The following is a 72,089-nucleotide window of genomic DNA, read 5'->3' as shown; positions in this document are numbered from 1 at the left end:
ATCACTGACTGGTGGCTTGCCATCAGACTCAGGCTGCTGGACTGTGGCCTTTGGTTTTACTGGTCTCAGCAACCTCACTGGAGCAGGATTTCCATCAACATCATGGAGGCTGAGAGTGCCATCTCTCCTCACTGTCACAAGGTCTTCATACTGAGTAGCACTCAGTCTGGTAAAGGGGTGACTTTCTTCTTTCCTCTGGTCTGCTTTTTTTTCACTGACACCTTGCCAGTACTGAGACCCATAGGTATTGCCTGGCTTAAAATACCATTTTCTGGCCTTTTTTCTTCCAGGCATTCTATCTCCTGGCAACTCTAATTTTTTTTCTCCTCTAAGATGACAGTATTTTTCACTTATGGACTTCGGACTAACTCTGTGAGCTGGTATGATTTTTGGCTGAGCTGGGGTCTAATTATTTATTCATCAATGACTCTCAAAAATCAACTTAATAAATAAACGTGTATTTCAAGGTGTTTACATGGGATACTTCATGTTCGTATAGGGTGCCAACTTGTCCCCCCCCCCCCCCCTCAACTCAACGTAGAGCTACCATCTTCTTGGGACTTCACCCCCTTTTTGAGTTATACAAGGGGGGGGGGGGGGTCGGTCTAGATTTCCTGACTAATAAAATGTTTGAAAATTTAATGAAATATACTTTTGAAAGACAATTGAAAAGAAAAAAATAATAAACTGTCCCCTACGTATTAAAAGCGTTTACGTATTATAAAGCTGCCATTATCTATACCCCAAACCTACTCTAGATACAGCGAAATCTCGCTTGATTTTACGAACAGTTTGAGTCACCTCGGAGAGTTTCCGGCTCCATAGTTTGAATATCCCAGAGGTAAGTCTGCTAGTGCTATCAAACTGAATACAGCTGTTGCAATAGAAGCTGAGGAGGAAATTGTGACAGTGGTGAAATTCAAGTCGTGGGCACATAATATGCATGTGTATTTGTATTTTTTCACAGGATGTTTATGCCCATTTATCTCAAATTGATGAAGTTTAAAGTATATATATATATATATATATATATATATATATATATATATATATATATATATATATATATATTCACTTATTTTAGCTATTTCTAACGTGAAATTCTTATTTTATTCATTATGACTGTATTCGGTAATAGTGTAGTATTTATGTGTTTAATTTTTATTCGTTTATTATTTTATTTTATTTCATTTATTTATTTCATTTATTTATTTCATTTATTTATTTATTTATTTATGTATTTATTTGCATCTCCACAAGGCCGGTTAAGTAAGCAGGATAATTAATTGACTGGTTCACAAAGTTTCGTTTTGTATTTCTTCATAGACACTATGTTTCCACCTTGTGGGACTCATAAATGGTAAACTCTCCCTACTTGTTATGCAGTGCTTCTTAGAAACAGTGTTGATTAGAATTTACAATAACCACATTCGCAAGGCTAATCCCATAGCGCGGCATTTTGGTTTCGGGGTTTTGAGCAACCCCCCCCCCCCCCCCCACCACATATATGATCTTTATAAATGAGCCAGCCTTGTGTTTCTTAACTCACAATAACACGTTGAAACATTTCAGGAAAGAGCGATCGACACAGAGAATGATTTCAACAGATCTTTACGCCAGATGTCGCTCCACCAGAGGTTAAAAAGATGGACCTCTTTGAAAAGTCGGATTCTGCCGTCCAACGCCTCGATATGCAAGCGATCGAGGTCAGTATTGTATGGCTTTATTTATTTATTTATTTACATATTTATTTATTTATTTATTTGAATGCGTTTGGATTATATGGATTTTCGCCATTCGCTTAACCACAGGGTATTCTAAGCCTTTTTTATCATCCAGATGCCGAAATGTAGTTTTTTCCTGCATCTTATTATTCAACAATGCACTTATCTTTGTTTTGATTTAAAACAATAAAAAAAAAACCCAAAATATAATCTATCGGTGTGGGGCGTAACTTCATCCCTAAAAACAGATTTTTTAAAATTAAACAAAGACATTATTTTGCTTTATCAACGATAAAATCTGAACAAAGACTTTTAAAACGAATCTATGGCAGGATTTTGGAGTACTAAATGGTGTCATTAAATTGGCGTTGAAGCGGTGTTCGTAGGTTCTCAGGTAAAGGAGAAATTTGCGAAACCAATCTTTCAATATTTTATCACAAAGCCGCAATTATGACCTCACTCGTAAAATAACATACGTGTAAATGTTAATTAATTAAGTCACTGAACACTAAAGATTTATCTATTATCCAAATGAATGTATGTGAGGCAGTTAATGAGGAGCTTTGGCAAAGGCTAACAGTATCCGTAACTAAAAGAAAAAACAAAAAAAATGTTTCTTTTAGACTCTTCCTACCTCAAAACGCCTACATAAGTGAATGAACCTGTGCAGATGCCAAGACGAAATAAAACTTACAGAACGGTATACAAGTGTCAACGTTGACTGATTAAAATAAATTTATTTTATCTTGATTATTTAAATATCTATTGATATTCTTATTTTTATTGATCAGTAATTTTATTTGAATTCTATTTATTGATCTAACGCTTCGTGCGTTGCCAGGGTAGATAATAAAGTTTGACCTTTAAAAAGGATGAAAGTCGATCACTGTGTGATGCAAGAACAAAACATGCTTGTATAAGTCTATAACACATGCCTTCTGGAGGAAAGCAGCCAGACGTGTCTTATTGTGTTGCTTTAGAAGAAATAACAATGAGTCCATTTGAAAAATATATACCTTCAGCAATCAAAACATAGATTTGCCACAAAGTCTTATTTTAAGTAAGGTGTGTTGAAGAATCATGTTCTGGAAGTGGACAGAAGAAGCTAGTTTTATAAGGGGCGTACGTCAGTGAAACCATTGTACGAGAGGGTATAGCAGCCTTTGACAGGAATAGTTGTCCGCTAGTGAACCATATACAGTTCCCCATTTAATTTTGAACAGGTGACATTCGCCCCACATACTAACCCCAATACTCCGACTAACCCTAATCTGTACTAGCCTTATGAGAGTCCTGACTTCCATTCCTAGGACTACCATTCCTGTCACACCGGCTAACCCTAACCTGTACTTATCATATGGGAACCTGGACTTCCATTCCTAGGACTACCAGTCCTGTCACAAAGCCAAGCCAACCGTATGGCTGGTACTCTCTGACCACAGGGTGCGCTAGTATTCTGGTACAAAATTGTTGAAAACCCAACAGTGTGATTCTGTACAGTATTTTAGTGGGGTTGTGATATCAGAGGGTATATGGTGGGGTGGGTGGGTGGGGGGGTTGCTGGGGTGAGGTGTAATCTACACAGGGTGGCAGATGGAGGTTGAGATAAAATATGTTCTTTTTGGGCTTAATAACCAGGCTAAGAATTATCAGTACATCGGCTGAATACCCTACGAGAGCAACGAGAGGAGGATGAAGAGTTTTTTTTTTCTATCCAGGACAGTAGGGAACTGTGAGACTAAGCAATAATAATAATAATAATAATAATAATAATAATAATAGGAGGGTTGAAATAAAAATGTTTGGTTTGGACTACCTACCAAGGCTACGGATTCTCCGTCCACCAGCTGACTACCCAATGAGAGCGACGAGTGGAGTTGGGAGGGGACAGGGTTTATCTATCCAGGACAGGGGTGCTGTGAGACCAAGAATGTCCTGCTCCGTTTACCTACCAAGGTCCAGAAAAGATGAACCTTTATTATGTGTACAGCAGCAGAAAGCTCTGCCAGGGAGACGCTACGTTTGTTACGTCGTCAGCTGTAGTTCATTAAAAAATCTCACGAATCCTCACGAATCCTGAAATTTGTCGATTCCTGGCGATTCGTGGGATTCGTGGTCTGTGTGAAATAGGGGCATAATCCAATTAAAAAGATTTGTTCCGTTAAGACATAATTTTAAACTCTGACAAACCGTACAGCCAAACTCGACTTTTGAAATAAATTAAAATGAACAAAAAAAAAGCAATATTTGAATATGAAAAAAAAAAAACAATGAAATGTTTCATAACTATGAAATTCGACAGACATATCTTGTTGAAAACATTTTGACGTTGGCGACGCAAACAGGAAATGTGGCTTCTGTGCACATATCCCCAGTGAAATTCATAACCGTCGTTACAAGCCATTGCTTCAATTTTAGTAAAAATCTGTCAGTATTCATCACCAGACCAAATGTTAGTGAGTGAGACGTCTGCACCTGGGAATTATGGCCAATTTTGTGACTTTTTTGTTGTTTTGACAAAGTCACGAAATTAAAACAGCAGTTCCACTCTACGACGAGATTGACTCACTTTCCTTACCAGGCGTACATTCGTATATTCTCTTGTAATAAATAAATAAATAAGTAAATAATTACAATGGGCTTAATTGTAGAGAGAAGGATTTTTATCATATTGTTACATTTTTACATTATTCATGCTTCTTGATATCCTTGGGGAAAAGTTGTTTTCCTTCTTCAAGCGGGGTATGACTAAGACTTTTTTACTATTGTTATTAAAGGTTGCGAAATCCGACGATTTGACTACATTTACAGACCTTGTAAGGAACCTAACCAAGGACTGCTGTAACGAATTAGAAAAAGCAAGGTACTAATCATTCTTATTATAAATATTACTGAAGGTCAGCATTGAATTCTGATATCTGTTTTATTTGATTTTATTTATTTTGATTTTAATTAATTTTAATTTTAATCTTATTTATTTATTATTTTCCTGAACAAACACACACTGAGCATGATTGCAATTGCATATTAGAAAAATGACTGATTTTTTTAAAGAACATTTGCCTATTTTATCTCATATAATACTTAGTGAAATTCTTAGGGCAGATGCAACATCATTGATTTTAACATTTCTTTAATCTGTTTTTGCGCTGTCTAAACCAAGGTGCACGTTTGTTTAACGTTGTTAATGTTACATGCTTTCAGAGCCATATTCCGTTGGATTACCGTAAAGAACCTGAACAAGATGGAGTTCAGCGATGACCTTGACCCAGACACTCCCCTGGGACTGCTTAGAGGGATCAAACTGGGGATTGAAAGTTATCATGTTCTTTTTAAACGACTATGCAGGTAAACCTCAGTGCCTCTTGTCTCATGAAACTCTATACCACTTTCAGTGAATATTTTATTCGAGGAAACCACCTGCAACGTCGAGGGTGGGCTAAACTGTATTCTGGATTCTGGGTTGGGGGGGAGTTGGCATAGCAAGTACCCCTCAATCTTATCTTTGGTGGTATCCACCTCTTCTTCTTATTTTTCTTGAACTTCTTTTCTTCTTCTTTTCTTTTCTCAAGGAAACCCTGTTCCCTCATTCTAACAGTGAACTGAATGTATCAGTCGAGTCTTTCTTCATTATGACTGCTTATTTTCGGGGATTCAATTAAAGTGATGTAACTTTTTATTATTTATTTTTGTCATTTCAAAAACATTTTTTTAGACATTTATCTAGTCTTTGTTCCTTAAAGCTGCCTTTTTTCGGGAAGTCAATTAAAAGTCATTGTTATTGTTTTTATTTTTTATATTAGTTACGCTGGAATTCACTGTGAGATCATCCGTGGGTACTCGAAGGGTTCTGGCTACAGGGCTGGTCGTAAAATGTCCAGGCGCTTCAGAAATTCCTGGACAGCGGTCTGCGTGGACGGGTCTTGGCACTTCATCAACTGCCAATGGGGTGCACGATTCACCAGGGGGAAACATTTTGAGGACGAACTAGGTCAAGGTCAGATCACATCACCAGGTCAAGGTCAGGGGAATGTCATCAACGAAGAGCTTCAATATCGGTGTGAGGAGTTTTATTTTCTCACAGACCCCGAAGATCATATTTTTGAACATTTTCCGGACGACAAAAAGTGGCAGCTAATGGAGCCTGCCATTTCCATGGAGGAATTTATTAGACTCCCGGTGGTAAAGGCGCCATTTTTTAACAAAGGCCTGCGCTTTGCAACCCGGTACATATCGATTCTATGGACGCACTCCGGCAGGGCTGAGGTGAGAATAGGAGTGCCGAATGCCAGTCGGGCAGACTTTGCTGCTAAAATTGACCCACACCACCCCCCGTCTGCAGCTAGTCGAGAATCGGGGACAGGAAGCGTTCTTAGTCGAAGAATCGACAACGAGGTTCTTTTCACTGCCAAAGTCCCACAGCCAGGCATATACTTTTTCAAAATATTCGTAGCAGACGACCCTTCGACCACCATGGAATGCGCATGCGTGTTTCAGATTAACTGTACTGACGTCGACAAATCTTCTAGCAGACGTCATTATCCAAATGTACACATTTTGGGTGCCACTGCACATGCCAAGGGCTTGGGCATTTCTCCTGTAGCTCGTTTTGACCCATACGTTGTACATGACAAAGAAAGTGATTATTGTTTTCGAATACTTACAAAAAGAAACTGCCGAATTTCGCATACTTTCGTATATTTTGGGAAATCGGTGTCGTCCGCTCTGGAGAACACTCAGTTCGCCATGATCTACGAAAAAGACCCAGATCACGTGGGATTCAGATTAAGAATGATAAAAAACGGATTTTACATGCTTTCTGTTTTCGCTGCGGAATTAGACTTGAATGTATCCCAAATCTCAGTTTCGCAGTCGGCAGTGGAAGACCAATTTGAGTGTGTTTACCGCGTGCTTGTTCGCTGCTCTGTGCCGTCTATGGAACAATGCCCCTTGCCCATCGCGTTAGGGCGCTGGGATGTAGGGGTTCTCCATCACCCTTTCACGGGGGTCCTTGACGCCGGAAGCCTAATAAGTTTCAAACTTCAGGTTCCTGGAGCGCTACAGGTCTCCGCTATGGTGAACCGGAAATGGCAACCGTTGCCTAGCGACGGGGACACGTGGGATGGAACAGTTTATACAGGAGACTGTCCCGGGAAGTTGAAATTGTGCGCCAAGTATGACGAATCAAGGGGGAAATATATCCCTCTGTTTGAGTACACCGTAATCTAGCTGAAAGTTGGTGGAATAAGACGGTTCAATTTAAAACATTTTTTTTAAATAATAAAATGTTGGGAAGTCAACCAGTCCCAATGCACCAGAGCCCCTTACGATACACGGCTAAGGGCAGATCCAGAGATATATTTCAGTCAGTCTTCTAAATTTATCTTTGATTCATCCTTCACCTTTGACCGCCTTTCGACAGGAAAAATTAGATATCCGTTAAAGTAAACGTGAAACCTGTATAAGTACTCTTCTCAGAAGTCAATCCACTTACGTCACGGTAACCCCCATATAAATTTAATGGAGGAAAGACTCTGTTACAACCAATATTTGGGCCTGTCCCATAGATGTCATCGGTCTACAATGTACGTAGATCGTTATTAATCTGTAGGGAATCTCGCTGAGTAAAATCAGCTTAACGACTGCTATTGCTTACTTTCAGTTGTAGCCTTACTTTCTGTGTTTATGACAGAAAATGAGAATAATGTTAAAAAAGATACCAAAAAATGACTCGCACTTAGATCGCACTTTGTGTCTGGTATGAAGCTTTTCTACAATAAAATTTATGAAAAGATTGTCTTTTTTATAAATAAATGTTTTTTTTTTTTTTTTTTTTTTTTTGTTGGGGGGGGGGGGGGGGTTGGTGGTGGTATTGTTTTAGCTCACGATGACGACACTGGAATTCGGACATTGCCTTTATATGCCTGCATGTACTTTTATTTGAATATATCAAATTCATTTGCTTAGAATGTAATAAAACTTATATGTCAGATTGTGTTTGGATTTTTTTTATATTTGAACCATGTTTTTGAACCGAGAAGAGGGGACTGGAAATGAATGGCAATAAAACTGGATGCATGGTTGTATCAAAAAATAATAAAAAATACCCAAATGCATCATCAGCTGCAAAGTAGTAAAAAATAAACAAGTTCCATCAGGGAAAATGAAGGCAACCTGGTATCCTAATATAGTTCACAACGCCTTTGAACTCCTCAACCTCGGATACAAAATACTAATGTGTCTGAGCCTCAACTTAACCAAAATGTCCCTCATGTGTCCCAAATATTTTCATGTTAAGACACCTTGAAGTTCAGCGTTTATATTATAGTTCGTTAGTTTTAAAATGACAAGTTTGGCCAAAGTGGGTAATACTCCCTAGATCGCAAACCTCAACCTCAGATACTCATTGAGTCAGGGGTTAAACGTTTAACCCCCAAAATAAATTTCCCAAAGTCCAAATGCACCTTTTCAATATCAGGGGCAGGATGGTGACCCCATATTTCACATCCATAATTAGCGATACTAGATATATAAGTGTCAAACAAAGATAAAGCGGTAGTATGGTTCAAGCTCATATCACTACACTTTCTAAACAAACTGAACATGGCTTTGCGGCATTGTACATAATGCAAGTTGTATCTGGGTTTTATAATATTTACCATTGTAATTCATTGTGACACCCAGGTAACAGAATTCATTAACTACTTCCAGTTTGTGACCCTTATATAGCCATACTTTATCAGTTTTTAAAGCACCACCTTTTCTAAATACCAGTATTTTTGTTTTTCTTACATTTACAGTTAAAGACCATTTATCAGTATACGTTGATAGGGAGTTCAACATACTATGTAGCCCCTCAGCAGAATCAGCGAATAAAACCATGTCATCATCATACATGAGTAGAAAAAGTGACAAATCATTCATAATAACTGGCTGGGTATCACTTTTTAGAAATTTTAATTCACAGTCATTGACAAAAAGGGAAAACAGAATACTCCCTAGACTGCCAACCTCGGCCTCAGATACTTTGACTTCAAGGAGACGCCCCCCCCCCCATTTCCTTGCGCTCCCAATTAGCATTTATACCGATGGGAAGATGGCTACTCATATTATTATTTTTTTAATCCAATCGGTTTTTACAAGCTGCATTATGTGCAGGTGGAAAGAGTAAATGCTGCAGCTAACCACTCAAGATGGCGTCTTGGTCATTAATCTTTGCATGTCAATCAAACAATAATTTTAGCTTATACCCTCGTTTGATTTATCATAAATGATGGAATATACAGGTTGTTTTGACAAAGCGGGTCTTATTGCTTTAAAACCGCCAATAAAGAAGTACCTTCCCATTGGAACCACAGTTTCCTTTCGGTAAACTCCTTGCATGGCTTGCATAAATCAAACATATCATTTTTTCATTTCAAGTCAATGTAAAGTCGTATTACCTTCTCGTCTTATCGTGTAGTGCGTCATTCTACCGGAGAAGAAAAACAAGAAAAAGTAGATACCCATCAATGTAAACTTAAAACTTGTATAAGTAACCAGTCCGTCCCAGAAGTCAATCCACTTACGTCACGGTAACCCCAAGCTGTATGAATCTAATGGAGGACGGACTCTGTTACAACCAATATTTGGGATTATTCCCATAGATGTCATCGGTCTACATGTGTGTCTAGCACAAAAGATAAAAATGCGTGATCAGGTACTTTTGATCTGCCGTTTAGCAATGAGTGTAAATGATGAGCTTCTACTAAGTCACTACGTGGAGATACGTGCATACTATGACATTTTCTAAACATATCTTGAGCTTCTATTATATAATCAACTACTGACAAACCCCGTCCTGTTCTACAAGTGAAGTCGTCTTTCTCTTTAAAAACTCTGCCATTTAATACACAGAATTTTGATTCTATTAAGAAATCTATCATAGACACACCGTGCTGATTGATGGTTTCATCAACACAGGCTCTCTCTGGAAGGTTATCTATTCCCTCAATGCAGTCTTGTAAATTACCGATTCTGGAATTGAAATCACCACAAACAACTACTGCATCCATATCAGCTGCTGTGTAAATTTTATATTTGAACCATGTTTTTGAACCGAGAAGAGGGGACTGGAAATGAATGGCAATAAAACTGGATGCATGGTTGTATCAAAAAATAATAATAAATACCCAAATGCATCATCAGCTGCAAAGTAGTAAAAAATAAACAAGTTTCATCAGGGAAAATGAAGGCAACCTGGTATCCTAATATAGTTCACAACACCTTTGAACTCCTCAACCTCGGATACAAAATACTAATGTGTCCGAGCCTCAACTTAACCAAAATGGCCCTCATGTGTCCCAAATCTTTTGATGTTAAGACACCCTGAAGTTCAACGTTTATATTATAGTTCGTTAGTTTTAAAATGACAAGTTTGCGATCTAGGGAGTAGCCTCAGCCTCAGATACTTTTACTTCAAGGAGACGCCCCTTCTTTCCTTACGCTCCCAATTAGCATTAATACTGATGGGAAGATGGCTACTCATATAATTATGTTTTAATCCAATCAGTTTTTAAAAGCTGCATTATATACAGGTGGATAGAGTAAATGCTGCAGCTAACCACTCAAGATGGTCTTGGTCATTAATCTTTGCATGTCAATCAAACAATAATTCTAGCTTATACCCTCGTTTGATTTATCATAAATGATGTAACATACAGGTTGTTTTGACAAAGCGGGTCTTATTGCTTTAAAACCGCCAATAAAGAAGTACCTTCCCATTGGAACCACAGTTTCCTTTCGGTAAACTCCTTACATGGGTTGCATAAATGATTTTTTATGCAATATCCCACATAACAGAATTGTTACCCGTGTTGAAGGCTTGTCGTGCCGTCTACAGGAGATAATTGCAGTGCGCGGCAGACGCACATGCTGTTAGGCACGTGACCTTTAACGAGCATACCCTATAATGCCAATTGTGTGTGGATTTGGTGACATTGATGGCGTCTTTTTAATTTAATAGACGTTTCTTTACATCTGTAGAAGTCACAGTGAAACGGTGGATTTGAGGGGGTGTCTGTTATAAAATTTACTAAGGGGTATAAAGTGTGTATACATTTGTATTTTCACCACTATTTTGTATTTTTTAACCATTAATCATGTTATACACGGAATTTGTAATAAAAAGCACTATATCTAACAATTTACAGCTGTGAGGTGATCATTTGTAAATAAAAGTACATGGAAATGGGGGTGGGACAACCTTTTTGACCAATGTTGTAGTTCACAACACCTTTGAACTCCTCAACATCGGATACAAAATACTAATGTGTCCGAGCCTCAACTTAACCAAAATGACCCTACGTTTATATTATAGTTCGTTAGTTTTAAAATGACAAGTTTGGCCAAAGTGGGTAATACTCCCTACATCGCAAACCTCAGCCTCAGATACTTTGACTTCAAGGAGACGCCCCCCTTTCCTTGCGCTCCCAATTAGTATTAATACTAATGGGAAGATAGCTACCCGTATCATTTATTTTTCAATCCAATCATTAATGTTTAGGTTGAAAGGATAAATACCCCATCTCAGCCCTTCCCACAAAACTGGCGCCGTTGTCACTCATCCTTACATGTCAATGAAACAAAATTGATAATACTCGCGTTTTATTTATCATTAAATATGCTTTATTCATACCTTCTACACCAGGCTGAACTGGTGAAAATGTACAAATATAAAAAGTAATAAATAAATAAATAAATAAATAAATAAATAAATAAATAAATAAAATGAAATAAAGAAAAACAGAAAATTACATATATAGCAATGCATCGTTATTACACATACATATCCAGTATTTCATGATGATAAGCTAGGTGCGGTCTTAATGCCGAGTCAACTGCTCACAGCACTGATCATACGCTAACATCACACTACAAGTACATGACTAAGATATAGAAATTAATTATTCACGAACCTGTTTTCTACTATGTGAAATGAACCTGAACATTTGCAGTAATTATTCACATCACTAAGTGGGAGATGCAACGCAGTTTCTTTTCACAAAAGCGAGGTTAAATTAAGAAATTTGGCTAAAGATATTATTACAGCCTCGTTTGGTTCATTATGATGGAGAATTTATCTTTGTTGTTATAATGTGTAAAGCATGTGTGGCCGCTTTGCACTATTTGAAAGAGTTCTTTTCTGTATTCAGTATACAGAGGGCAGGTATTTAAAAAGTGCTCTGAATCCTATAACTCTAGTGTGGAAAATGCGACATTTTCTTTTTTCATCTGGTGTTGGTTAACCATTGACATGGCGATCTGTTTCAATGTGCAAATTGTGGTTGCTGATTCTGGTAGGTAGCTTGTTACTACTGGCACCAACTGGTTATGAAAGTAAAAAAAAAAAAAAAAAAAAAAAAAAAAAACCTCTTATTTCCAACAGTGTGACCATGTATTTCTTCCTTAACATTAAAAATAACAACTTTCGTCTTTTTTTCAATGAACAGTTAACCTCTATCTATGACAGTATTTTTTCTAAGCATTTTAAACTACTGGTATTCTGAAGGCCTGAAGCATTTGCCGAAAACAAAACTAAATCGTCGGCATAAAAAAAGACCAGTAAAAGGTTTGGTGGGGCTTTGCTTTTTGATTTATCTTTAAGTCTAATTATGCCATCAATTTATATATTCAAAAGTAAAGGATTCAGTGTGTCTCACTTTTGAACTCCTCTAAATTTTGGGAATTAATTTATTTCAAAGAAATAATGGAAGGTATTGCTACTTTTGACAAAACATCCTTATTGATCTAAAACCGCATATAATGGGTTTCATTAATGGAGCATGTCATTTTTTCAATTCAAGCCGTGTAAAATCGGCTCCCCTCCTCTTCTTGCTGAGTTGCTCGTCATTCTGCCGGGGACGAGCAAAACACGATCATATTTCAACTTTAATTTCAGGCCTAAAATCTTAAATAATAAAACTAAATTGTTTATAGCCTGGAATTTTAGATAATTTTCTCTGAAACGTCAAAGATTACCTCCGTTGACAAGTTTCCAGATTTTTACCTTTACACAATGTAGGGGCATTTCCCATGAAACTGTCGGTCTACGTAGATCGATCTAACTCCGCAAATGCTAAATGTAAGCAGATCAACAGCTTATCACACCTCCTCCCGGACCTGAACAGAACAGAAAAGCTGGGGATTCTACGACCACGTTGAAAACAATAGTGGGCGTGTTCATTTGTTGACCTGATTGCATTCACCTTGAGTCCCTGCAAAGCTGGATCGATGTGCGTAGAACGATAGTTTCAATAGGAATTAGCCTTTAGTGACGGGTGCAAAGTGGTAGCGTATCAGATGTTAGAGACAATTTTCTAGATCCACCCAGATATGGCGTGTCAACCGAAAGGATTTTTCAAACCTGTCATCTATCGAAACGCCCACGGGAAGAGGACAGAGTTCTATATAAACCGACGGCCACGCAGTTTTAAAGTTATGCAAACGTTCAAGTTTGAGACGCCAGTTTTGCAGTACTCACGGAGAAAATCAGCCGACAATAAGGAGAAGAAAGAAGATTACAAAAATGAACAACTTCGTCAAGCTGTTTGTTGTCTTCGTTCTGGGCTTGAACCCGTTTCACCGTGGCGATATGCAACAGTCACCAGGTACTTGGTATTGTACTCCCATTGTTGTTACTCCCATTTGCTGGTAACCGAAAATGCTGCCATTTTGTATTTGATCTCTTAATGTATTTGTACATTTGTTATTCAAATGATCTGCCTTTAAGTACATGAACAAAACGCTTAAATTGACAAGAAGCAGTGGCGCAAGCTGGCGCGATACCTTTAGGTTTGACTTACAGGAACGTTTTCTCGAACTCCCGCGATAACGTTACAAGAACAGGTAGACATGGAGGAGGGGGAGTTTTACCAGTTCCGTCTTTTTTGAGCCCGTGCAAAAGCCGAGAAAACATTTACCACGAAAGAAGTAAGGTGGAGGGGGGGGGGATTTCTGCCGATAAGACGTTGTGGTCATGCAGAGAAAATATCGGTTTGTCGGTTGAAAAGTGAGCGCGTTCAAAACCCCAACACTGTCATTAATTTTGCCTAACATCCTCCGTGTGGCTTCCTTGAAAATAGAGGCGTTGTTGCCGCGGATCTCTGCGACTGTAGCACATATTTAATCCTCGATAAAAACTAGGCGCACGAATTTTACGATCGCACATCCCAGCGAAATTTGGGTACAGTAGAATCCGTGGAATTCGTAGGGGTAGATGGAATTTTGCAATGGAAAGGCGCAAGTCTGCTTTGCGAGTCGCTGGGGCCACGTGAGGTGCCCTTTTAAGAAGGAACGCTTACTGTAAGGTGCGAGCGCTATGGGAATGATACTAATGTTTTGAGTATGTTTTGTGGTCTGCGTACGTGGCATGCACTCACCACCTAAGAAGAAAATGCAACGCACGGCGAAAGTAGCTTCCTTTTGCGTCACTTTTGCTTCATACTTGCGTCACACGCTTGTGATGACGATGTGGCGGCGTGCGTCAGTTTTGACTTTTGTTCTCCCCTTCCAACTTCTTCCTCCCTTCTTTTCCACTCTTTAAGCTATTTTCCCTTGCCTTTTGTAGGCATATTGGAAGCTGAATTGAGCAAAATTCAACATTTTTGAAAATTGTAGTGCACGTTGCACACTCGACGTTCATTGGCGAAACACGAGTGTGTGCCTTGAGCACTCCGTGCGTTCGAATTTTTTCGTAAGTTGTGACGCTTGCACCTTATTCAACTCGCAAATAGCACTTGCTCCGTCACTGCTTGGGACGTGGCTCTTGGACCATTTGCTCTCACTGACAAACCTCCCTTAAAACTCCGTTCTAGGGGAACAAGTTACACTTGCGGCCTCGCAGATATTGGCAGTTATTTGGACATGTCCAATATCCTCCGTGCGTGCTTAAGGGCTATCTGCGAACTCGAAATTTCGTAAGAAGGACTTGCGTGGGACTTGAGATTCTGCGCAAAATTTGAAAGCAAACAGGACGCAAGAGCCCAAACGGCCGGTAGTGATCGAGGCTTAAAAGTCAGTATAAGCAAACACACAACTTTAAATCCATGCAAGTGAATTACAATAAGGTTTAGGTTTCTTTACTTTTGTTTTGCCTCCAAAAACCTCAAAAGGCGAAATAGAAAAACAACCCAAGGTTCAACCATTATCACGATCAAGTTTTGAAGGGAAGTCCAACGAATAAATTCCCCTTAGAAAACTGTCCATTGGCTCGAGTGTTGGAGCGCACGCGTGCGCGCGCGTGTGTGTCGTGTGTGTGTTTCTCTTGATAAGGGGTTTCCACAGAATGTCATAGGTTTGGTGACTTACAATTCCTTAGAACTCATTCAGAACAGAGGACTAACAGATCCGCGGATCAAATATGGCCTACCCACTTAAATGTTTGTTGCGTAATTCCCGAAGCACTCTATTCAGTGTCTTATCCTAAACTAAGGGGACAGCTTTTTAGTGGGTCGCCATATTTGATCACATGTCTGTTAGTCCACTGTTCTGAATGCGCTCTTAAGTCCCTTTGGCCCCATTCAGAATGAATGATTCGAGTACTAACTGATCCGCCGACTACATATGGCAGATCACACTTCAAAAGAGATGCCGCTGATTCCTGATGGTCTCCCTGACTCCACACTCGCCATTAAAACGGATTAAATCTCTGCTGCGAGGTTTAATTGCTAGGCCCCTGCAGCGACGGCACGTGTGGAGGCGGGGAGACCAGCGAGAATCTTTTTTGAAGTGTGGTCAGCCATATGTAGTCGGAAAATTAGTTAGTTCCATATCATCCATTCTGAATGGGACCATTTAGAGCAGGGTACTTACTTGTCCGATGGTCAAATATGACACCACTTGATTTAGTTTCTATTAACAGATTAGACGGCAAACTTTGTAGTGGGTCGCCATATATGATCTTCGGACTAGTTAGTCTTCAATCCTGAATGAGGTCTTAGTTTTAATAGTTTTCATTGGAATATTCTATTGCAGACAGTGTCAGTACATCCTGTAGCTAACTAACACTTATGGTAACAAAAAGTTGAACTCCATTTACACGCATTTATATTGTGGCAAAGGAGAGAGTGGAAAAAAGTGGTTTTCGTTAAGTGCAATCAGCTTAAGCGAGTGACACGCCTCATCTTGTTTCCAACATAATCGTATAATTGGCAGCAAAGGACTTGCCGGTGTAGCGTGCCTAGATTCCGGCCCTTTAAGAGTCCGGCGGACCCTTTTTTTTAAACTGAGTGTCCGGTAGACGGATACTAAGTTTTAAATCTGAAAGTTCGGGGGACTGCCTATATTAAAACGTGCATTCCGCAGACTTTCAGATTTAAAATGAACAGTCCGCTTTGAATCGCAGGGTCCCCCTTACTTTTGCACTTTAGGCATACCCTCGAAATATTCCATATTAAATGTCAAGTCTGTATATATATATATATATATATATATATATATATATATATATATATATATATATATATATAGTTACATGTACAACTTCTTGTTTATTTCAAACAGCGTTGCGCGCAAAGGATTGTGGGTAATATGAGGGTCCAACTAGCCCCGGGTGCACATTATTTATTTTAAGGGATGGCAGCCATTTATGGTGCTAGAATGAGCAACGATGATACATCTCTGTGAAACTTGAAACAATGAGCTTCAGTTTGATGCCCTATACATATCTTATATTCGATCAAAAGCCTATGGATATAGATTTTTTAATCTCTTAAACAAAATTAATTTTAGGTGCAAAAATAGTTTATTTGAACTCACCGCTTAATTAAAACTTTTAAACGGCCGACACTTCCTTAACATTGTAGGCTACGGTCACTTTACAAGTGAGTGTGGCCAATTTCTTTACCTCGTAGTTACTTTTTCATAAAATGACGGGGGTCCAACTTATCCCGGTGTCCAACTAGCCCCGGTCTCCCCTAATGTTTTTCTCGAACATCTTTTAGTGTTCAACGTTGCGCCAGCTTGGTACTTTCCCTCTAATAAATACAACCGCATCGCCTTAGGATCCATCGTGAGTTGACTGCGAATAAGATGAACCCTCCATGAATATATAGGTCTCGTGTGTGAAGAGTGAAAATTCCCTATGGCGTACCCACTAAAACACGGGTGTATATCTTTACATGGGTTTAGCTTTTACGTTGTTTTATCTAGTGAATGCAGGAATATACACCCAGTCTCTCTCTCTCTCTCTCTCTTTCTCTCTATCTCGTATTTTCTTTGGCTTCCTCTACCTGTCTGTACGTATTTTCTGTGGCCCCACCTCTCTTTCCCTCTCTCTCTCTCTCTCTCTCTCTCTCTCTCTCTCTGTGTACGTATTTTCTTTGCCCCTTTCTCTCCCCCTCTCAGTAATTTACAGGAATGCTAAAGGTAAATGTACAGTGGCTTTACCCTCTGTTCCCCCTTTTCTTTCTTTTCATTGAAGTAAATAATAAATACTGAATGAAAATCATGAGTACTTAACTACCGAGCCCACGCAATTGTACATGTGACTACACTATTTTGTCTCTGCCCGGAAGTCTACTAGTTTACTAAAGAGAAATTTTCACTTTTTTATTTTTATTTATTTTTTTTATTGCAAAGTGTTAATTATGCCAGTTCTAAGAGTTCTGAAATTTATCGAATGTGTATAATCATTTATTATAATCGATCAATTAATTCATTCCGTTTGCATTCAGATCCCGCCAGAAACGGACGGTATACATTTGACGTCATTCGCCTGGGACCACAGCCTAGCACCAGACGCCTAAGACGCGTGTATTTGATAGTTCCAACCAACAGCACAGAAATGTGCCTAGAGCTGAAAGTCACCAACGAAGACACCGGCATGGAGGCCACCTACCGCCAGTGTGGCTCGGCCTGTCTGCATTACGACATCACCAACCTCGTACCCACATTCGGCAGATACCAACTGGATATCCAGTTCTCCGGGCGTATGCTCTACAACCCTTTCATTGCCTATTTCATGTAAACTGAGCTATAAGGCATGCGCAATACTTGGGGTATAGCATCGAATGTAATACAGCTGGCATGTTTACATGAAGATGCAATATCACAGCCCACTGACAATCAAATTGTTCTCATTTTCGAACATTAATTTTGCCTTCGGACTTTTTGAGAGGGTCTCATGGGAGAGGGGGTGTTAAGACCACATGAAATAGAATCAGCAAATCACAAATCACAGTAAATAAGACTCCGTTTGAAATAAAGTGCCAAATCGACCGCTTTTATTTGGAATTTTTTGGCAAGATTTTTAGTAGTTATTTGCCTTTGGTTCTCATAGACTTGAAATTAATATAACGGTACACAAAATCTCAATGTTAAAGTGTTAACAACATCTCTCAAAAAAGCGCAAATGCCTTGAAATGATTTGACGACTTTAAGAACGAGTTTGCTTCGTGCAGCTCCAGCTCTTTTATGTTTAGCTGTTGTGATATATGTGTTGTAAGCCTTCAGTTTTAAATTCTCTAAAACAGTGCAGTATGATACAGATAGATGGATGGTTAAAGGGATCTTGCTAAAGGTATTGAACGTTTGATAGCTTACCACATGGTATAGAGTGCGTAGTATTTAATTTTTCTCGTGACTATTTTCACAAAGGCAAATAAATCCTTAGCCATAGCAAAAGATATTTTAAGAATTTTCAGTCTACGGAAATGACAGATTTTATTTAAAGAAGAAAATTATGAAGATGCCTTTAATGCAATGACTGCAATGCACAAGTGGTGATACTTTGACTTTAATTTTTCTCAACTTTTATCATGACTATTTTCACAAAGGCAAAGAAATCCTTAGCCATAGCAATAGATATTTTAAGAATTTTCAGTCTACGGAAATGACAGATTTTATACAAAGAAGAAGAAAATTTGCTGATTATGAAAATGCCGTTAATGCAATGACTGCACTGGACAAGTGGCGATACTTTGACTGTAGATTAATTGCCGCACAACTACCTCATGATTGTTAGCAGATCTTTATCATAATTGTTGCCTGAATGCTACTCGAAGGCATGAATGATGCTAGAATGTTTTTTTTTTTTTTTGATCCGCTTTGATATGTCACCCTTGCTTCATTAAATGTCTTAAGTTGCTTGAATTCTTGCGTTCTTGTCCTTTGTCTCTACAGTTAACAAAATAAACAAACGACAGACCCGTTGCCAGAAATTTCAAAGGGTGGGGGGTTCTTTTTTTCTGAAAAAGTGTACCTTTTACCATGAAACTTTCATATACCATTATTAAATTTCACCAAAAGGGGACATTTTCCTTGCAAAATGGGCGGTTCTTTCGAACTCCCCCCCCCCCCCCCCCCCCCCCCCCGGCTACGGGCTCGAACGAACAAATAAGTTTAATTCATTAAATAGACAGTGAAATGGAAAAGACATCGTGGTATGATGGGAGCAGACAAAAGTTTTTAAAACTTCCCTTATGCGTGTAACTCACATGTAATATCAAACTAATTAGAATCATCAGAAGTTTACAACTTACGTGAAACTAAGAGTAGTTTCGGTACCTTTAACATGGCGCTTGAGAGTTGGTCACCTGCAAGCCAGATCACCGTCCAGCTGTCCTATGAGACGTCCTGTTTTAAGTTTAGGCCCAGAACCTTTACTTTTAAAACAAATGCACTCGAGACATTCTTCCCAATAAAAGAATTTTATACCCATCATTTCAAAATCCTCACCAACCTCCTTAATTTGTTAATTATTTAATTAATTATTAATAAATTCATTAATTTATTGGTGATCGGTGAATCCAGCAGTTGCAACGCTGCTCAAAAAAAAAAAAAAAAAGAAGAATGTGAAAAAGTTTTAAGAAAACTCTTATAGTGCCCTTACTGCTTTGGGTGCATATAGAGGCACAGCAATGTGGTGCACAAAAAAAGACATATCCTGTTTCTTGGATTAATCTCTCCTCCTATCTTATTATTAATAAATCAATCAAATTCATAATTTTAAAATTACCCAATCAACATTGGTTTCTTAGTCACCCTCTCTTTACTTGACGAGCGAAAATGTTCGCACTTAATTTCTGGTTGTTGGTTAGGTATAGCGACATCACACTGAAAAAAAGTGTAAATTAAGTGGACGTTAAAAAGTAATCAAAAAAATTTAGACAACGCCTGTGTATAAAACGTCCCTTTAGAGATCAATTAATGCCCTTATCGCTTCACAAAGACCCAGTGGGGAGAAACGGGAATGACGTCAAGACCAATTGGACTAAAACATTTACTTCTCGGTCAAGATGGTGAATAAGATGCGCGTGTTTGTGCGTGTTTGTGTGCACGAAGAAGCACACGAATAAAACGTGCCTCAATATGAGAGCCAAGCTTAGCCTGTAAGCCTCTACAAAATATCAATTAATAGGTCTCGCATACGAATTTATTCTATCCAAATAACGGATACAGGAATTTTTGAAGGGGAGGGGGGCGGATGCAAACTCGACCCCCCTCTCTTGGTCTGGGGCCTGGGGACGGAAAAATGACATTTTACAGGGCGAACGGTGCCACTTGGTGCGGTTTAAACTTTGATTCAGCTTGCCCAAATTTTAATTTCAAGAGGGGACTATTGGTTTGATTTATTTTCAGAAATCGAAGGGGGTCAGGACCCCCCAGACACCCTCTAAAGCCGCTACTGCTTACCGAACCACTTTACCGGGTTCTTACAGGTAATTCGTCCGGGGGGAGACTCCCTTTCACTGGCCTCAAGGCACCGAAAAGTCAGCCATTTTGGTGACAATCTTACGTGTTAGCCAAACATTTTTAGTTAGATAATTTCAGATGCTGTTATTTTCATTTTGTTTTACACTAAGTTTACGTTTGATTTCACCTGTGACGCTATAGGGCACGTTAAGAGCCAAAGCGGTTCACAAAGCTGTGAGTAGTCTTAGCCATTTTAAACGCCCACTGTTGCCCCGGGTATGAATGTACAGTATGTAGAGTCTTGATAAACAAGGCCAAAGGAGGAGGGGGGATAAAAACAAAATGTATGATTACAAGTATAGCAATAGCGGCAATGTGACTTTTGAAAAAACTTTCTTGCTGATAGTCCCAACTAGCAGATACCTTTTTTTCATGAAAGGGCTGTATGACATGCATAACGCCATGCCGGGTAAGGTATTGACTTAATTCAATTTTGAACTGTTGCGTAGTTGGTAAAGGATGGAGATCAATGACCATTCCTGCCTAAGTATCATTTTTAGGACTTTAAAGCAGAGAAGAGAAATGTAATTGACGACACAGACTCTATGATAATGTCGAGCAATAATTTGTTGTCAAAACCAATGATTAATTCTAAACTATACCGGATTTTATGCAAAAGGTAATTAGCTCGGACACACGTACCGGTATGCCTGCATTCGATTTTGATTGCCGGGCCAGCTAGTTGTTGCGGTGAATTAACACGCGTCACCTGGGATTTGAACTCGTGACTTGCTGTCACCATGGTTTTCTGATTGCTTTTTTTTTTTTTTTTTTTTTTTGCAACCATTTTTTGCAAACACCCTACCAACTGCGCTGTGACTGACCTACCCACCCTCCGCACCTACGAGTTTCCTCTTATAGTAATCAAACGAAAATTTGAGAAATTATTTCAAGCAAAAAAAAAAAAAATAATAATAATAATAATAAATAAAAATAAATAAATAAATAAAGAATCACAGTAAAGGTCTCAAGATTCGAACCCACGCCTAGCTGTGCACAGTTTTGTAGAAGACAGCGGTGTTAACACGGAACCACAGAAACTTTAGTGGTAGCAAAGGGATCAAATGGAAACTTTCTACTTTCTCACAGAGAGGGCCAGTTTGGCTGTACATGTATTAATCTGCCATAACAATCAATATGCCGAGAGCCGTACTCACTAATTCATCCCGCACATCGAGAGTCTGCAAACATGGTATAATAGTACCACCAGCGTTGGAACACATGGTTTTAGTCCCGTCCGGATCGTTCTGCCGGCTCTGCCGGCTCCTCCGGCTCAGCCGCCATGTTACCGTTACCGCTTCTCCTCCTAGACGGTAAGGGCCTCAGTACCCATCCCTTGGATTTAGGTCACCTATAACCTCATCTCGTTCCACGTAAAATTTGGGCTTTGTCGGTATTGGGGTCTAGGTGTGGCACTCATTGCAATTCCCCCTTATCCAAAAATTGCAAAATTAAATGCCAATTATTTACCCTACGGAAGGAATTATGGGAAAAATTTCTACAGACGGCTTTCCAAAAGTCATATGTGTAGATTTCAAATATGACCTTGGATTTGACCTTTGACCTTAATTTCATGGCACATTATTGTAACTCCAATATTATAACATTTAGTCCCTTATATCTCCAAAACTGGCAGAGATAGGTGCATAGTTACTATTGAAGTTAAGGATGTCATATACTGGCAATCTAAATTTGACCTTGAAATTTACCTTTGACCTACGTTTTATCATGAATTGAACTTTGCAAATTCTGGTTCCCTTTTATCTCCAAAACTGACAGAGATAGGTCCTTAGTTACTATTGAACTTGAATAGGAAGTCATATACTGGCAATCTTAATGTGACCTTGAAATTGACCTTTGACATACTTTTCATCATGATTTGAACTTTGCAAATTTTGGTATCCTTTTATCTCCAAAACTGGCAGAGAAAGGTCCATAGTTACTATTGAAGTTTACCAAGTCATATACAGGTAATCTTACTCTGACCTTGAAATTGACCTTTGACCTACTTTACACCATAAACTAAACTTTGCACCTTTTTTAATGCTTCCACTTTCAAAACTAGTAAAGATACGCCCATAGTTACTATTGAATTTGAATAGAAAGTCATTAGAGGCAATTTACTGTGACCTTAAAATTGACCTTTGACCTACTTTTCACAATGAACTGAACTTTGCAAATTTTGGTTCCCTTTTATTTCCAAAACTGGCAGAGATAGGTCCATAGTTACAAGTGAATTTGAATGGGAAGTCATATACTGGCAATCTAAATATGACCTTGAAATTAACCTTTGACCTACTTTTTATCATGAATTGAAGTTGGCAAATTTTGGTTCCCTTTAATCTCCAAAACTGGCAAAGATATGCCCATAGTTACTATTGAATTTGAATAGAAAGTCATTAGAGGCAATTTACTGTGACCTTAAGATTGACCTTTGAACTACTTTTCACCATGAACTTAACGTTTCAAATATAGGTTCCCTTTTATCTCCAAAACTGGCAAAGATACGCCCATAGTTACTATTGAATTTGAATAGGAAGTCATATACTGGCAATCTAAGTGTGACCTTGAAATTGACCTTTGACTTACTTTTCATCACGAATTGAACTTTACACATTTTAGTTCCCTTTTATCTCCAAAACTGGCAGAGATAAGTCCATAGTTACTATTGAACTTGAATAAGAAGTCATATGCTTGAAATTTACTGTGACCTCGAAATTGACCTTTGACCTACCTTACAATGAACTGAACTTTGATTGTACCATTTTTAGTTATATATATTTTTTGCATGTTTTGAGAATTCTTGTTGATTGCATTTTTTACAGCTTGTCAAGCACAAGGCTGGTGGTGGTGTCCCTTTTGTGTATGTGTGTGTGTGGGGTCTATACGAATGCGCTTACTCCAGCTGGTGGTACAATATTAGGAGGCGGTATCGCCTCTCTGATCATTTAGTTATCAATGTTGTTAAAATTCATCATTTGCACACGAGCACTTATTTGATAATCCGACACGGAGCGTTTCCAGTTGTGCCGGGGCGGTTCCAGGGATATTTGTAGGGGGCGGGGTCCGCGCATGCAAAGCCGAACGTCCCCCAGCTCCTTGGTGTGGGGTTGGGGGCCCACTGAAGGTTCCCGAAAAAATTGGTATTTTAGAGGGCTAACGGTGGCATTTTGTACGTTTTATTACTATGATTCAGCTAGTCAAAATGATATTTTCAAGGGGGGGGGGGCATTGTGTGTTTTTTTTTCAGAGATCGAAGGAGGAGTCAGGACCCCCCTGAACCCCCCTAAATCTGCCACTTAATAGGGTTCACACGGAAGGAGGGGGTGGCGGGTGGAGGGAGGGGTCGCTCACCTCGGGGGTGTGTGGGTTGAGGGGTGATGGGTGAAAGTTACACAGATGAGTAGGTTTGAAGTGATACATAAGTAGAAACAAGCGAAATGAATTGAAACACACTTATAGAATTTTAATTTAAAATATTAAATGAATGTTCCCCTTTGAAATATAATAGTTTCAATTTTGTGTATAAAGCGAAAAAAAAAAGATTATTATCAACATTTGATCATGATAAATTTAAGTGAAAACATCCCAGTCGTCTATATGTAAAAAAAAAAAAAAAAAAAAAACTAGTAATGTGGGTAGGCCTACCTTCGGTGCTACTTTTAACTAACGCTTTTTTTTAATTTTATTCCTTTTCAGTACTACTTTGCCCAATATTTTAACCTGACCACATTATTTCAGAATGATTTTATGTACATTAGAACGGTTTAATTAAGTGCTTTTATTCTGTGAATTATGTCTGCGATTTCATTTATGTAGGCTATTCTTGAACGTTTTAAACCCTTGAGGTTTAAAGAATAAATAAATAAACAAACAAATAAATGTTTATATCTATCTCAAGGTGCGAGCCTCTATGTATGACGCACAGAGCACGGATCCAGCAGCGCCAGCGACGACTGTTGACGAACAGAATGACGACAGCAACGCAGAAAGTGCCACCTTACTCACCCCTAGCGGACGCAAGACGATAACAAGATACCCCTCGCTCAAAACTTACAAGGTGAAAAGTCAATAATAAATATATGTGAGAGCATCATCACCACATGGACTGTTTTTTGTGACACTTGCTTCAGTCTTGAAGAAATTTGCTCGATTTATTTGTTATGGAGACGATTGTCTTTGGAAAATTTAGATTGGAAGAGAAAGAGCTAAAAAATGTTAAACTTAAATTTTCACAGAAATTGTTATTGTTTTACTCAGCATTTTTTTCTTAATAAAGGCCTCGTTGCCATAAAGGCTATATTTCTATCATATTGAAATATATAAATTTGCTTAATCTATTAGTATTTTTATTATTCTTCTTTACAAAGGACTTCGAAGATCATTAAATATTTGAAACCCAGCGCGAACTGGAGTGAAAACAACAGGAAGAAGACTCTCTCTTTAAGAAATTCCACTTGCAAAAGGAAGCGCGCATGAAGAAGCTTGTGGAAGAGATTATGGCAGAAAAAGAAACCTCTGTCAAAGAATTCGTCGCTCTCCTCTACAGGTTAGGAATGAAGAGTTCTAGCCGAATTATCAAAGGGACCCCATTAGTTTGGAAAGGAGCCCCCAAAAGCGCAGCAGACGACAGAGGGGCTGAAGATGACGACGATGATGACGTCATCACCGACGGCCAGAATCTGGATGACGAAGCTTTTGAAGGAGATACAAGCGCGACCAGCTTGCTGGAGAAAAGTAAGCACATTGATGACGAATACCAAAGCCGTCTTGACGAGAGAATGCAGGAGCTGATGCGATCTCTAGAACAACAAGAGCAAGAGGAGCTTGCCAAGCTGGTGGAGAACACAGCAAAGAGATGCTATCACTGATAGCTGAGAAGGTTAGACTGTAATAATAATATTCTTTATTTATTGTAAAATCCATAAAAAAATGTTCAGTAAATATAACATGTGTAAAATGAACAGAATAAGATGAACAGAATAAAGTCAACTTTACACAGGATGTACGATTCAGCCGATTTGTGTAAGGCATCGTAAAGCTCACCAAATCGTGGAGACCAGGGCAAGTTGGACCCCAGGGTAAATTAGCCTCCCGTCAATTTACGAAAAGTAACTACGAGGTAAAAAAATAATTAGCCACATACTCTTGTAAAGTGACTGTAGCCTACAATGCTAAGGAAGTGTCCGACGTTAAAAAATTTTACTTAAGCGGTGAGTCGGAATAAACGATTTTTGCACCTAAAAGTAATTTTGTTTTAAAGATTAAGAAATCTATTTTCATAGGCTTTTGATCGAATATAATAGGCTATATGTTTAGGCCATCAAACCGAAGCTGATTGTTTCAAGTTTCACAGAGATGTATGATCGTTGCTCATTCTAGCACCATAAATGGCTGCCATCCTTTAAAAAAAATGCACTCGGGGCTAGTTGTCCCCCCTTGACTCGGGGCAAGTTGGACCCTCATATTACCCACAAACCTTGGCGAGCAACAGAGTTAGAGACTATTGTTGAAACAAACTAGTTTAAAACTGAATTTGTTACTTTCTTTTAAAACGAAAAGTTATAATTCGTTTTCATTCATTAAGAACTTGATTTATACCATTATTAATTTATTTTTAATTAAAACAAAATAAATTTTATTGATTAATATTTTGGTTCTTGCAACACATACAACGTGACGTACAGAAACCTCAATAAATCTGCCTCATTTGAACTATTTATTCATCAAAGACTCTCAAAAATCAATTTAATAAATTTAAAATGTATTCCAAGGTGTTTACATGGGATACTTACTTCATTTTCGTATAGGGTGCCAACTTGCCCTGACCCTGGGGCCAACTTGCTCGTGGTGGGGCAAGTTACCCCCCTCGACGTAGACCTATAACATCTTCTTTTTTGAGTTATACAAGGGGGGGTTCGGTCTAGATTTCCTGACTAATTAAATGTTTGAAAATTTAATGAAATATACTTTTGAAAGACAATTGAAAAGAAAAATAATAAACGGTCCCCCTCGTATTGAAAGCGTTTACGTATTTTAAAGCTGCCATTATCTATACCCCAAACCTACTCTAGATACAGCGAAATCTCGCTTGATTTTACGAACAGTTTGAGTCATCCCGGAGAGTTTCCGGCCCCATAGTTTGAATATCCCAGAGGTAAGTGTGCTAGTGCTATCAAAGTGAATACAGCTGTTGCAATAGAAGCAGAGGACTAAATTGTGATAGTGGTGAAATTCAAGTCGTGGGCACATTATATGCATGTGTATTTGTATATTTTCATAGGATGTTTATGCCCATTTATCTCAAATTGATGAAGTTTAAAATAGATATAGTCACTTATTTTAGCTATTTTTAACGTGAAATTCTTATTTTATTCATTATGACTCTATTTGGTAATAGTGTAGCGTATTAATGTCTTTAATTTTTATTCGTTTATTATTTTATTTTATTTCATTTATTTATTTATTTATTTATTTATTTATTTATTTATTTATTTGCATCTCTACAAGGCGGTTAAGTAAGCAGGATAATTAATTGACTGGTTCACAAAGTTTCGTTTTTTCTTTCTGCTTAGACACTATGTTTCCACCTTGTGGGACTCATAAATGGTAAACTCTCCCTACTTGTTATGCAGTGCTTCTTAGAAACAGTGTTGTTTAGAATTTACAATAACCACATTCGCAAGGATAATCCCATAGCGCGGCATTTTGGTTTCGGGGTTTTGACCACAGCCCCCCACCACATATATGATCTTTATGTAATCTTTATATGATAAATGAGCCAGCCATGTGTTTCTTAACTCACAATAACACGTTGAAACATTTCAGGAAAGAGCAATCGACACAGAGAATGATTTCAACAGATCTTTACCGCCAGATGTCGCTCCACCAGAGGTTAAAAAGATGGACTTCTTTGAAAAGTCGGATTCTGCTGTCCAACGCCTCGATATGCAAGCGATCGAGGTCAGTATTGTATGGCTTTATTTATTTATTTATTTATTTGAATGCGTTTCGATTATATGAATTTTCGCCATTCACTTAACCACAGGGTATTCTAAGCCTTTTTTATCATCCAGATGCCGAAATGTAGTTTTTTTCCTGCATCTTATTATTCAACAATGCACTTATCTTTGTTTTGATTTAAAACAATAAAAAAAACCCCCAAAATATAATCTATCGGTGTGGGGCGTAACTTCATCCCTAAAAACAGATTTTTTAAAATTAAACAAAGACATTATTTTGCTTTATCAACGATAAAATCTGAACAAAGACTTTTAAAACGAATCTTTGGCAGGATTTTGGAGTACTAAATGGTGTCATTAAATTGGCGTTGAAGCGGTGTTCGTAGGTTGTCAGGTAAAGGAGAAATTTGCGAAACCAATCTTTCAATATTTTATCACAAAGCCGCAATTATGACCTCACTCGTAAAATAACATACGTGTAAATGTTAATTAATTAAGTCACTGAACACTAAAGATTTATCTATTATCCAAACGAATGTATGTGAGGCAGTTAATGAGGAGCTTTGGCAAAGGCTAACAGTATCCGTAACTAAAAGAAAAAACAAAAAAATGTTTCTTTTAGACTCTTCCTACCTCAAAACGCCTACATTAGTGAATGAACCTGTGCAGATGCCAAGACGAAATAAAACTTACAGAACGGTATACAAGTGTCAACGTTGACTGATTAAAATAAATCTATTTTATCTTGATTATTTAAATATCTATTGATATTCTTATTTTTATTGATCAGTAATTTTATTTGAATTCTATTTATTGATCTAACGCTTCGTGCGTTGCCAGGGTAGATAATAAAGTTTGACCTTTAAAAAGGATGAAAGTCGATCACTGTGTGATGCAAGAACAAAACATGCTTGTATAAGTCTATAACACATGCCTTCTGGAGGAAAGCAGCCAGACGTGTCTTATTGTGTTGCTTTAGAAGAAATAACAATGAGTCCATTTGAAAAATATATACCTTCAGCAATCAAAACATAGATTTGCCACAAAGTCTTATTTTAAGTAAGGTGTGTTGAAGAATCATGTTCTGGAAATGGACAGAAGAAGCTAGTTTTATAAGGGGCGTACGTCAGTGAAACCATTGTACGAGAGGGTATAGCAGCCTTTGACAGGAATAGTTGTCCGCTAGTGAACCATATACAGTTCCCCATTTAATTTTGAACAGGTGACATTCGCCCCACATACTAACCCCAATACTCCGACTAACCCTAATCTGTACTAGCCTTATGAGAGTCCTGACTTCCATTCCTAGGACTACCATTCCTGTCACACCGGCTAACCCTAACCTGTACTTATCATATGGGAACCTGGACTTCCATTCCTAGGACTACCAGTCCTGTCACAAAGCCAAGCCAACCGTATGGCTGGTACTCTCTGACCACAGGGTGCGCTAGTATTCTGGTACAAAATTGTTGAAAACCCAACAGTGTGATTCTGTACAGTATTTTAGTGGGGTTGTGATATCAGAGGGTATATGGTGGGGTGGGTGGGTGGGTGGGTGGGGGGGTTGCTGGGGTGAGGTGTAATCTACACAGGGTGGGAGATGGGGGTTGAGATAAAATATGTCTGTTTGGGCTTAATAACCAGGCTAAGAATTATCAGTACATCGGCTGAATACCCTACGAGAGCAACGAGAGGAGGATGAAGAGTGTTTTTTTCTATCCAGGACAGTAGGGAACTGTGAGACTAAGCAATAATAATAATAATAATAATAATAATAATAATAATAGGGGGGTTGAAATAAAAATGTTTGGTTTGGACTACCTACCAAGGCTACGGATTCTCCGTCCACCGGCTGACTACCCAATGAGAGCGACGAGTGGAGTTGGGAGGGGACAGGATTTATCTATCCAGGACAGGGGTGCTGTGAGACCAAGAATGTCCTGCTTCGTTTACCTACCAAGGTCCAGAAAAGATGAACCTTTATTATGTGTACAGCAGCAGAAAGCTCTGCCAGGGAGACGCTACGTTTGTTACGTCGTCAGCTGTAGTTCATTAAAAAATCTCACGAATCCTCACGAATCCTGAAATTTGTCGATTCCTGGCGATTCGTGGGATTCGTGGTCTGTGTGAAATAGGGGCATAATCCAATTAAAAAGATTTGTTCCGTTAAGACATAATTTTAAACTCTGACAAACCGTACAGCCAAACTCGACTTTTGAAATAAATTAAAATGAACAAAAAAAAGCAATATTTGAATATGAAAAAAAAAAACAATGAAATGTTTCATAACTATGAAATTCGACAGACATATCTTGTTGAAAACATTTTGACGTTGGCGACGCAAACAGGAAATGTGGCTTCTGTGCACATATCCCCAGTGAAATTCATAACCGTCGTTACAAGCTATTGCTTCAATTTTAGTAAAAATCTGTCAGTATTCATCACCAGACCAAATGTTAGTGAGTGAGACGTCTGCACCTGGGAATTATGGCCAATTTTGTGACTTTTTTGTTGTTTTGACAAAGTCACGAAATTAAAACAGCAGTTCCACTCTACGACGAGATTGACTCACTTTCCTTACCAGGCGTACATTCGTATATTCTCTTGTAATAAATAAATAAATAAGTAAATAATTACAATGGGCTTAATTGTAGAGAGAAGGATTTTTATCATATTGTTACATTTTTACATTATTCATGCTTCTTGATATCCTTGGGGAAAGGTTGTTTTCCTTCTTCAAGCGGGGTATGACTAAGACTTTTTTACTATTGTTATTAAAGGTTGCGAAATCCGACGATTTGACTACATTTACAGACCTTGTAAGGAACCTAACCAAGGACTGCTGTAACGAATTAGAAAAAGCAAGGTACTAATCATTCTTATTATAAATATTACTGAAGGTCAGCATTGAATTCTGATATCTGTTTTATTTGATTTTATTTATTTTGATTTTAATTAATTTTAATTTTAATCTTATTTATTTATTATTTTCCTGAACAAACACACACTGAGCATGATTGCAATTGCATATTAGAAAAATGACTGATTTTTTTAAAGAACATTTGCCTATTTTATCTCATATAATACTTAGTGAAATTCTTAGGGCAGATGCAACATCATTGATTTTAACATTTCTTTAATCTGTTTTTGCGCTGTCTAAACCAAGGTGCACGTTTGTTTAACGTTGTTAATGTTACATGCTTTCAGAGCCATATTCCGTTGGATTACCGTAAAGAACCTGAACAAGATGGAGTTCAGCGATGACCTTGACCCAGACACTCCCCTGGGACTGCTTAGAGGGATCAAACTGGGGATTGAAAGTTATCATGTTCTTTTTAAACGACTATGCAGGTAAACCTCAGTGCCTCTTTTGTCTCATGAAACTCTATACCACTTTCAGTGAATATTTTATTCGAGGAAACCACCTGCAACGTCGAGGGTGGGCTAAACTGTATTCTGGATTCTGGGTTGGGGGGGAGTTGGCATAGCAAGTACCCCTCAATCTTATCTTTGGTGGTATCCACCTCTTCTTCTTATTTTTCTTGAACTTCTTTTCTTCTTCTTTTCTTTTCTCAAGGAAACCCTGTTCCCTCATTCTAACAGTGAACTGAATGTATCAGTCGAGTCTTTCTTCATTATGACTGCTTATTTTCGGGGATTCAATTAAAGTGATGTAACTTTTTATTATTTATTTTTGTCATTTCAAAAACATTTTTTTAGACATTTATCTAGTCTTTGTTCCTTAAAGCTGCCTTTTTTCGGGAAGTCAATTAAAAGTCATTGTTATTGTTTTTATTTTTTATATTAGTTACGCTGGAATTCACTGTGAGATCATCCGTGGGTACTCGAAGGGTTCTGGCTACAAGGCTGGTCGTAAAATGTCCAGGCGCTTCAGAAATTCCTGGACAGCGGTCTGCGTGGACGGGTCTTGGCACTTCATCAACTGCCAATGGGGTGCACGATTCACCAGGGGGAAACATTTTGAGGACGAACTAGGTCAAGGTCAGATCACATCACCAGGTCAAGGTCAGGGGAATGTCATCAACGAAGAGCTTCAATATCGGTGTGAGGAGTTTTATTTTCTCACAGACCCCGAAGATCATATTTTTGAACATTTTCCGGACGACAAAAAGTGGCAGCTAATGGAGCCTGCCATTTCCATGGAGGAATTTATTAGACTCCCGGTGGTAAAGGCGCCATTTTTTAACAAAGGCCTGCGCTTTGCAACCCGGTACATATCGATTCTATGGACACACTCCGGCAGGGCTGAGGTGAGAATAGGAGTGCCGAATGCCAGTCGGGCAGACTTTGCTGCTAAAATTGACCCACACCACCCCCCGTCTGCAGCTAGTCGAGAATCGGGGACAGGAAGCGTTCTTAGTCGAAGAATCGACAACGAGGTTCTTTTCACTGCCAAAGTCCCACAGCCAGGCATATACTTTTTCAAAATATTCGTAGCAGACGACCCTTCGACCACCATGGAATGCGCATGCGTGTTTCAGATTAACTGTACTGACGTCGACAAATCTTCTAGCAGACGTCATTATCCAAATGTACACATTTTGGGTGCCACTGCACATGCCAAGGGCTTGGGCATTTCTCCTGTAGCTCGTTTTGACCCATACGTTGTACATGACAAAGAAAGTGATTATTGTTTTCGAATACTTACAAAAAGAAACTGCCGAATTTCGCATACTTTCGTATATTTTGGGAAATCGGTGTCGTCCGCTCTGGAGAACACTCAGTTCGCCATGATCTACGAAAAAGACCCAGATCACGTGGGATTCAGATTAAGAATGATAAAAAACGGATTTTACATGCTTTCTGTTTTCGCTGCGGAATTAGACTTGAATGTATCCCAAATCTCAGTTTCGCAGTCGGCAGTGGAAGACCAATTTGAGTGTGTTTACCGCGTGCTTGTTCGCTGCTCTGTGCCGTCTATGGAACAATGCCCCTTGCCCATCGCGTTAGGGCGCTGGGATGTAGGGGTTCTCCATCACCCTTTCACGGGGGTCCTTGACGCCGGAAGCCTAATAAGTTTCAAACTTCAGGTTCCTGGAGCGCTACAGGTCTCCGCTATGGTGAACCGGAAATGGCAACCGTTGCCTAGCGACGGGAACACGTGGGATGGAACAGTTTATACAGGAGACTGTCCCGGGAAGTTGAAATTGTGCGCCAAGTATGACGAATCAAGGGGGAAATATATCCCTCTGTTTGAGTACACCGTAATCTAGCTGAAAGTTGGTGGAAAAAGACGGTTCAGTTTAAAACATTTTTTTTTAATAATAAAATGTTGTGAAGTCAACCAGTCCCAATGCACCAGAGCCCCTTACAATACACGGCTAAGGGCAGATCCAGAGATATATTTCAGTCAGTCTTCTAAATTTATCTTTGATTCATCCTTCACCTTTGACCGCCTTTCGACAGGAAAAATTAGATATCCGTTAATATAAACGTGAAACCTGTATAAGTACTCTTCCCAGAAGGCAATCCACTTACGTCACGGTAACCCCCAACATCTATAAATTTAATGGAGGAAAGACTCTGTTACAACCAATATTTGGGCTTGTTCCCATAGATGTCATCGGTCTACAATGTACGTAGATCGAACTTAATCTGTAGGGACTCTCGCTGAGTGCCATCAGCTTAACTGAATCACATGCTTCCTCTTATTTCCATCGTACGCGTACAGTCACCAGCTTTTCTGTTTTCAACTAAACGCCTATAAGAGACGTGTTAATCTGTAAAACTGATTGCTTTTTGCGAGATTCCCCGCGGAGTTGGATCGATCTCCGTAGGCCAATGGTGTCTGTGGGAATGCGCTCTTGGTTTCATCAAAAGGGTATGAACTGAAAGGGTGGAAAGGAGAATACCGGGGTGGAGGGGGGGGGGCAGTTGATTACTCATCATGTTAAAAGTTTTATTTATCAAATGGTTTTGTGAAAGGAAAACTACTGTCATTGCTTACTTCAGTTGTAGCCTTACTTTCTGTAGAAGACTCATATTATGCGTTTATGACAGCAAATGAGTAATAATATTATGTTAAAGGCAGTTTTTAGATACCGAAAATGTTGCTAAGATCGCACTTTGTGTCTGGTATGAAGCCCTTCTACATTTAGAATAGATTGTCTTTTTTATGTTCGAAATTATTTGCTTATTATGCAATAAAAATATATATGTCAGATAGTTTTTACTTTTGAACCATGACTTTGAACTGAGAAGAGGGGGTGGAACCTAATGCATGGTTATATAAAAATAAAAATAAACAGAAATCAACATCAACTGCAAAGGAGGAAAAAAAATTAAAAAACAAGTTCCATCAGGGAAAATGAAGGCAAATAGGGAAAATAGTCCACAACACCTTTGAACTCCTCAACCTCGGATACAAAATACTAATGTGTCTGAGCCTCAACTTAACCAAAATGTCCCTCTTGTGTCCCAAATATTTTAATATTAAGACACCCTGAAGTTCAACGTTTATATTATAGTTCGTTAGTTTTAAAATGACAAGTTTGGCCAAAGTGGGTAATACTCCCTAGATCGCAAACCTCAACCTCAGATACTCATTGAGTCAGGGGTTAAACGTTTAACCCCCAAAATAAATTTCCCAAAGTCCAAATGCACCTTTTCAATATCAGGGGCAGGATGGTGACCCCATATTTCACATCCATAATTGGCGATACTAGATATATAAGTGTCAAACAAAGATAAAGCGGTAGTATGGTTCAAGCTCATATCACTACACTTTCTAAACAAACTGAACATGGCTTTGCGGCATTGTACATAATGCAAGTTGTATCTGGGTTTTATAATATTTACCATTGTAATTCATTGTGACACCCAGGTAACAGAATTCATTAACTACTTCCAGTTTGTGACCCTTATATAGCCATACTTTATCAGTTTTTAAAGCACCACCTTTTCTAAATACCAGTATTTTTGTTTTTCTTACATTTACAGTTAAAGACCATTTATCAGTATATGTTGATAGGGAGTTCAACATACTATGTAGCCCCTCAGCAGAATCAGCGAATAAAACCATGTCATCAGCATACATGAGTAGAAAAAGTGACAAATCATTCATAATAACTGGCTGGGTATCACTTTTTAGAAATTTTAATTCACAGTCATTGACAAAAAGGGAAAACAGAATACTCCCTAGACTGCCAACCTCGGCCTCAGATACTTTGACTTCAAGGAGACGCCCCCCCCCCCCCCCCCATTTCCTTGCGCTCCCAATTAGCATTTATACCGATGGGAAGATGGCTACTCATATTATTATTTTTTTTAATCCAATCGGTTTTTACAAGCTGCATTATGTGCAGGTGGAAAGAGTAAATGCTGCAGCTAACCACTCAAGATGGCGTCTTGGTCATTAATCTTTGCATGTCAATCAAACAATAATTTTAGCTTATACCCTCGTTTGATTTATCATAAATGATGGAATATACAGGTTGTTTTGACAAAGCGGGTCTTATTGCTTTAAAACCGCCAATAAAGAAGTACCTTCCCATTGGAACCACAGTTTCCTTTCGGTAAACTCCTTGCATGGCTTGCATAAATCAAACATATCATTTTTTCATTTCAAGTCAATGTAAAGTCGTATTACCTTCTCGTCTTATCGTGTAGTGCGTCATTCTACCGGAGAAGAAAAACAAGAAAAAGTAGATACCCATCAATGTAAACTTAAAACTTGTATAAGTAACCAGTCCGTCCCAGAAGTCAATCCACTTACGTCACGGTAACCCCAAGCTGTATGAATCTAATGGAGGACGGACTCTGTTACAACCAATATTTGGGATTATTCCCATAGATGTCATCGGTCTACATGTGTGTCTAGCACAAAAGATAAAAATGCGTGATCAGGTACTTTTGATCTGCCGTTTAGCAATGAGTGTAAATGATGAGCTTCTACTAAGTCACTACATGGAGATACGTGCATACTATGACATTTTCTAAACATATCTTGAGCTTCTATTATATAATCAACTACTGACAAACCCCGTCCTGTTCTACAAGTGAAGTCGTCTTTCTCTTTAAAAACTCTGCCATTTAATACACAGAATTTTGATTCTATTAAGAAATCTATCATAGACACACCGTGCTGATTGACGGTTTCATCAACACAGGCTCTCTCTGGAAGGTTATATATTCCCTCAATGCAGTCTTGTAAATTACCAATTCTGGAATTGAAATCACCACAAACAACTACTGCATCCATATCAGCTACTGTGTAAATTTTATATTTGAACCATGTTTTTGAACCGAGAAGAGGGGACTGGAAATGAATGGCAAGAAAACTGGATGCATGGTTGTATCAAAAAATAATAAAAAATACCCAAATGCATCATCAGCTGCAAAGTAGTAAAAAATAAACAAGTTTCATCAGGGAAAATGAAGGCAACCTGGTATCCTAATACAGTTCACAACGCCTTTGAACTCCTCAACCGCGGGTACAAAATACTAATGTGTCCGAGCCTCAACTTAACCAAAATGGCCCTCATGTGTCCCAAACCTTTTGATATTAAGACACCCTGAAGTTCAGCGTTTATATTATAGTTCGTTAGCTTTAAAATGACAAGTTTGGCTAACATGGGTAGTACTCCCTATAAGACCGTCAACCTCAGCCTCAGATACTTTGACTTCAAGGAGACGCCCCTTCTTTCCTTGCGCTCCCAATTAGCATTAATACTGATGGGAAGATGGCTACTCATATAATTATGTTTTAATCCAATCAGTTTTTAAAAGCTGCATTATAAACAGGTGGATAGAGTAAATGCTACAGCTAACCACTCAAGATGGTGTCTTTGTCATTAATCTTTGCATGTCAATCAAACAATAATTTTAGCTTATACCCTCGTTTGATTTATCATAAATGATGGAATATACAGGTTGTTTTGACAAAGCGGGTCTTATTGCTTTAAAACCGCCAATAAAGAAGTACATTCCCTTTGGAACCACAGTTTCCTTTCGGTAAACTCCTTACATGGGTTGCATAAATCAAACATATCATTTTTTCATTTCAAGTCAAGGTAAAGTCGTATTACCTTCTCGTCTCAGCGTTTAGTGCGTCATTCTACCGGAGAAGAAAAACAAGAAAAAGTAGATACCAATCAATGTAAACTTAAAACTTGTATAAGTAACCAGCCCGTCCCAGCAGTCAATCCACTTACGTCACGGTAACCCCAAGCTGTATGAATCTAATGGAGGACGGACTCTGTTAAAACCAATATTTGGGATTATTCCCATAGATGTCATCGGTCTACATGTGTGTCTAGCACAATAGATAAAAATGCGTGATCAGGTACATTTGATCTGCCGTTTAGCAATGAGTGTAAGTGATGAGATTCTACTAAGTCACTACATGGAGATACGTGCATACTATGACATTTTCTAAACATATCTTGAGCTTCTATTATATAATCAACTACTGACAAACCCCGTCCTGTTCTACAAGTGAAGTCGTCTTTCTCTTTAGAAACTCTACCATTTAATACACAGAATTTTGATTCTATTAAGAAATCTATCATAGACACACCGTGCTGATTGACGGTTTCATCAACACAGGCTCTCTCTGGAAGGTTATCTATTCCTTCAATGCAGTCTTGTAAATTACCGATTCTGGTATTGAAATCACCACAAACAACTACTGCATCCATATCTGCTGCTGTGTAAATTTTATATTTGAACCATGTTTTTGAACCGAGAAGAGGGGACTGGAAATGAATGGCAAGAAAACTGGATGCATGGTTGTATCAAAAAATAATAAAAAAAATACCCAAATGCATCATCAGCTGCAAAGTAGTAAAAAATAAACAAGTTTCATCAGGGAAATTGAAGGCAACCTGGTATCCTAATACAGTTCACAACACCTTTGAACTCCTCAACCGCGGGTACAAAATACTAATGTGTCCGAGCCTCAACTTAACCAAAATGGCCCTCATGTGTCCCAAACTTTTTGATATTAAGACACCCTGAAGTTCACCGTTTATATTATAGTTCGTTAGCTTTAAAATGACAAGTTTGGCCAAAGTGGGTAATACTCCCTAGACTGCCAACCTCGGCCTCAGATACTTTGACTTCAAGGAGACGCCACTCCCCCCCCCCCCCCCCAATTCCCTGCGCTCCCAATTAGCATTAATACTGATGGGAAGATGGCTACTCATATTATTATTTTTTTAATCCAATCAGTTTTTACAAGCTGCATTATGTGCAGGTGGATAGAGTAAATGCTACAGCTAACCACTCAAGATGGCGTCTTGGTCATTAATCTTTGCATGTCAATTAAACAATAATTCTAGCTTATACCCTCGTGTGATTTATCATAAATGATGGAACAAACAGGTTGTTTTGACAAAGCGGGTCTTATTGCTTTAAAACCGCAAATAAAGAAGTGTACCTTCTCACTGGAACCACAGTTTCCTTTCGGTAAACTCCTTACATGGGTTGCATAAATAATTTTTTATGCAATATCCCACATAATAGAATTGTTACCCGTGTCGAAGGCTTGTCGTGCCGTCTACAGGAGATAATTGCAGTGCGCGGCAGACGCACACGCTGTTAGGCACGTCACCTTTAACGAGCATACCCTAATGCTAATTGTGTGTGGATTTGGTGACATTTGATGGTGTCGTTTCAATTTAATAGGCGTTTCTTTACATCTGTAGAAGTCACAGTGAAACGGTGGATTTGAGGGGGTGCCTGTTATAAATTTTACTAAGGGGTATAAAGTGTGTATATTTTCACCACTATTTTGTATTTTTTAACCATTAATCATGTTATACACGGGATTTGTAATAAAAAGCACTATATCTAACAATTTACAGCTGTGTGGTGATCATTTGTAAATAAAAGTACATGGAAATGGGGGTGGGACAACCTTTTTGACCAATGTTGTAGTTCACAACACCTTTGAACTCCTCAACATCGGATACAAAATACTAATGTGTCCGAGCCTCAACTTAACCAAAATGACCCTACGTTTATATTATAGTTCGTTAGTTTTAAAATGACAAGTTTGGCCAAAGTGGGTAATACTCCCTACATCGCAAACCTCAGCCTCAGATACTTTGACTTCAAGGAGACGCCCCCCCTTTCCTTGCGCTCCCAATTAGTATTAATACTAATGGGAAGATAGCTACCCGTATCATTTTTTTTTTCAATCCAATCATTAATGTTTAGGTTGAAAGGATTAATACCCCATCTCAGCCCTTCCCACAAAACTGGCGCCGTTGTCACTCATCCTTACATGTCAATGAAACAAAATTGATAATACTCGTGTTTTAATTATCATTAAATATGCTTTATTCATACCTTCTACACCAGACTGAACTGGTGAAAATGTGCAAAGATAAAAAGTAATAGTAATAAATAAATAAATAAATAAATAAATAAATAAATAAATAAAATGAAATAAAGAAAAACAGAAAATTACATATATAGCAATGCATCGTTATTACACATACATATCCAGTATTTCATGATGATAAGCTAGGTGCGGTCTTAATGCCGAGTCAACTGCTCACAGCACTGATCATACGCTAGCATCACACTACAAGTACATGACTAAGATATAGAAATTAATTATTCACGAACCTGTTTTCTACTATGTGAAATGAACCTAAACATTTGCAGTAATTATTCACATCACTAAGTGGAAGATGCAGCGCAGTTTCTTTTCACAAAAGCGAGGTTAAATTAAGGAATTTGGCTAAAGATATTATTACAGTCTCGTTTGGGTTGTTCATTATGATGGAGAATTTATCTTTGTTGTTAAAATGTGTAAAGCATGTGTGGCCGCTTTGCACTATTTGAAATAGTTCTTTTCTGTATTCAGTATACAGAGAGCAGGTATTTAAAAAGTGCTCTGAATCCTATAACTCTAGTGTGGAAAATGCGACATTTTCTTTTTTCATCTGGTGTTGGTTAACCATGCATTGACATGCCGATCTGTTTCAATGTGCAAATTGTGGTTGCTGATTCTAAATTTGGTTAGGGCTTGGCGTAATTCTTTATCTTGAATTATATCAAGGTATTTTTCTTTCCCAAAATAAAGTTTAATAGTTTTATACGTTTATACGTTCTCAGCTTGAGATTTTCTTGTGATACTTTGCTAGCCAAAGTTGTATATTGCTGTCTCTAAGTATAACACTAAAATTCTTCATGAACTTTTTGTCCGTTTTCTCTTTGAACCATACATGCCCAAAACCATTTTCTACAAGAATTTTCTTCCCTCCTTCACTCCGTGGCTTGTATGGCTTGTGTTATGAAGGCTAGTGTTTGAAAGAAGATCAAAGTGTTTTAATTCATCTAGGTATGCCCGTTTAAGTGGAACACAGTCATCTTATTATAAAATATTGACCCAGTATTTAATTACTTGTATCTGAATTTGGCGCCCAAGTTCCCCCCGAACAGCATAATCACTAGATTTAGAATGCACCCCTAAAAGGTGCTAGCGAATTTGGAGATGTATTTTTTCTGTTGAGGACTTATCATAAAATGGGGTGTAACCCAATGTTACAGCTCCATATGCTGCAACTTGGAAAATCATTGTTTCATAAAGTCTTTTTTCTTTTAAGAAGATGGGATTGTTACTAGCTTGACTGAAGAAGGCTTTATATATAAATTTTGTTGTGCAGGGGCTAGAGTGCCAGACCTTGTGAAAAGGAGACCTAGTTACACATGTAGCTAGCTTGTTACTACTGGCACCAACTGGTTATGAAAGTAAAAAAAAAAAAAACTCTCTATTTCCAACAGTGTGACCATGTATTTCTTCCTTAACATTAAAAATAACAACTTTCGTCTTTTTTTAATGAACAGTTAACCTCTATCTATGACAGTGTTTTTCTAAGCATTTTAAACTACTGGTATTCTGAAGGCCTGAGGCACTTGCCAAAAACAAAACTAGATCGTCTGCATAAAAAAGACCAGTAAAAGGTTTGGTGGGGCTTTGCTTTTTGATTTATCTGTAAGTCTAAGTATGCCATCAATTAATATATTCAAAAAGAAAGGGTTCAGTGTGTCTCACTTTTGAACTTCTCTAAATTTTGGGAATGAATTTATTTCAAAGAAATAATGGAAGGTATTGCTTCTTTTGGCAAAACATCCTTATTGATCTAAAACCACATATAAGTAATTTCCACCGAAACCAGTTTTGTAGGCTCCTTTAATTGGGTTTCATTAATGGAGCATGTCATTTTTTCAATTCAAGCCGTGTAAAATCGGCTCCCTTCCTCTTCTTGCTGAGTTGTGCGTCATTCTGCCGGGGATGACAAAAACACGATCATATTTCAACTTTAATTTCAGGCCAGCAAATCTTAAAGGTCAAATAATAAAACTAAATTGTTTATAGCCTGAAATTTTAGGTAATTTTCTCTGAAACGTCAAAGACTACCTCCGTTGACAAGTTTCCAGATTTTTAATTTACCTTTACACAATGTAGGGGCATTTCCAATGAAACTGTCGGTCTACGTAGATCGATTCAACTCCTCAGGGGGTCTCGCTGAATGAAAGCAGATCAACAGCTTATCACGCCTCCTCCCGGCGCCGAGCAGAACAGAAAAGCTGGGGATTCTACAACCACGTTGATTTCAAGAGTGGGCGTGTTCATTTGTTAACCTGATTGCATTCACCTTGAGTCCCCGCAAAGCTGGATCGATGTGCGTAGAACGATAGTCTCAGTAGGAATTAGCCCTTTGTGACGGGTGCAACTTGGTTGCGTATCAAATGTTAGAGACAATTGTCTAGATCTACCCAGATGGGGCGTGTCAACCGAAAGGATTTTTCAAACCTGTCATCTATCGAAACGCCCACGGGAAGAGCACAGAGTTCTATATAAACCGATGGCAACGCAGTTTTAAAGTTATTGCAAACGTTCAAGTTTGAGACGCCAAATTCCACTCACGGAGAACATCAGTCGACAATAAGGAGAAGAAACAAGTTTACGAAAATGAACAACTTCGTCAAGCTGCTTGTTGTCTTCGTTCTGGGTTTGAACCTTTTTCACCGTGGCGATATGTTACAGTTAGCAGGTACTTGGTATTGTACTCATATTGTCGTTATTCTCAATTGCTGGTAACCGAAAATGCTGTCATTTTGTATTTGTGCTCTTACTGTGTTTGTAGATTTGTTATTTAAATGATCTGCCTTAAAGTACATGAACAAAACGCTTAAATTGACAAGATGCAATGGCGCAAGCTAGCGCGATACCTTTAGTTTTGACTTACAGGAACGTTTTCTCAAACTCCCGCGATAACACTACAAGGACAGGTAGACATATGGGGGTAGTTTTACCAGTTCCGTCTTCCCTGAGCACGCGCAAGAGCCAAGATAACTTTTATCACGAATGACGTACGGTGAAATCGTAAATAGTATTTTCAAGGTTACAGGCTGTGGCGAGCTTACTATATATTGCGTGCAGGGACATTTCTCCCCATATGACATTGAGGTTGTGGGAAAATATCGGTTTGCCGGTTGAAATGTTAGCGCGTTGAAATACCCCAACAGTCTCATTACAGTTGCCTTACATCCCCCGTGTGGCTTCCTCGAAAATGGAGCCGTTGTTGCCGCGGATTTCTGCGACTGTAGCACCCATTTTAGCCATGGTTACAACTGGGCGCACGAATTTTAGGATCGTATGTTTTTGGGTTTGACAGTTAACTGTTTTCTCAAACAGTTTACAGTTACTTGGTATTGTATTCTCATTGTCGTTATTCCCAATTGCTGGTAATCGAAAATGCTGCATTTGTTATTTAAATGACCTGCCTTGAAGTACCCGTACAAAACGCTTAAATTGACAAAATGCAATGGCGCAAGCTAGCGCGATACCTTTAATTTTGACTTACAGGAATGTTTTCTCAAACGCCTTCGATAACGCTTCAAGAAAAAATAAATAGTATTTTCAAGGTTACAGGCTGTGGCGAGCTTACTATATATTGCGTGCAGGGACATTTCTCCCCATATGACACTGAGGTTATGTGGGAAAATATCGGTTTGCCGGTTGAAAAGTTAACGCGTTAAAAACCCATACAGTCTCATTACAGTTGCCTTACATCCCCCGTGTGGCTTCTTCGAAAATGGAGCCGTTGTTGCCGCGGTTTTCTGCGACTGTACCACCCATTAAAGCCATGGTCACAACCGGGCGCACGAATTTTAGGATCGTATGGCCCCAGCGAATTTTGGTTGCAGTAGAATCCGTGGGGTTCGTAGGACTAGAGGAAAGGTTGCAATGGAAAGGCGCAAGTATGCCTTGCGAGTCGCTGGGGCCAGTCGTTTTGGAAGGTTTTGTAAATGTTTGCGTTCGAGAAGTCCAATTTGCAGCACTCACGGAGGATAACAGTTGACAATAAGGAATAGAAAGCTTCGCCAAGCTGTTTGTTGTCTTCGTTTTAGGTTTGAACCTGTTTCACCGTGGCGATATGTTACAGTTAGCAGGTACTTGGTATTGTACTCATATTGTCGTTATTCTCAATTGCTGGTAACCGAAAATGCTGCCATTTTGTATTTGTGCTCTTACTGTGTTTGTAGATTTGTTATTTAAATGATCTGCCTTAAAGTACATGAACAAAACGCTTAAATTGTCAAGATGCAATGGCGCAAGCTAGCGCGATACCTTTAGTTTTGACTTAAGGAACGTTTTCTCAAACTCCCGCCATAATGCTACAAGGACAGGTAGGCATGAGGGGGTAGTTTTACCAGTTCCGTCTTCCCTGAGCACGCGCAAGAGCCAAGATAACTTTTATCACGAATAACGTACTGTGAAATCGTAAATAGTATTTTCAAGGTTACAGGTTGTGGCGAGCTTACTATATATTGCGTGCAGGGACATTTCTCCCCATATGACATTGAGGTTATGTGGGAAAATATCTGTTGTAAAGCAAATTACTTACACTTTCACTAATCACAGATAACAATTAAAGCGGAATCAAAAGAGTAAAAGGACAGAGAGTTATTGAGTGTAAGTTAAGTTTCTCCAAGAGTCAACAAGTGTAGAACATGTTTTTAGTGTCAGAAAAAGATGGAAAAGGTCAAAGTCAGTAACAGTTAATGTGATTGGTTAATTTCATAACATATAATAATTTTGATCATCTATTTATCACATGATAGCTGAGTTTTGGATAAGGTCCAAGCATGAGTAATCCAAATAATATTTTAGATATCTTTAATTGAAAACAAGTTTCTTAGGGATTACCTGATAAGGAAATGTTGCATAGTGACTTGCAACATGGGAATGGAAAATATTTTGTAATCACGCAAAGACAATGGAAAAGAAAACAAGTAAATGCGTGATCAGTACGGAGAAATTGAGTATAAATATTTGTGAAGTTGTAAGAAGCAAGAGTCGGTGAATAAACGTTCGAAAGCTCCAAACTGCTGTCGTCATTCCTCACTATAACAAGTGGTGGAGGAAAAATCGATCCCCGCTCTACCGAGGCAAGCGGAACGGCGATACAGTTATGGTCATAACGGCAGCAGGAGCGTAGACACCGATGGGTTCACACCATCCACCCAAGGGCAAACATCGTCAGTGCCCCAGTGCAGCGAAAACTGAGTATGCTGGGTATTGAAAATCGCCAAAAGTCATTACCCAAGCAACAATTAATAACTGAAAAAAAAAAAAAAAAAATGAAGATGTTGTCAGATTTGACTTTAGCGCCAGAAGAGTTTACTGGTAACGCAAACGAAGATGTAGAAAGGTGGTTAAAACAATTTGAAAATTATACTCAGTACAAAAAAATAGAAGATGAACAAATTACCGCCTTATTTCCTCTCTTACTGAATCCAACAGTGTTAAACTGGTACGATTGTTTAACAGTGGAAGTACAAAAAGACTGGAAATCGCTAGTCCGCGAGTTCCGACAGCGATATGAACTGAAATCCGGAGAAACTTGGGAGAAAGCCTCAGATTTTTTCAGACGTCAACAGCTGCCAGAAGAACCAGTACAGAGTTACATTGAGTCGATGCGTCACGACGCCAAACGTGCGCGTTTAGATGACGGGACGACATTTACAGTGGTAATGAATGGGTTACTCCCCGAAATCCGCCCATTTGTATTGCAGAGGGAGCCCACAGACTTTGATTCTCTTATGCACAACGCGCGCATTGCAGAAAACGCAGTTCAGCCGACGAAAAGAGGTCAACGAAATGACATAAAAATGATAACAGAGAAAATAGACACTCTTCAGAGTTCAATTAAGGACATCGCCAATGCGCAGTCTGCAATCCATATATTGCAAGAACCAAGCGAAACCAGAAATGAAACAAACTTTGAAACCCCAAGATCGAGCCCTATAGAGTATCCAGGAAAATTCACTCCCAACACCATAGGTCCCAGAAGTATGACACAACGCGGCAGGTATCTGCGACGCTCAGAGTACAAATTAACATTAGCTGGACATACGAACTATCCTCAACAACAAAATCCGATAAGAAAATGGCCAATATGTCAGGGATGTGGTGAGTACACGCATCTTAGAACTAATTGTTTTGGTCGCAATTTTAACTGTAATTGTTGTGGTAAAATAGGACACATAGCAAAAGTCTGTCATTCTGCACGTGTAAACAAACGGCTAGGAAAAAGAAAAAGGTTTTATAACAAGATTGAAGATAGAAAAGTGCCAATTTCTATTATTTCCGATTACCAAGCTAATAATCTAGTATCAATCCAAATCGACAAACAACATGTCAATGCTTTGGTTGACACAGGTGCAGTCATATCTTGTGTATCGGAATCTTTCTTATCAAAATTAGGGAAAAAGGATCGAAATTCATACGAAAAACCGTCATTAAAAGAAGTTTCAGTTGTTGATGGATCTGTGATTAAAGTTCTAGGAAAAGTAGAGCTACCTCTTTGCTTTGGTGATGTAATCATAAAACATAAAGTCCACGTATTTAGTCAGTTGCCAAGAGGTTTGATATTAGGCACAGATTTCTTAAGAAAACAAAATGTAAAAATTGATTTATCGTCTGATAGCATGGCATTGCCTGATTATAATTTGCTCTTACCTTCTTATAGTCCACCTGTAGTAGGTTTAGTGCGTAACTTTAAATCAGAATTTATTCCACCCAGATGTGAATGCTTAATACCAGTGAAAATATCACACTCTTCCTCTATTTCAGTAGCTTTACTAGAACCAGTACGAAAGCTTGAGTCAAAGAAAAAACTTATCGGACCAAAATGTTTGGTTTCAATTGATAAAAACAAATCCGCTTATAGAATAATGAACCCTAGCGATGAAAGTATTTTCGTTTCCAAAAGAACAATATTAGCTGTTGCAAGTTCAGTGAGTCTGGCAAGCGTCAGTGCTTTAAATGAAATGTCAAAGGGACATACAGCACAAAAAGGTGATAGGTTATCAGATCAAGAAGCATTGCGGAATGCAGATGAATTAAATATAAAATTTGCAGATTCAGACATGAGTGAAAATCAGAAACAACAATTAAAAATGTTGTTAGGACGTAATCGTGAAGTTTTTGCTACCAATCTATCAGAATTAGGTTCAGCAAATATGTATCAACATAGGATTGACACAATTAATGATATCCCTGTCAAACAAACGTTTTATCGTACGTCACCGAAGCTGAAAGATGAAATTGTCAAACAAGTAGACGAAATGTTACAACACGGTATAATCGAAGAAAGCATGAGTGAGTACAGTAGTCCAGTAGTACTTGTAAAAAAGAAAAATGGAGAATACAGATTTGCAATTGATTACTGGAAGTTAAATAAAGTTACAAAACCTATGCATTGGCCACTCCCACGTTTAGAAGATGTTTTTGAAACGATAGGTACGTCAGGTGCTAGATATTTCTCAAGTTTAGATATGGCAGGTGCATACTGGCAATTACCTCTTGACCCTGAAACTAAACACAAGACTGCGTTTATCACACACCACGGTCACTTTCAATTCTTACGTTTAGCGTATGGCCTTCGTAATGCTGGTGTTAGCTTCCAAGCCTTAATGAGTCACATTTTTAGAGACATGAATTGGAAAACAATACTGATATACATCGATGATATTTTGGTCATGAGTAAGACGTTTGACGAGCACTTAAAACAGTTTTTAAACCAAGTATTCCAAAAACTAAGATCTGCAAATCTCAGACTTAAACCATCAAAATGTAAGTTTGCAACACCAAAAGCTAAATATTTAGGCCATGTAATAGATAAAAATGGAATAAGACCAGATGAGAAAAATCTTGAAGCCATAAAATCGTTTCCAACGCCAAAAGCTGTAAGAGACGTCAGAAGTTTTTTAGGGTTGTGTAACTTCTACAGAAAATTTATAAAATACTGGCTTATCCAGATATGTCGCGCGAGTTTACACTAACGACGGACGCATCTACTACAGCTATAGGTTATATTTTAGGTCAAAAGAATGACAACAACCATGATAGAGTTATTGCGTATGGAGGTAGATCTTTAAACAACGCTGAAAAGAACTACACAATCCATGAATTAGAATGTTTGGCAGTTATTGAAGGGATAAAACAATTTGAACAATATTTGTCCAACAACCACTTTAAAGTGTATACAGATAATAAAGCAATTTCGTGGCTACAAAATGTGAAACATACATCTGGCAGGCTTATTAGATGGTCATTGAAGTTACAAGGCCTAGCTTTTGAAATAATTCACAGACCTGGAAAAACAAACCCAGCTGCTGCACTATCAAGACGCGAATATGAACCAGTAAATGTTTTAGAAACCATTAGCAACGATAGTCACTTAAGTGCGGATGATACTGACAGGTGTCAAGATAAAAATTTCACCCAAGCTAGGCTGTGTTTACCAAAACAAACTAGCAAATCGAGAAGTGAGCAGCACTTAAGTCAATGTGATGACATAAACGTTGATGATGTTACAAATGTAGACGAGAAAGAAAAATTAAAACAAGACCAACGTGAATGGCCTGAATTTCAAGATATAATAAGATACCTGGAACTAAACGATTTACCCGTCGACTTGAAACAAGCGCGTAAAATCATCGCAGAATCAGATCAATACGTGATGATAGATAACGTTTTGTATCACCTTTATCAACCGCATTCGCGAGGAATGCCAGAGAAGCTGCGAATAATAAAACAATTAGCTGTCCCTGAAACACTCAGAAGCGACGTTTTACATACATATCATGATTCCTTGACAGCTGGCGGTCATCAAGGTTGCGACAGAACTTTTGCCTCCATTAGGAATAAGTATTTTTGGAAGTCACTTTATAAAGACGTCATGGAGTACGTCAAATCATGTGAAGTGTGTCAAAAGGTTAAGCATTTACGTAGAGATGCTCCAGCACCTTTGAATCCTTTACTCATCGCAGGCGTGTTTGAAAGAATGCACATGGATATATTAGGTCCCTTAATAAAATCAAAAGAAGGATATAAGTACATTTTGTTGGTTACGTGTTCTTTTTCTAATTTTGCTGAAGCAATACCTTTGAAAACTCAAGAAGCCGAAGAAATCGCCAAGACTCTTTACAGAGAAGTGTTTACAAGATATGGTTGTCCGTCATATCTCGTTTCTGATCGAGGAAAGAATTTTTTATCTCAAATTATTCAATCGTTATGTAAATTATTCCACATAAAGCGCTATCATACTAGTGCATGGCATCCACAAAGTAACGCAGCCTGTGAAAGAACTAATTCAATAATTGCTCAAACTTTGAGAGCATATTGTGAGAAAGATCAAACTAATTGGCCTGATATACTTCCAGGAGTAATGATGGCATTGCGTGCAACTCCTTGTACGCAGTCCACAAAGTTTTCTCCTTATTATTTAGTACGCCATTAGATAGTGACTTGATACCTGAATCTCATGAGAATAAAAATCTACCTCAGTACATTAAAGAATTGAAAGACACCCTTGAAACAGCAAAAGAAATTGCAACAAAGAATAGGGAAGCAACTCAGAAACAGTATAAAGAAAGGTATGACCTTAAATCAAAGCAACCGATTTATAAAGTAGGTGATAGAGTTTGGATATATACTCCAATGACACCTAAAGGATTAAGTTCTAAATTGTACATTAAATACAAAGGACCATATTACATTACAAAGATCTTATCAACAGGGTGCACGTATTATTTGAGAGATTGTAAAACACACAAGGAACATAAATCGCCTGTTCATGCAAATAGATTGAAAATGTATTATGACCCTAAAGATTACAATAAATACGAAAGGCTGAATGAAAGTAATAATGAGCAAGACAACAAATCAAATGACAATAAAACGACCAATGAAACACAAGATAGAGACATTCATGAAACAGAAAAAGCAGAACTTGCATCGGACAGTAAGCAAGACGAGTACGAATATTATGAAGTAGAAAAATTGTTATGTTGTAAGAATATAAACGCAAAGAGACATTACAAAGTAAAATATAAGGGTTATAAGAACACTTCCTGGGAACCTGAAGAAAATATTTCAGACACATTAAAAAGAGATTATCATATCAATAAGACGTTACAAGGAAGACGAAGAAAACGTAGAAATTAAAGAGAAAGCACAATGATCTATCTCTTCGAGACGAGTTAGATAATCGATACACTGGTAAATAAAAAGATAGTACACTTACACACTGTAAAAAAGTACACAAAGGTCAAATGTATAATTTGGACAACACAGTGATACAACTTAACTGAACCCTAAATGTGAATCGATTCACTGTTTTCCTATCTATCTTATCTATCTCATTTCCTCTCTTTATTTTCGCAAATGAGGCTTAAGTTAAAGCAGTGTGCACTGAAAAAAAAAACCAAGAGCATTGACCTTTTAAAATGATGATTATATAAATTCTCACTGTAATGTTGTGGCGGCATCAGCGCGCTCAGCGGTGTTGAGTGTAGACAATTTTGTTTCTGAAGAACTGTTTAACAAAGAACACGGATCTTATTCATATGAGTAAACGTTACATCCCAACGATGTAATACAAGTTATCACAAGGTTCACGCCACATCATAATGGAAAGCATATAGTAACCTGTTAAAATACAGACGAGATGTTTTGACAAGTCAGTCATTGACATTACCCCGGAATGCCCTAGAACAACGACCTCTTTAAGTAGTTGTCATTAATGTGTCATTCAAATTTTTTCAGCTTTTACGATTTGAACTTAGATGTATTTTTATTTCCCAACACTAAGACAGTTCAGCTATATCCATTAAATTTGGTTTGTTGCATATTTCTATTCACCATGTATATTTTCAACATGAAACACAATGGTTTATTTAGTGAACCTTTAAATTCAGAATCAGCTCTTCTTCAGTTATATTCACAATTTTTTTCTCATTTTTTTGCCAAAGATATGTTATCATTTGAGATTGCTAAACATGGCTCAAACAGCAAGAGACAATTAAGAGCAAACCTATACTTGTATGGCAGATGTTATTCTAGCAGACGAAATATTTCCTACAGATGATTCACCTCAAATATTTATTCGGGATACAGAGCTTATTGCTCGTGATGAAATTTGGTCTGTTTGTCAAGGTCAGGCAATTGGCACTAATAGTGGCTTTACTTAAAGAAGTATACGTAAACGATACAGTGCTTACTTTACCGTAGTGATTATAAAACTTCGCAACAAAATAAATTAATAAGCCGAAGAATCTTAGAACCACAGATTCATTCATATTACGAAGTGAAGTAATAACTATAATAATTTAGAAAAGTTCATTTAAGTATTTGTATCTACAGACTACATCTGTCAAAACATTGGCATGGTTTGACAAATATAAACATTATGATAAACAAAAAACGTTATTTATGTAGCCAAATGTTCACAAGCACAACGAAGCTCTGTTTTTGCTCCAAATTAAGTAGGATAAGTCCATATGACTGAAATTGTCATTTATTAATGACGAAAACTAATAAGATACAAAGTTACAAAACCGGGGAGATAATAAACATCCCCCAAACTATATAAGTGCTAAATATAAAAATAATAAAGTATGTTAATGAAATGTAACCAGGATTAATTATGAAAAATATGAGAAATCACAACAGCTATAGGAGCAAAAAGTTGGCGCGAATGAAATTGTCATTTATTAATGACGAAAACTAATAAGATACAAAGTTACAAAACCGGGGAGATAATAAACATCCCCCAAACTATATAAGTGCTAAATATAAAAATAATAAAGTATGTTAATGAAATGTAACCAGGATTAATTATGAAAAATATGAGAAATCACAACAGCTATAGGAGCAAAAAGTTGGCGCAAATGAAAATAAAAGGCTTATGAAAAATATGAGAAATCACAACAGCTATAGGAGCAAAAAGTTGGCGCAAATGGTTGGCGCAAATGAAAAGAAAAGGCAAAAGGCACATTCTAAAGCCGGCCTAGGCTGAGAGCGAGCTACGCAACCCCTACCTTTTTAGGACGGGGACGTAGGTTTCCTCATTGCTCTGACAGCCCAATCATAGAGTTGTCTCTCTTGGCCTACGTACTGCCTCATATGCCCTGCATAGTACATTTACCTAACTATAGTTTTAAAGTAATAATCTCACATGTATGATATATATCAATAAACAAATGATAACCAGATAATCTGAAATGACTAATTAATGTGCCAAATGAGTTATAGCTAACAAGCATAAATACAACCATGTTACATTGAGCCAATGCTCAAATCTGCTTCATTAGTCATGGAAAGAGAAAAAAAAATATGGGGGGGGGGGTTGAATAAGTTTACCAAACATCACCTCAAAATTTTTACTCCTGAATAATGCACTTCTTAATGTTGTGAATTTTACGAGAAAAGTGAGGGAGAGCATTAACTGTCTCCTGAATAACTGAACTCATATGCCTCTGATTAGCAGGCCTACCAGAGGCAAAGTGGCACTGTCCAAATAGGTGCCCCCTTTAATTATGTCACACAGGTGCCGCTTGAAAGTAAATAAGTCTAAGTGTTAAAAACACCACAAGGATGAAGGCAGGTGGTAGGGGAGGGTGGAGGGTGTACAAATAACAATAAAGAAACGGAAGTAATAATACAGTGTAGCTGCTAAAACTGCGGGTAAATATATCCACAGCTACAAAGCTGAATGACTTCTAACTGAATGCAGCTCGATGGAATTAATCTCCAAAACATCTTTCATAGAATATACTTGTGTGTGCCTTGATACACAGCAGCTAAGACAATCCTTAACCCTGGACATCTGTTAACACCTTGTCTTGGTCAACTACTTAAGGTCAAAGTGTGCAGACACAAGACCCAAACAAAACGTTGATGTATTACCAAAAAGTTAATAGCACCACTAAAACAAACCATTTGCTACATAAATACAATTAATTCTCTTAATTGTAGTTTTATGTAGCCAAATGTTCACAAGCACAACGAAGCTCTGTTTTTGCTCCAAATTAAGTAGGATAAGTCCATATGACTGAAATTGTCATTTATTAATGACGAAAACTAATAAGATACAAAGTTACAAAACCGGGGAGATAATAAACATCCCCCAAACTATATAAGTGCTAAATATAAAAATAATAAAGTATGTTAATGAAATGTAACCAGGATTAATTATGAAAAATATGAGAAATCACAACAGCTATAGGAGCAAAAAGTTGGCGCAAATGAAAATAAAAGGCCATATGATGTGAGAGAAGCTCACATCCCCGCCAACCGAGGAGAGCTTGTGAAAAAAAAAAAATGGAATGATAAACAACATCTGACATTATATCTGAATCCTATGTGCTACTAAAAAAAAAAAAAAAAAAAAATATATATATATATATATATATATATATATATATATATATATATATATATATATATATATATATATATATATATATATATATATATCCCATGAAGAACTAGCTACAGGTGAATGAGGGATAGGAAGAGAAACTGGCAACCATGAATAAAATTAAGGGAGCCAATAAGGCAGTAAAATGGTGATCCCACCCTGTAATTTTTTTTTTTTTTTGAAACATGAAACACACATAATTATAAAAACAATACCGCTATATAACTATCCTGAAAAAGCAAGGGCTTTAGATAATTACGAAGAAACATAAGAATAAGTGACCGGTGTTCCATCAATAAACTGTAATAAAGGACCTAACATATGCGTAAAAGTTCGTCGATAATAGAAGAAGGCTTGCACTTGGCAAAGGAGAGGGCGAGATGTACCTGTCGGACTCAAACAGCTGAGATAACTAAAAATTCAAAGCAAGAACTATAGGAAACGGCTCTTTAACTGTGATATGCCAAAGTGCAACAACCGCAACCCATTCATAAAGAATCACTGACAGCCAAAGACCGCCGCATAACCTATTGACCCCGAGGCATTTGTAAACAAGTGTAAGGTATCTGACGATTGTCATGATGAAGGCAGCAGGACCGATTTTCCATTAAGTGATGTGAAAAATAAAGCCACATGCCTAGGTCCGCTCTTGCTTCACTATTGAGTCGAATATAATGACGGGGGCGCCTAACACCAACAGTTAAATGAATTTAGCGGCGTAAGAAAGCCCTGCCCGGCACTACGCCTAAGCATGCAAAGTTTAAAACCCATAAGAGATGTAACTCTTTCAATTGTACCTATTCTCCTTTGAGAAAGCTAGGAAACTAAAACATAACACTTTTCCAATTTGTCCTGTGGCACACGACCTACTAGCGAATCTATTTCAACGCCGCAATTAGTTGAACAAGTGGTCGGAAAAATGTTTTTTTTTTTTTTTTTTTTTTAGCCATTAATGGGAACCTTACTCCGTTTGCATAATGCAAGAAAATTTTGTAAATTAAGTTTTGTAAGTTATTGGAAATGGGGGTCCAATGAGAGAAAAATCATCAATATATAGGATATGGCCGAGGCATGAATTTTTTTTTTTTTTTTTTTTTTTTTTTTTTTTTTTTTTTTTTTTTTTAACATCCATTTTAGAGCTGTACTCAGTGATTAAATATTTGGCACGAACGACTTGCACCCATTGGCAGACATGTTTCAAAATAAACAATTCATTCCAAGAAAAACAAAGAAGATGATAAACCAAAAGGCTATAAGAGCTGAAATGCGGAAAACATCTAGAATGTCAGACCTAGCTAAAAGAGCACCAGGGCCGAAATGTTGGATATGGGCGATAATCGTATAATATATTGAGTTGTACAGAAAATACTCTGGGTATATTAGAATTAACCGAGTCCAGGTGGGGATAAGAAAGGTCGCGAATAACACGGAATTTATAAGGTTCAGATTTAGTAATAATGTGTAATGGCGAACATTTAAAATATGGAAGAGGGAGATAAAATTGGGCCAGCAATCCGCCCAGAGGATAAACCTGATCAATATAATCCAAAATCGCTTCAGGATGAGTACGGGCTGATAAATGATTATGAAATGCGTGAAGGCTAGGAGTGGTGGTGCAATGAAGGCAGGAACCCTTGGAAATATATTGATGAGAAAAACACCTGATGAGGATCCTAACCTTAAGTACCAATTGTAACAGGGAATGGGTAATTGGAGTTGTTAGACAATGTTGTAGGCGGGGTCTGTAACTGGGCGTGGGATGTGGGGCAATCGATTTTAGGATGGGATCCCAGTACTGGCAACAGTGCTAAATTAGCATAGACTAAAGGTGCATTACTCCCTTTTATAAAAAGCAAAAAAAAAAGATGCCTAGACGAAAGGGACGTAGAAAAGGGGGGGGGGTATTCATGGTTGCCACTTTTAACGGTAACACGGGGATAACTTATCCCACGGGACCAGTAGTGTTGGTCGTAAGTTGCAAAAGGCGTCATCATAAAGACGCCAATCATTAGCATAAGGAGCTTCTTAATGTTCTAATAGATAAGCCGTACGTAAGTAAGTTTACAGAATCAATAAATTTTTTGTTAGAAAATCGCTGAAAACAAAAACAAAAACAAAAAAAAAAAAAAAAAAAAAAAAAAAAAAAAAAAAAAAAAAACTTCAGTCCAAAGGTAAAGGGAAATCAGCGATTTTTACGAGGGCATGTGGATCACTTCCAATTTCATCGGCTGGACCCGTGTGTTTACAGTGTCGAGAGTCTGCTGATACTATCTGCTGCTGAACGTTAGTCTCTTGCAGGGAGGAGTCGGGAGAAGGAGAAGCGCACGGCATTACTGTGCCGGTGTGACACGGCTTCTTTCCACCAGGAGCAGTGGATGCAGGAGCCAATCGTCGTTTGCTGGATAATGAGCGCGCATTGGAGACAACCGACATCCTGGACCGCTTACGGTACTCCACCCGGGAGGGGTCTTGGAAGGCATGGTAACATAAAAACAAAGGAAACTAAGAAGACCGAAGGCAGTTGCATAATATATAAGACAATTCAGTAATAAAAATTTCCCGGGCCAGGTAATTCAAGTAAGTAAGCGGAATAAGTAATATGAATAAAATATACACTTGTACAGAGAACATATAAACCCGGCATAAACCCAACGAATAGCCTGGGTAGATATGGCATGCGCCATATTGATATAAGAAGTGCAAAAAATTAAACAGCTCCTAGTCCGCCGCCAGAGAAAATCCATGCAGGCAACAGCCTCAGCTTAGCCGTGCACGTAAAAACAGGGATATCTGGAAAACCGACTAGGCAACGAACATATAGCTGGGTGACTCCCCAGAATAGGGGCATAACAGCTCCCAAAAAATTAAAACCTAGTATACCAGATACCACAAAGGGCTCTCACTACTAGGCAAACAGTTAAAAACCTGGGAATACACCCAGAACCTAGTATACCAGATACCACCAAAGGGCTCTCACTACTAGGCAAACAGTTAAAAACCTGGGAATACACCCAGAACCTAGTATACCAGATACCACTACAGGGTTCTCACTACTAGGCAAACAGTTAAAACCTGGGAAGTACACCCAGAAAAAGGAGCATAAAAACTCCAAAAATGCATATCGCCTAGTCGACCAGAAACCCCTAATAATACTCCATCTGGTAATGCGGACACGGCGACATTCGGAAATAGGATATGAATAGTCAATGACAGCCAGGAAATAGAAAATATGAAAACTGCAAAAACACCTGGCCCGATAGGAATATAAACATAAATAAAATAGATGCACACAAAAGAAAAAAAAAAATCAAAAATAACATGATGAGTGACACCTAAACAAAATAGGTAACAACTGTAGTTGCGTAACACAACAATTATAAATGTATTGATAAGAACACGTGAAAAAAGGGGGGGGGGGGAATGAAAACAAATACTAGCCTGTGTGTGATCCAAAACTGGAAGTCATCCCGTAAAAGGAAACAGCCATCGCCGAAACTTGAATATCAAGTACTGGTGACTGGAGAAAAGTGAATATTGTCCAAATAAAATAAAGTCACCAAGTAACAAATAACCGTCAACAGCCGTCGCTGAATCTTGAATACCAAAACTGGTGGCTGGGGAAAACTGAATAATCCGAAGAAAATGGTCACCAAGTAACAAATAGTCGTCCCCAAATCTTGAAACCACAAAAGTGATGACTGGTAACCAGTGTACAAATAACAATAAAGAAACGGAAGTAATAATACAGTGTAGCTGCTAAAACTGCGGGTAAATATATCCGCAGCTACAAAGCTGAATGACTTCTAACTGAATGCAGCTCGATGGAATTAATCTCCAAAACATCTTTCATAGAATATACTTGTGTGTGCCTTGATACACAGCAGCTAAGACAATCCTTAACCCTGGACATCTGTTAACACCTTGTCTTGGTCAACTACTTAAGGTCAAAGTGTGCAGACACAAGACCCAAACAAAACGTTGATGTATTACCAAAAAGTTAATAGCACCACTAAAACAAACCATTTGCTACATAAATACAATTAATTCTCTTAATTGTAGTTTTTAGAATGAGTTATCCCAGAAAATTATTCAAGAACGAATATTGTACATGTTTGCGCATTAAACATGCTTGTGCACTTTTCTATATTCAGTTCGAAACATATAATCACAATGCAGATTTATTTTAATCCAATCTGAATTTGACTTGACTTGCTACACATGTCTATAATTAACATAACGGATTAATCTTTGCGAGTGAACTTTTGGTATAAGAAGTGTGTATACGATCACAACATATAAATGACTTTATGATTCATTCTTATTGTTACTTCAATGATTTCAGACATTTCAGATTATTATTATTGAGAGTGTGCGAGATGCACGGAATTAACATGACACTTGTAAGTCTTGACAAATATTATGATTTTTTTTAATCAATATGTACTATCATATATAATGATGAGCATTTTATTGTGTGTTAACCATGATCATTTGTTAACATGCTTTATTTTAATTACTTTACAATGTAACTGCATGTTAAAAACATATTACATATTGATCTTATGATTGTTGGTTATCAATATTTGAACAGATGATTTTTGTTATTTAAAAAGTGTATTTGATTTTTTAATAATGATGACATGAAACTGATGATATGCATTAAGGAAGATTTTTACATTTTGCTATTTAATTATTTATCAGTATGATTTTATAAAATCCGTGGATTGAAGTATCATGAACAAAATATTTATCTTATAGTCATCACAGGGGAGAGCTACAATGTGGACAAATATGAAGATGAATATGTACTTCATCATGAGCGATGCGCTGGTCGCAACGTTGTGGTGAGTGCTGTTCATTGGACAGGGAGCGATCGGCCCTATTGTCTCATGTAGTGCATTCCTAAATACTATGTCTTAAATGGCAACCGAAAGAAAAAACTGTATAATAAAGTGTGTCATATCCATAATAAGAGAGCAATATATTTCGATATCCGCGTGAGAAAACAAACAAAAAGTATCTGAGCTCTTAGGCCACACATAAAAAAGTGTACATGACAATGTGAAATAAATTTGATGTATCTTCCTTCAGGTTATATTTTTTGTTTCATGTTGACTGTGTTTCTAATTATATGTATAAGTTAATTATATAGAATTACTTTTCTTAGTTATATTTTTGCCTAACTTTGTGGTAGAAATGAAGTATTTGAGGAAGATAATCATTATTTTCTTTCATTATTATTTTATTTCATTTTGCAGAAATTGACGAACTTGCGTATAACATTTAAATTGATGACATATATGTGACCTTATCATTTAATCTTTTTGAAAATGTATGTATTTTGTGTTATTTAGTATTTGCTTTGCTTTAGAAAAAATGAAAAAGGAGCGTATGTTGTAAAGTTTTAGAATTCGAGGACGAATTCTTTTGAAGAAGGGGTGTATGTTGTAAAGCAAATTACTTACACTTTCACTAATCACAGATAACAATTAAAGCGGAATCAAAAGAGTAAAAGGACAGAGAGTTATTGAGTGTAAGTTAAGTTTCTCCAAGAGTCAACAAGTGTAGAACATGTTTTTAGTGTCAGAAAAAGATGGAAAAGGTTAAAGTCAGTAACAGTTAAGTGCCAGTTTTTTTAAGCACCAGACAAGTGCGACAAGATGGGGGTTCACAGAATTTGACCTTATTGGGCTGAAATACTTGCCTGGGGACCCTTTTAACTTCTGCCAAACGTTTGGCCCCAAAACCGTTTTTCAAGGGATTTATGCCCAATTTTCGATTTTTCCGGCTTTCGAAGCAGATTTTCAGTCAGCAGCCATGCAACTCATATATATGCTTATTTCCCCCTTATCTAGCTATATATTAACAATAATCCTACATGATATTTTTGTCAATCAATATTCTTTCTCCCAAGACATTCAAACAAAAAACATCACCCACCTAGTCCACACTGTGCCCACATTTTGCACCCCACCCCCCAAAACCATATTTTAGCATGGCGATTTTCAAAGAGTCATATACCCACTGGTAGAGGTCCTATGACTGTAAAACCTATATGTGTTTAAAAGGGAACATTAGGGTGATAAAGTACAAAAGAGATATCCGTGGACTTTGATTTTGTTGGTGATATATTGATGTCTGAAAATGTAAGGATTTAGATTGGTGTTGCTCTTGTCTTGGCCAGTAATACCTGCTCACTTCCTCTAATCACGGCAAATTTAAACAGTATACTTTACAAAAGAAGGTAATGCCCCTCTATCAAAGCCTACTTTTGAAAATTTAAACCTCCATTCTTATATTTTGGTCATTTGTTACTGAAATTTATGTAGCACCGGTCAAGATGTTAAGCCTTTTCAACCGGCAAGTTTCTATCCTTTGCTCAAGTGCTTATAATATTACCATTGTTCAACCAGCAGTGCATTTTCTATAATGCTATGGCATACAAAATTAATTAAAAATAAGATTAGTCTAAAATCTTTATTAATTGAGAAGAGAAAACAACAAACAACCCACACTTTTGTATATGTTATTATTTTATAGAGAAAGTGAATGTCCTTCAACATGTTCACAGAAACTTCAGACTGCATGTAGTACAGGTAGTCTACTTATTATCAAAAACAGATTACTTCTTCAACAAATAATAGTGAACACAAATGGGCATCAATCAATCACTTCTTCAAGAAATAACAGTGAACACAAATGGGCATCAATCAATCAATCAACTATTCAGTCTACAACACATAATCACCATTTTCATGGGATATGTATGTATAAATAAGTGAATTACTTGAAAGTATGATCAAAACTACATACAAAAAATACTTCTAACCATAATCTCTATAGGTTATCTATAGGTAGAAGTCATTTTAACTGGCATTCCCATAATAGTGCTCTTGTTTACTTAAGTGAATAAGAAACATGCAAAGTTTTGACTCATGAAATTTTTTAGATATTTTTTTCAACTAAAGAAAAAGACAGAAACACTTGATTTTTATTTTACAAACACATCAAACCAACAGAACTTCAAATAATCCACTTAATTTTTTGCCCTTTAAGAGAAAAATGAAAACTGATGTGAAAAGAACTTATATCATGCCATCATGCACCCTGGATTGTTTTGCACTACCAGTACTCAAGACCAGGGCAATGCATTGCTACAAAATATGTCATACTGATCTTTGCTTGAAAGATTAAAATATTGATATCCATTATCAGCGTTTTAGTAACATATGTTCAATTAAAGGTTGCATTCATGAAAACCTTCAATGAAATGAAACAAGACAAAAAACTCCTTTATCGAAAAGTTAATCGAAATGTATCAGCTCTCAAATTCTGATGAAGATCCAATAAATTGCTGCACTTTCTAGGGACTCTTCTTGTTACTCCATGACTGACAAATGCTTTATCTATCAGGTCATTGGTGTCCTCCTGGCTCCAACTGTAGATAGTATACTTTTTCAAGTAGATAAATGTGAAAACAATATACTCCTTTTGGCAGTGAGCCAATCCTCTTCACACTTCCTTTTTTCAGGATCTGGATTAACCACTTTTTCTTTGTCATATTTCTTGACTTTCTCTGACCAGTCTTCAAGCATATTCTAGCTGAAATAATAAGGAAATTTCATTCTCCATTTTATTAAATGGGTTTAATCTTCAACTGACAAAACTTACCATGAACACCGTTTAAAAACAAAGCTTAATTCATATATATTTTAATTAACAATTCAGCATGCATTAAAACTGTTATGATATCCAACTTGGGAACTAGGAAGTTATATGCCTTATCTTACTACTACTCATAAACTAGTACATTTTAACAAGAAAAACATCATAATATTCTTCTCAATCCTCTAATATTAATTCGGTGAGCACATTAATAATTAATAATTAAAGTTTTATGTTAGTTTAATATATGTAAACATTTGTATTACCTGAGACCTTTGGACAGATAACTTTCCCACTGTTATGATAAAAACTGGGTCAACTGTGCGTGAAAGCTCCCGTTAGGTCCAAGGAAATGACTGTTAATATGTTCTTGTGGCTACCCAAAAGACCACAGCATGTAACGATACCCTGGGCTAGATGACAGAGTCGAGTGCACTCCACATTGCTTCAGATGATGAAACTGATCTACAACATACGTGATATGCATGACGCAGGCTATGGTCCATTTTCAGCATTAGTATCCTCTTATTCTAGACGTAATGCAAGCATGGAGAGGTGGCCCATACATCTTTGTCGTGTCTCCTGAATGTCACACCACTTTTTTGCCTTTGTAAGTGTCTACTGAACAACAACGCACAGTGCATGTGCTGTTTGCTTCTTGAAATTCGATAGTTTGTAACCATAGCAACGAAATTATGATAAAATTTTCTGTTGTTATAAAGATTATTTATCAATCTTTCAAATATAGTAAAGGTCGAAGTAATGTACCGAACAAATCATGTGGATTTTGTAGAGCAAATTTGAGGGAAAATGCATCACTCACACAGCTGAAAAGTTAAGCGGACTCTCCGCGTGAGGGTTAAATATGCATTGGGCTGTATCTCGGTAAAAACGCAACGCAAAGCTTTACTATTTCATACATTTTATAAAGTCATAAAGATGATTCACTGTGAGTAATATAAGTGTATTCTGTGAGAACCCAACCTTGCCACTTTCTGGCTGATTTGACTGGTGGTTAAAAAAACTTGCACTTAATGTGATTGGTTAATTTCATAACATATAATAATTTTGATCATCTATTTATCACATGATAGCTGAGTTTTGGATAAGGTCCAAGCATGAGTAATCCAAATAATATTTAAGATATCTTTAATTGAAAACAAGTTTCTTAGGGATTACCTAATAAGGAAATGTTGCATAGTGACTTGCAACATGAGAATGGAAAATATTTTGTAATCACGCAAAGACAATGGAAAAGAAACAAGTAAATGCGTGATCAGTACGGAGAAATTGAGTATAAATATTTGTGAAGTTGTAAGAAGCAAGAGTCGGTGAATAAACGTTCGAAAGCTCCAAACTGCTGTCGTCATTCCTCACTATAACATATCGGTTTGCCGGTTGAAAAGTTAGCGCGTTGAAAAACCACAACAGTCTCATTACAGTTGCCTTACATCCTCCGTGTGGCTTCCTCGAAAATGAAGCCGTTGTTGCCGCGTAAATGCGTGATCAGTACGGAGAAATTGAGTATAAATATTTGTGAAGTTGTAAGAAGCAAGAGTCGGTGAATAAACGTTCGAAAGCTCCAAACTGCTGTCGTCATTCCTCACTATAACATATCGGTTTGCCGGTTGAAAAGTTAGCGCGTTGAAAAACCACAACAGTCTCATTACAGTTGCCTTACATCCTCCGTGTGGCTTCCTCGAAAATGAAGCCGTTGTTGCCGCGGATTTCTGCGACTGTAGCACCCATTTAAGCCATGGTCACAACCGGGCGCACAAATTTTAGGATCGTATGTTTTTGGGTTTGAACCTGTTTCACAGTGGCGATATGTTACAGTTAACAGGTACTTGGTATTATATTCTCATTGTCGTTATTCCCAATTGCTGGTAACCGAAAATGCTGCATTTGTTATTTAAATGACCTGCCTTAAAGTACACGTACAAAACGCTTAAACTGACAAGAAGCAATGGCGCAAGCTAGCGCGATACCTTTAATTTTGACTTACAGGAACGTTTTCTCAAACGCCCTCGATAACGCTACAAGAAAAGGTAAATAGTATTTTCAAGGTTACAGGCTGTGACGAGGTTACAATATATTGCGTGCAGGGACATTTTTTCCCCTATGACATTGAGGTTATGTGGGAAAATATCGGTTTGCCGGTTGAAAAGTTAGCGCGTTAAAAACCCCAACAGTCTCATTACAGTTGCCTTACATCCTCCGTGTGGCTTTCTTGAAAATCAATCTCTACGACTGTGGCACCCATTTAAGCCACGGTCACATACTTGCGTGAGACGCTTATGATGACGTAGTGGCGGCGCACGTCAGTTTTGCCATTTGTTCTCCCCTTCCAACTTCCTCCTCCCTTCTTTTCAGCTCTCTAAGCTATTTTCCCTTGCCCTTTGTAGGCATATTGGAAGCTGATTTTAGCAAAATTCAAATTTTCTGAAAGTTGTAGTGCAAGTTGCATACTCGACGTTCATTGGCAAAACACGAACGTGTGCCTTGAGCACTCCGTGTGTTCGTTTTTTTTTTTTTTTCTTAAGTTGTGACGCTTGCACCTTATTCAACACGCAAATGGCACTTGCTCCTTCACTGCTTGTGACGTGCCTCTTGTACCGCTTGCTCTCACTTACGAACCTCCTTGCAAACTCCGTGTTAATGGAGCAAGTTACACTTGCGGCCTGGCAGATAATTGACAGTTTTTTGGACATGTCCGATATCCTCCGTGCGTACTTAAGGGCGGGCTTTCTGCGAACTCGAAATTTCGTAAGAAGGACTTGAGTGGGACGTGAGATTCTGCGCAAAATTTGGAAGCAAACAGGACGCAAGAGCCCAAACGGCCGGTTGTGACCGAGGCTTAAAAGTCAGTATAAGCAAACACACAACTTTAAATCCATGCAAGTCTTTACTTTTGTTTTGCCTCCAAAAACCACAAAAGGCGAAATAGAAGAACAACCCAAGGTTCAACCATTATCACGATCAAGTTTTGAAGGGAAGTCCAACGAATAAATGCCCCTTAGAGAACTGTGCAGTTCCACTTGCTCGAGTGTTGTGTCCATGTGTGGTGTGTGTGTGTGTGTGTTTGTGTGAGTGTGTGTGTGTGTGTGTACGTGTGTGTGTGTGTGTACGTGTGTGTGTGTGTCCGTGACTGCATGTGTGTGTGTGTGTGAGTGTGTGTGAGTGTGTGTCCGTGTGTGTATGTAGGCTATATGTGTGTGTGTGTGTCTTTGTGGCCGTTTGTGTGTGTGTCCGTGTGTGTGTGTGTGTGTGTGTGTGTGTGTGTGTGTCGGTGTGTCTGTGTGTGTGTGTGTGTGTTTCTCTTCATAACAGTCTGTCCGCAGATTCCGAGCTGCGCGTGCACACTGTCTGAAGCGACGGCCATTTTCGCACTACTTTCAGCAAAATCGAGTGAAAATGGACGACTTTTGAGCTCTCGTATTTTCATGTGTAGGCCCTATTTTTGTCAGCAGTTGATGTGATTAAACGATTGATATATAAAAGGAAGCGGGAATATCTAAGGATTCGGAATTTTAAGGTTAGTTGTCATAAAAAAATAGATTCAGAACGATGAAATGGAAGATTTATCCACGCGGGTGATTGCAAATGGTGCCCCGTTTCAGGTGTCCGAAATTTTCTATTCAAAGATTTCTATAAGAAGTTTAATTTGTACAAAGTTTTAAAAACTAAATCATGAAAGCTGGTTAAACTGGGTCTCTGGCAGTATATATATATATATTGAAAATTCAGCTTTGTCCATTTTTTTTTAGCGCGAGGTGAACTCGACGCCAAGCACTCGCATTTTTAAAGCGTGTGACACTAGGGTGTTTCAATTTAAACAAAATTGCTACAATGTTGAAATCACCAGCGTTTTATATATATTCTAAAAGATAAACAAGTGTGCTTTGTGTTGATATGAAACACATGTTGCGTTTGGGTCCCAACTCGTTGGCAAAGTGTTCATATTCCCGTGAAGTCGGTGTAAAAGTCGGCAAAATCGATTTTTTCAAGTGCAGTAGGTTATTGTGATTATGTATCGCAGGAAACTCAAAATGTTTCAAACAATTACATCCTGCAGAAAGATAAGATCATAAACTTTCAAATGATATATCATAAGGTATGTCTCTTACATTTTTACCCATTTCGTGTGGGGAAATTATTGCATCTCCAAACCCCATTTTCATCATAATTTATAGCGTCACGTGACCAACCTGAAGCACTGAACCGACTTGGCAAGACTACAAGTTTTCTTAAATATTCTGAATATCAGAGCAAACAAGTTACAATAAAATTATAATACGAACAAGTGCTGTGCATCTAACATCAGAAATATTCCAAGAGTTATATGCTTCATTCTTAAAACATCAAAATTGTATAGTTATGATCCACACTCCAAGAAAAACCAGTGTGAATTTTGACCAATATAGAAAGATATTGCTAGATCTAGTTATAAATAAAGCAAGATTTTTTTTAATTTGATAAATATTTACAATGAAGTACTGGCCAATGGCCAGGTTGTACTTTTAAAAGCCTGAAAGGGTTTTGATAAAAAAAATCATTCAACACCGGTTTATTCATTATATCAAGATCTGCACTTCTGCCTTGTTCTCTTATTTTACTGCTCAAGATTTATTTCTATGTACTAGTACTATTTTTGTCTCTTTAAGTCTTACATATCAAACTATTTAAAATAAGACCCTTACAATTGTAATTTGAAAAAAATATCCCTAATCTATTTAAAATTTACATTTCTCTTTTTAAAAGTGCAAAATTTTGAAATATGTGTGATAAACAAAACTAAGTAAACATTTAAAACTCATGTCCTTAAAGCACTGTCCCTGGGAAATGTTCATTCAGCCTCATGAATATGCACTGAACCTTTTGAAAGTTTTTAAAAAAACTTTTTGCCTTTTAAATTAAAGCAGTTAACAAGGCTACAATAAACTCGTTGGCCAACTTGATATGTCTATTCTGAGGGCAGGAGAAGCACCTGCCCCAGCAAGTTATGAATATTACTTTAGCCAAAACTGACATACAATTAAAATCATCCCCAACTGAAAATTCTTGAATATAATTTGTAATTAAATACATATCAAAGTGCATTAAAAATGAAAAAACAAACTTCAGTATACGAGTATGTTTCAATTTTTTTATTTCCTTAGAATCTTCAATGGCCAGGTCATTTACCTGGATATGACAATCAGAAAACAAAATCAATTTTCAAGTTCAAAATTGGGCTGTTTTCCCAGAGTGCCACCCTGCCACTCAGTGGTTGATAGATTCCTTGACTAAATGATCATCAAAACTTGGCCCCTATAAAACTGCTGTCCAAATTTTGTTAACTTAAGCATAATATTCCCCAAACTTGACCTCCAGTCAGATTCGATTCTTTTGAGAGCACTGTATCCTCTCTCCACCTGAGAAGTGGACAGGCTCAACAAGGCAATTTCAATTAGCATTATTGTATGTATTCTAATCTCTGTCTGGTCTCCTAGCCTTAAAACAAATCAGTACACATATCTTTACTTTTATTCACTATAAACATGCCACCTATGTGCTCTTTAAAGGCAGGCCACTCTCAATGGAAGTCTTTTGGGTCAAAGCCCATCCTGTATAATACTTGAAGAAAATAATGTTCCAGAACTTGTCTGCTATGAGAAAGTTTTCTAGGGTAAACAATATCCAAGACTCTACACCATCTTTTGTTCAGTCACACCTGCATCAACAGCACCATCAAACAAAACCGTACAGAAAATAATTTTTCCTGGTCTTGACCAGAACACCTCTTCCCTTATTGTTAGCTGATATGAAATTCGGGAATCTGTTAAAAATAAATATAATAAAATGATAAAATCATACATGTAGAAACAAGACATTTATACAAAGCAGATAAAAACTGAAATTTATGAAAAATCCATAGATTTAAAAAAAACTCACCTCATTGTCAGTCTCACACCAGTTGTTTATCAAAGTAATTTCTTACCATACTATATAGTAATAATAATTCCTTGGTCCTACTACTAGTACACATTTTATGTAAACAAAGTACAACTGTAACTTTGCAACAATATGTAACATTCAATAGTACTGAACGTCAACAAGTGCATCCGAACTATGCGAAGGGAGGTTACTCCAAAATCATTTCTATACATTTCGGCGCTTATATGAAACATAGTGAATTAAAAAAAAAAAAAAAGACTCACCTTTTAGTCGGCAAACCCAAAGCTACGTAACCTGAAAGGCAGATTTTTCCATTCTAAAACCATATACACTGTATGTTATGGTTTATCTCCAGCACCGATGTCGTTTTTTCACGTATAATTTTCCATAACAACTCTCACTATGACAGTGACACATTGTATACTATAAATATACACTTGAAAAGCTGAACATTCATTTTTTTTTCAACCGAAATGCAAAATTTACCGAGAAAAACGCTCTCCAGTCACTTGCTCAGTGCAACGTGACAATCCCAGTTTCGACTGACCTACATAGTTCGCACGAAAATAGGGATTTCACAAAAAAGGACGGTTGTACAAATTTTTTATTCTTCTTGGCTCAATTCCAGCATATATAGTTGCATAAATCGTTATAACATCATGAAAGTAAGTTTGTCCATTTTTTCTACAATCATTTCATTTTAGGGTACAAAATTACACGATCTGCTTGAGAAAAATGCGTGTGCTATTTTTAGACAACTGATACAAGGCTTTCGTCGAAATTGAAATGTTTATTTTACATTGTGCGTTTACATCAAGTTCTAAATTTTATTTTTTGAAAGTTTCAAGCGGAATAATGAGTTATTTACAGAGCTTCATGGATTTATATAACAACTAGGGATTTTTGAAAACATGGCGCGAAACACACGTCGCGGACTATTTTGTGCAAGCGCGTAGGTGTTTTTGTAATGATCACCGCTTATACCCCCTTTACACTGGACGGCGTCCTTTCTGCGTCCTCTCTGCGACCATGAAATTTGGCATCGCTGTGGTCTTAATAAGGAGGCACGAGCATTAATTTTGTATCAGAATGAATGCTCAATGATCGGCCAGTTGTCGGCACGTAAAATATTATAATTTTTAAACTCTCAAATGGGGCCGTACTGCTGGACGCAGAAAGGACGCCGTCCAGTGTAAAGGGGGCTTTACGCATTGATATGCAAGATCTGCGGACAGACTGTAAGGGGTTTCCGCAGAAAGTCATAGGCTTGGTGACTTACAATTCCTTAGAACTCATTCAGAACAGGGGACTAACAGATCCGCGGATCAAATATGGCCTACCCACTTAAATGTTTGTTGCGTAATTCCCGAAGGACTCTATTCATTGTCTTATCCTAAACTAAGGGGCAAGCTTTTTAGTGGGTCTCCATATTTGATCACATATCTGTTAGTCCACTGTTCTGAATGCGCTCTTAGGTCCCTTTGGCCCCATTCAGAATGAATGATTCGAGTACTAACTGATCCGCCGACTACATATGGCAGACCACACTTCAAAAGAGATGATGGTCTCCCCGCCTCCACACGCGCCATTAAACGGATTAAATTGCGGCTCCGAGGTTTAATTGCTAGGCCCCTGCAGCGACGGCGCGGGCGGGGAGACCATCGAGAATCTTTTTTGAAGTGTGGTCAGCCATATTTCGTCGGCGAATTAGTTAGTTCCAGATGATCCATTCTGAATGGGACCATTTAGAACAGGGTACTAACTTGTTCGATGGTCAAATATGACACCACTTGAAAACTTCCCAACGGGATATCTATTTAGTGTCTATTAGCAGATTAGACGGCAAGCTTTGTAGTGGGCACGCCATATCTGATCTGCGGACTAGTTACAGTAGTCCCCAATCCTGAATGAGGTCTTAGTTTTAATAGTTTTCATTGGAATATTCTATTGCAGACAGTGGCAGTACATCCTGTAGCTGCATGCAACTAACACTAATGGTAAAAAAAAGTTGAAACTCCATTAACACGCATTTATATTGTAGCAAGGGAGAGAGTGGAAAAAAGTGGTTTTCGTTTAGTGCAATCAGCTTAAGTGAGTGACACGCCTCATCTTGTTTCCAACAAACTCGTATAATTGGCAGCTTTTCTGTATTCTACTTTACGCCATGGGAGGCTTGTTATTCAGTTAAACTGATTGCAGTCAGCGAGAGTCCCCGGTCGATCCACGCAGACCAGTGGTGTTTTGATGGGAAAATGGCCTCAATGATTTTTTTGCAATTAACGTTTATACTTTTCTTGACCCTAGGTTCAAGACGAGTGAACACTCGGTCCTCATGTCTGACTGCCCCAGGCCTCCTGACATGCCGGTGTAGCGTGCCGTAGAGTCCGACCCTTTCAGAGTCCGGCGGACCCTTTGTTTTAAAACTGAGTGTCCGTTTTAAAACGTTGGGTCCACGGATACTAAGTTTTAAATCTGAAAGTTCGGGGGACTTCCTATATTAAAACGCACAGTCCGCAGACTTTCAGATTTAAAATGAACAGTCCGCTTTGAATCGCAGGGTCCCCCTTACTTTTGCACTTTAGGCAAAAGAAAATCGAGTTTAATTTGTACCCATAAGGCCATATTCCTTATTTTTTTAAATATGAATGCTTTATATATTTCATTGAAGTAATAGTTTTATTGATGCAATACAATTGTAACTAATTATCAGTAAAAATATATAATTTATTGAATTAAAAAAAGACAAGAATACAGAAAACCTGTTTGAAGTGGGTGTTTATTGTTTACAATCTTCTTTGTTGTACAAAATACTCAATTATGTAATTATTTAATATTTAACTGGTTTCAGCTTCGCCTTCAGCTCTGAAATACAGAAAAATCAACGTGCTGTAAATGCTGACCAAATTGATCATGAAAACGCATGATTGATCATGAAAATGACAATAAATATAAAGTTGATGTTTCAATAGCTAACATTGCTTTTATAGAATAGATAAAAGATGCCATTTAAATTTTATAATTTTTTAAAAAGAAAAATCATCTATTTTCTCTGTACTGCTTTAGCTGACCAGCACCCACAGCCAAGGGAAAAAGTTTAAGAGACTGCAACTTTTCATAAAAGTGAATCTCTAAATTGTTCTTTTATTGATTTACAACAGTATATTTTAATTTGCTGCGATTAAAATACGTACACTCCAAACATCAAGAAAAAGGGACTCATCTTGGTGGAATCTTGTATTGCTGTGTTGTAGGCAAATACACAGCCCGCTAGGGTCTCGTCCCACCTTTTTGGGTCGTCGTATGACTTTGCCATACTATTTTCAATGGTCTGGTTGAATCTATCTGTGTTTGAAGAGCAATAAAGACAAAGAGCATCATCAATGTCGATAGAAATCAGTATAAGAACGTGAGATACTATAAGGTGTAAACTTTATAAAGTAAAAGAAAAAAACACTGTAAAGGTGTTTATAAAAAAGCGAATTGGAAAAAATATGTTACATTTACTATGTGTTTGCGTTAAAATTCGAACTGGCACTAATAGGGAAATTTCAAAATTGATTAAATAATAAAAAGATCGCCGATTTAGTTGGAATTAGGTAGATCGACTCATCAGTTAAGCCGTTTGACTGTGGGTGATATTGGGATGTTACTTGTCTTCTTGTTTAGTTGTTTTACAAGTCTCATCAATGAGGTGGTTGTTGAATTCCAAAATCTAAATCAGGTTATTGATAGCATTACTAAATAAAATATTAGATAACATTACTTTAATATATTATCTCACTGTGTTATTTAATAATGTCGAGATACATATATGATTCATAGGCAAAATGAATAAGTTTTAGCACTATTTAAAAAAACCCTTACATCATCATGAGTTCAAGGTTTTGCCGAAGCATGTTTTGTTAAATAGCACAACACTGAACAGAAGTACTTGTTTGCATTGTACGATTCCTCCATTGCCACAAGGTCAATTCCAATCTGTAATAGATATTTGATAATAACATAAATATAAAGTAATATCTGTGTTAAAGGAAAAAGGCGTTGCTGGTGTGTTAAATTTTGGCCTGTCATATAAAATAATTGATGGATAACCATTTCATAATCTTTATTAAGCGTTTTTTCTATATTTTTAATGTTTAATTATTAAAAAGGGGTAACTACCTGGCTCCATGGCTTACAACTAGATACTGGGTGTTCTTAGCTTTTGGAGTTTTGCATTTGACATCTATGGCACCTAGCTATTTATTTTCATTTACATCATCTGACATGCGATGCCAAAAGAAATGTTGCTGCACTTTGAGGAGAGTCTTTGTGACTTCCATGTAACCACCTACATTAAAATATTAAAAGAGACATAAAAGAAAATGCAAAGTACTAAAAGCATATAATGCCAACCAAATAATTTTAAAATATGATAAGTCTGCACATAAGTTGCGCCCTTACTTTCTTCGTGTAATTGCTTTATTATTGTGTGCTTCTCCTCAGAATTTTCCACAACTTTCCGCCACTTTCCGTTAGTGACCGTGGGTCCTCCATCCTCCACATTCTTGATTTTCCACTAAAACACGGGTGTGTATCTTTACATGGGTTTAGCTTTTACGTTGTTTTATCTAGTGAATGCAGGAATATACACCCACTCTCTCTCTCGTATTTTCTTTGGCTTCCTCTACCTGTCTGTACGTATTTTCTGTGGCCCCATCTCTATTTTCCTCTCTCTCTCTCTCCCTCTTTCCGTATTTTTCCCTCATCTCTCTCTCTCTCTCTCTCTCTGTGTGTGTACGTATTTTCTTTGCCCCCATCTCTCACCCTCTCAGTAATTTACAGTAATGCTAAAGGTAAATGTACAGTGGCTTTACCCTCTGTTCCCCCTTTTCTTTCTTTTCATTGAAGTAAATAAAAAATACTGAATGAAAATCATGAGTACTTAACAACCGAGCCCACGCAATTGTACAAGTGATTACACTATTTTGTTTCTGCCCGAAAGTCTACTAGTTTACTCATGATATATTTTCACTGTTTTTTTTTTTGCAAAGTGTTAATTTAAACAGTTCTAAGAGTTCTGAAATTTATCGAATGTGCATAATTATTTATTATAATTGATCAATTAATTCATTCCGTTTGCATTCAGAGCCCGCCAGAAACGGACGGTATACATTTGACGTCATTCGTCTCGGACCGCAGCCAAGCACCAGAAGCCTAAGACGTGTGTATTTGATAGTTCCAACTAGCAGCGCAGAAATGTGCCCATGGCTGAAAGTCACCAACGAAGACACCGGCATGGCCGCCATCTACCGCCAGTGTGGCCCGACCTGTCTGCATTACGACATCACCTACCTCGTGCCCACATTCGGCAGATACCAACTGGATATCCAGTTCTCCGGGCGTATGCTCTACAAGCCTTTCATTGCCTATGTCATGTAAACTGAATTATAAGGCATGCGAAATGCTTGGGGTATAGCATCGAATGTAATACAGCTGGCATGTTTACATGGAGATGCAATACCACAGCCAACTGAGACTCAAATTGTTCTCATTTCCGAACATTAATTTTGCTTTCGGACTTTCTGAGAGGGTCCCATGGGAGAAGGGGGGCGTTAAGACCACGGAAAATAAAACCAGCAAATCACAAATCACAGTAAATAAGACTTTATTCATATCTCATTGAAAATGCAAGCCCGGCAAGTTGAAAACCACGTATCGCTGAGTATAATGACTTCGTTTAACGACGAACGAGAAATAAAAATCAGCATTCAGATGCCGCTCTAAATAATATGAACGTTTCATGCATCTGGGGAAATAAAAAGTTGCTTTCAAGGGTTACAAAAATACCCAGTGGGACCCTCATTTAAATCTCCGTTTGAAATAAAGTGCAAATCGACCGCTTTTATTTGGACTTTCTTGGCAAGATTTTTCGTAGTTATTTGCCTTTGGTTCTCATAGACGTGAAATTAATATAACGGTACACAAAAACTCAATGCTGAAGTTTTAACAACATCTTTCAAAAAAGCGCAAATGCCTTGAAACGATTTGACGATTTGAAGAACGAGTTTGCTTCGCGCAACTCGTTTATGTTTAGCTGTTGTGATATATATGTGTTGTAAGCCTTCAGTTTTAAATTTTCTAAAACAGTGCATTATGATACAGATAGATGGATGGTTAAAGGGATCTTGCTAAAGGTATTGAACGTTTGATAGCTTGCCACATGGTATAGAGTGTGTATTATTTGATTTTTCTCAACTTTTATCATGACTATTTCACAAAGGCAAATAAATACTTAGCCATAGCAAATATATATTTTAAGAATTTTCAATCTACGG

The 72,089-nt window shown here is 37.7% G+C and overlaps 3 protein-coding genes and 2 long non-coding RNA genes across 5 annotated transcripts in view; 4 read left to right on the top strand and 1 right to left on the bottom strand.

Annotated features, from left to right (window-relative positions):
• The window catches only part of LOC147759987 (hillarin-like), an 8,520-nt gene extending 965 nt beyond the window's left edge, over positions 1–7,555 (top strand). The window contains exons 2-5 of the mRNA XM_086994926.1: positions 1,573–1,706; positions 4,502–4,587; positions 4,929–5,072; positions 5,528–7,555. Of these exons, the coding sequence (XP_086851052.1) occupies positions 1,647–1,706; positions 4,502–4,587; positions 4,929–5,072; positions 5,528–6,953 (1,716 nt within the window). The 5' untranslated portion in view covers positions 1,573–1,646 and the 3' untranslated portion in view covers positions 6,954–7,555. The remainder of the gene's footprint in view (positions 1–1,572; positions 1,707–4,501; positions 4,588–4,928; positions 5,073–5,527) is intronic.
• A 5,236-nt stretch (positions 7,556–12,791) lies between these two features.
• Positions 12,792–18,854, top strand: LOC147759986 (uncharacterized). Its single transcript, XM_086994927.1, has 2 exons — positions 12,792–13,372; positions 17,438–18,854. The coding sequence occupies exons 1-2, from the start codon at positions 13,291–13,293 to the stop codon at positions 17,728–17,730; spliced, it is 375 nt and encodes a 124-aa protein (XP_086851053.1). The 5' UTR covers positions 12,792–13,290; the 3' UTR covers positions 17,731–18,854.
• Positions 18,855–25,158: 6,304 nt separating this feature from the next.
• LOC147759985 (hillarin-like) lies at positions 25,159–33,600 on the top strand. Its single transcript, XM_086994925.1, has 5 exons — positions 25,159–25,338; positions 27,285–27,419; positions 30,199–30,284; positions 30,626–30,769; positions 31,227–33,600. Exons 1-5 carry the CDS (start codon positions 25,315–25,317, stop codon positions 32,650–32,652), a joined length of 1,815 nt encoding a protein of 604 aa, XP_086851051.1. The 5' UTR covers positions 25,159–25,314; the 3' UTR covers positions 32,653–33,600.
• A 9,680-nt stretch (positions 33,601–43,280) lies between these two features.
• On the top strand, positions 43,281–57,265 carry LOC147759984 (uncharacterized). Its single transcript, XR_015331047.1, has 2 exons — positions 43,281–44,873; positions 56,513–57,265. It is a non-coding gene; the product is annotated as an uncharacterized LOC147759984 (long non-coding RNA).
• Positions 57,266–58,682: 1,417 nt separating this feature from the next.
• LOC147759983 (uncharacterized) lies at positions 58,683–60,497 on the bottom strand. The gene is made up of 2 exons (XR_015331048.1): positions 60,102–60,497; positions 58,683–59,772 (listed from the first exon to the last, which is right to left on the bottom strand). It is a non-coding gene; the product is annotated as an uncharacterized LOC147759983 (long non-coding RNA).
• Positions 60,498–72,089: the final 11,592 nt, after the last annotated feature.

This window comes from Lingula anatina, chromosome 9 (genome assembly GCF_051362555.1).
Source record: "Lingula anatina isolate TDL-2025a chromosome 9, LinAna3.0, whole genome shotgun sequence".
NCBI lineage: Eukaryota > Metazoa > Brachiopoda > Lingulata > Lingulida > Lingulidae > Lingula > Lingula anatina.
The sequence above is the reverse complement of the archived record's forward strand: the minus strand, read 5'-3'. Positions and strand labels throughout refer to the sequence as shown.

Excerpts from the sequence above, each read along its gene's own strand:
- LOC147759985 (XM_086994925.1), top strand. The coding sequence starts at position 25,315 with ATGCTATCACTGATAGCTGAGAAG. Across the intron at positions 27,420-30,198 it reads TCGATATGCAAGCGATCGAG|GTTGCGAAATCCGACGATTT; the intron begins GTCAGTATTGTA and ends TTGTTATTAAAG. Across the intron at positions 30,770-31,226 it reads CTTTTTAAACGACTATGCAG|TTACGCTGGAATTCACTGTG; the intron begins GTAAACCTCAGT and ends TTTTTATATTAG.
- LOC147759986 (XM_086994927.1), top strand. The coding sequence starts at position 13,291 with ATGAACAACTTCGTCAAGCTGTTTGTTGTCTTCGTTCTGGGCTTGAAC. Across the intron at positions 13,373-17,437 it reads CGATATGCAACAGTCACCAG|ATCCCGCCAGAAACGGACGG; the intron begins GTACTTGGTATT and ends GTTTGCATTCAG.